The 72,089-nt window shown below is 35.7% G+C and overlaps 3 protein-coding genes across 8 annotated transcripts in view; all 3 read left to right on the top strand.

The window, feature by feature from the left end:
* LOC128526333 (membrane-spanning 4-domains subfamily A member 8-like) overlaps positions 1 to 3,618 on the top strand; it is a 6,664-nt gene extending 3,046 nt beyond the window's left edge. The window contains exons 5-8 of the mRNA XM_053498090.1: positions 655 to 807; positions 1,554 to 1,667; positions 2,958 to 3,038; positions 3,318 to 3,618. Coding sequence (XP_053354065.1) covers positions 655 to 807; positions 1,554 to 1,667; positions 2,958 to 3,038; positions 3,318 to 3,407 — 438 coding nt within the window. The 3' untranslated portion in view covers positions 3,408 to 3,618. The remainder of the gene's footprint in view (positions 1 to 654; positions 808 to 1,553; positions 1,668 to 2,957; positions 3,039 to 3,317) is intronic.
* Positions 3,619 to 17,234: 13,616 nt separating this feature from the next.
* On the top strand, positions 17,235 to 31,917 carry LOC128526821 (membrane-spanning 4-domains subfamily A member 15-like). 6 transcript variants are annotated; one of them, XM_053498985.1, is made up of 9 exons: positions 17,284 to 17,316; positions 20,878 to 20,951; positions 22,889 to 23,076; positions 23,474 to 23,575; positions 23,692 to 23,748; positions 24,047 to 24,136; positions 24,473 to 24,586; positions 29,981 to 30,061; positions 30,211 to 31,917. In XM_053498985.1, exons 3-9 carry the CDS (start codon positions 22,915 to 22,917, stop codon positions 30,286 to 30,288), a joined length of 684 nt encoding a protein of 227 aa, XP_053354960.1. In that variant the 5' UTR covers positions 17,284 to 17,316; positions 20,878 to 20,951; positions 22,889 to 22,914; the 3' UTR covers positions 30,289 to 31,917. The 6 variants fall into 6 exon arrangements, with proteins under 6 accessions (XP_053354959.1, XP_053354960.1, XP_053354961.1 ...); XM_053498986.1 differs by lacking the exon at positions 20,878 to 20,951 and adding an exon at positions 18,019 to 18,067 and having other exon boundaries at positions 17,301 to 17,316; XM_053498984.1 differs by lacking the exon at positions 20,878 to 20,951 and having other exon boundaries at positions 17,235 to 17,316.
* A 10,456-nt stretch (positions 31,918 to 42,373) lies between these two features.
* Positions 42,374 to 50,924, top strand: LOC128526452 (membrane-spanning 4-domains subfamily A member 5-like). The gene is made up of 9 exons (XM_053498309.1): positions 42,374 to 42,516; positions 43,105 to 43,275; positions 45,583 to 45,687; positions 45,848 to 45,904; positions 46,520 to 46,636; positions 46,744 to 46,857; positions 47,769 to 47,849; positions 48,218 to 48,298; positions 49,759 to 50,924. The coding sequence occupies exons 2-9, from the start codon at positions 43,129 to 43,131 to the stop codon at positions 49,837 to 49,839; spliced, it is 783 nt and encodes a 260-aa protein (XP_053354284.1). The 5' UTR covers positions 42,374 to 42,516; positions 43,105 to 43,128; the 3' UTR covers positions 49,840 to 50,924.
* Positions 50,925 to 72,089: the final 21,165 nt, after the last annotated feature.

Genomic DNA, 72,089 nt, shown 5'->3' with positions numbered 1-72,089 from the left:
TTCTGCTCCCTATATACCACTAGTTATATATATTGTTGTGTTATATATAGTGTTGGCTCGCCAGGCTGAGTCTGCAAACGGGCTGTTTGAGAAGAAAATGTAAAAAAGTAAAAAACTCCACCTAGAGTTTAATACAGAGGGCTGAGCCTCTCTCTGCCTTGACCTTGACCCTGACGGTGGTCTTCCCAAAAAACATAACGTGCCCGTCCCTGCAGACACCATTCAGTCCTGGGGGAGAGTACACGTGGCACAAACACGTAGCAACTAACAAACATGTCACAAGGGTGCACAACAGTGAACAGACAGGACTGGAATAAATAAGGAAAGGAAAATAAAATAAGGAAAATCATTACACACGTAGACACACTAGGGGAGACAAAGCGACGGCTAAGTAATCCGGTGAGCCAGATCTTATTCCCCAGGGCTGAGATGGCTCAGGTGTGACAGAAACATGAATCATGAAATTAATCCAAATGTTTCATAATAATCAGTTAAAATATATATCTACCTATATACATATATATTTGTGAGAGTCAGAGATATTTGCGTTCACCACATGCTTTCAGGAAAGTGCCATGTGAGCTTACAATATCAATAAAAAACAAAGCATCTTTGCTAATATTTTCATGTAGCTTTTGGCTGTTGTTCTCTCAGGTGAAGGCTGCAATGGTGCTGAATATTATTAGCTTAATAGCTGCAGGAATCGCCATCATTTTCTTTTCTTTGGATTTGGTGATTGGGCCGTTGAGCAGACCCTGCTTCTCCCATGATGACTGGTATACCTGTGGCCCTAACGGAATTGCAGTGGTATGATTTATTTATTGATTGATTTATGTTTTAGCATGAGGCATGACAAAATAAAGGGGCCAGGGGTAGCTCAGTGGTTAAGGCATTGGACTACGGTTCGGAAGATCCCAGGTTCAAAGCCCACAACCACCAATTTGCCACTGTTGGGCCCTTGAGCGAGGCCCTTAACCCCTTAACTGCTCAGATGTGTAATGAGATAAAAATGTTGCTCTGATAAAAAATGAGATAAAAAAGTTGCTCTGGATAAGAGCGTCTGCCAAATGCCTAAATGTAAATAAAGACACCATTACATTGGTACCTCAGCATATGAATGTCAGCCTCTAAAATTTTCACAAGACATGAAATTTTGCACAGAATTTGAATACAAAAGCATACAAAGCGTTTTTAACTAAGTCGCGGGTATGTCTGGGAACCGGTTAGAACTTGTTTGCATTAGCGGAAAGTCAAGCAAAGCAGGCATAAGTAGTTACATTTTGGATGTTTTTATATGCAAAAAATGTTTATAGTGTTTGAAATTTGTATATATTGGTAATATTTTTGGATGGCTGGCCAAAATATTTTGGTCCATTTCCTATAGGAAAATGCGTTTCACAATTTCGCCTTAACAACTCGCCTCTAAAGCGGATCACGTATGCCAAGGTACCAGTGTGTTTATTTGAAAATAAGCAAAATGACTAATAAAAGTGAGTGACTTTAAATGTCAGGATTTTTTTTTACATGAATTGGTCATGATGGATTTTTTTCAGAGCCGTACCAATGGAATCACTGGTGTTCTGCTGGTTTTCTCTCTGCTCCATTTTGTCATCTCTATCATAATTTCAGCCTTTACCTGCAAAGCTACATGCTCCTATCAACCTACTGTAAGCAACATTTTATTTTATTTATTTTAGATTCAGATTTTCTATTGCGTAAGATTACGAGACATTCTGTTTGAGTTCTTGAAAGCAACCAGTGTTGATGGGACATTAACTACTGCCACCTTAATATCTACAGCGGGGAAAAGATTTATCCCCATTTAAAATAATTACATTTTATTGCTTTGCAGCCTGAAAAGAAGACAGACACAGTTTTTTTATTACTGTTTAATCGAGTTGTATTTACACAGTGTAACTTTTAACATCCAAGTAAAATATATAACACCACCATGTCAGAAAGAATTTTAAAAAATCAATCACTTATTTAAAAAGGTCACCCCTATCTAAAAATTATCATAACTTTCTCAATGGCACACAAGGGCATTTTACTTTCTCTTGTAATCAGCTCTGGTCATTTTGATTAGCTGCGTTGGTTGACACAACACAAACCCTCCCTGGATCAGGAGGTCGCGCCAAACTCGATGGAAAGAGCCAAGAGGAAACTAGTCACAAAAGCTACCAAGAGGCCTACAGCCACTCTGAAGTAGTTGCAGGAATTTACGACAAAAAGTGGTCATTGTGTGCATGTGACAACAGGATCACAAATTCTTAACAAATGTGGCATGGGAGCGTTACAAGACAAAGTCATTAAGCTTTTTAAAACGCACCTTGTACATTCTGAGGCCACATGGAAAAAGATGTTATGGTCAGATAAGAGTAAAATTGTATTATTTCACAACACCAAACAATATGTCTGGTGGAAGTCCAATACCACTTACCATTCCTACAGTAAAGCATGGGAGTAATAATATCCTGTTATAGGGGTGTTTCTCTGCAGGAGGGACTGAAGCACTTGTCAGGATAAAAGAAAAATGGAGCAAAATTAAATCAAATTCTTAGTGAAAATCTGCTGCACTCTGCCAGAAAGTTGTTAAATGGAAGAAGAATTGCCTTTAAACATGACAATGACCCAAAGCACACAAGAAAACTGACCACAGAGTGGTTGAAGGAGAAAAAGGCCCAGACTAAAACCCCACTGAAAATCTATGCAATGACTTAAAGACTGCAGTCCACAAACTACCAAATGTACTAAAACAAATTAAATATAACTAATTTAGAGGGCGAATATTACAATGTCTGGATGTGCAAAGATTTGTGTGGCATTGAAAAGGTGAAGAATCAAGAACAATCTACTGGATTCCACTGTAACTTTAGGAAACAATTTAGAGTGTTGTTACTGTTGTGAACTTGTGTAAATATTGTCCAACTATGAAGCTCCGTTCATGTGTTGTATAGCTGAACATCATCAATGTGGTTCCGAACCCTGAGAGTGGTGTTCCTGTGGTCAGTTCCATCCCAGCTTATCAAGCACAACTGGTGAGATCACAGCATTGAAAGTTTAAAACCGCATTCATACAAAAATCTAATTTTTGTATTTTCATGTGTTTTTATTGATCAAAATATGAGTATGCTTGTTTGGATGAAAAGCACATTTTCTAAGAGTAAAATAATTGCTATTATATTGGCACTCATTAATAAAGCTTTATTAGTGTAAAATCAATTAATTTGATTAGTTTGTCATGCAAATGCAAATGCTTTCATTACAATGTGAAGATGAGATTAAAAACAGTGTAATCTCTCTCCTTTCCTAAACAGGGGCTCAGTGCAGTGAACGCTGTGTCCATGAGCGTTCCACCCATGGAAAGCCCTCCGGCATACTGCGAGAAAAGCCAACCAATCATATGAGAAAAATTCTAAATAAGACATTGTTCTTGTTACAGTAGCTGTTACTTAATCACACTTTATTAGGCCTATTACACATCACACTGCTTCTTTAAACAGCCTAACACTTAAAATAAAATATAATTAAACATTATCAGTGTGAATATTATATTATTTTGCAAGCAGATCTGTTGCGTAAGAACAGCCAAGCCACAGAGCATTAAAGAAGACCTATAATAAGTGCATTGCCATTGCTCTTTAAATGAAGTGACTATTGTATACATATTTATAACTAGTCTATTATGTATATTAAGTACATGTCGTTGATAGAAAAAGGGTTTGTAGAAATAGCTAAAGGGTGGAAGCTAAAAATAATCTGATCAGCTTTAATGTAATCAGTGATATTATGATTATTTCAGGTTAAAGCCCACGTACAGTACATATCTGTTTGCCTAAACTCTGTATTAAAATTTATTTATACCACTTTAGCGCTGTTACTTTAGAGGTGAAAATATGAACTAGGTGGAAAATGGCCTTTTCATAAGGCTAACAGAGCTAAGGGGGAATTCCACTAGACTAACAGAACGTTCAGGGCTAACATCAGAGCAAATAACACTAAACATGCTAACAGGGCTAAGCTCCAAACAAATCACACTTATCTAATGCTGAGACTGGTTTTTGGAGGTTAATCCATTTGCCTCCTTTTTAAGCTGGACAAGCTACTCCTCGAGCACTGCATTTTGCTCCAAGCTTGTGCAGCATGGCATAGGTTCACCTGGAAATTGAGCTCATTGTTGGTTAGCACACAGCTGTCAGTCTGGGGTTCTGCCTCACCCTGGACAACACCGCGCCTGGACCTCTTGATCCCTTCCCTCATGGTTGTTGACATGTCACCCTGAGCTCTGTCACACTATGTCTTGATTTGTGCACGTCTTATCATGAGCTGCCTTCGAAGCTCGGCTACGCTGATCGCTCACCTCTACAAGCCTATCTCCAGGGTGCTTTAGGAATCTCGTTTCTTTTTTGCTGGCGTGCTCTGCGATCACATGTCAATGTCACAGCCCACCCAAAAAATATTTAGAGGAGAACCTTCAGCTATGCCTTGACCTTGGTCTAACATTCTGTCACAATAAAAAAATTTTGCAGGCTGGGCATAGTTGCAGAAGTTAAGGTTTTTAGTTATAAAATGCAAACAAAACAGGAAGGTTTCATTAAAATAATCCAAGACAACTACGCACAATGGTGGCAACAAAAAAATGCTAATAAATTAGATGGGAGACAAACACAAAAGCCAGGTCTATTTACACAACTCCCCTAAGCAAGCTACATAGGTGCATTCTGGGAAATGAAGTCAGGTTGTTCCCCTCGTCAACAGCTAGGACTACAGTGGAACAAAATGTCTCCCAGATGCAAAACCCACTGCAGAAGTTCCTAAAAGTAGAAGTAGTACTTGGAGTACATTTTTGATGAAATGAGTAATTTAACGCGTTAAGTCCACCATTTAAGTACTCAGTTATTTAGTTATTTTTTTTAAAAATGTTATCCATTATTCAGAAAAGTTATGTAATCCGTAATAAACAACATGCATGAGGAATCACAAAGGAGTTTTTTATTTTCATTGTAATGTAACTGATTACTTTTTGAAGACAGTAATGTTGTAATCTACTGTAATTAGTTACTTTAAAAAAGTAATGTCCACCAACACTGGTTACAACGACAAAGTCATATGATAAAATGGAACTAATTAGAGTAAAGCAAGAAAGGGAGATATACATTGTACTGCTAAAAGTGCAGGAAGTAAAGTAAGCTCTTTTTTGTCTTTTAACAGGATGACAGCTCACTTTTTTATATTTTTGAATCAGTAAATATATTTGTTTGTTGTCTTTTTTAATGGCTTTCAGTTTTACGTTTCTAGTTTCGCATTCTAAATATTGTGCCTTTATAAGTCTTTATAATTTGTGTTTCAAAACATTATGTAGCACCAATATTACTAGGGGTGGACAACGTACTGAGAAATGGGAAAGTGCAGTATAGGTAATACAGTATGTTGAAATTCTATTTAGAATCTAAAGAATTAAACAAAACACGTGCTCAGATCAAAGTAAAAAAAACACTTGCTACATCTAATTATCCTGTTTTTACTTTCGTAAACCGCTTTACTCGTAATCCGAGGTTCCACTGTATATAGCTGCACACCAACTTAAGCCCTCAGAAACCGGCACACGATGTGTGAACATTAGATTACACTCAGATTACAAAGATCGGCAAGTCCCGCAAAGCAGACCAAATGCATAATCAACAACAGTACCCCAGAAAATCAACACAGATAGATATTTTTACTTCATTCAAGCCCTTGTTGTCCCTCCCCCCAAACACCACAGCAGTGAGCATTTACTTACATCTTGAATTTATCTGCTACTACGTGCAGTTCTCAACAAGCTGCGGCTCAATAATCCTAGAGAGAATAAACCCAGTCTATAGTCCATAGTTATTGCAGCAACTCAGCAGTAAAGCTTAGAAACACACACCCCCAATGCTGTTACCGTGAGAGACATGGCGGTAAAACTGAGTGCCAGAATATAATGTGATGGTTGATGGGTGTTAATTAAAAATACATACCATTTATAAAAGAACCATTATGAAATGATATGATTGTGTGTACATAATGCTTAATAGCTGCAACTTAGCTCATCAAGCAGGACCCTTGCTGATCACCAGCTGTTTGGGGGCTACCATGACATCTTGTTGATATACAGTAGATGTGCTCAACCTTGAAAAAAAAAAACACTATTTAAAGAAACATTTAAAGAATTTATAATTAAAATAAAATATTCTATTAAATACAATACAATGTAACCTGCAACAAGACAATTTATGCAATAAATAAATAAATAAATAAATAAATAAAACAACATTGTTTTATTAATTAACATAAATGCAACCTTGTGTAGTGGTCAATATTAAAATAATAAAGGTTTTTTTTCCCCTCATCCATACAGGCTACCCAAATAATGATCAATGTTTAGGTGGCTTTAATTAGCTTGCTGATATTGCACACACATTCACACACACACACACATTAATTTTGGCCACTTGGATTTATGTTCTGAGGCTTGTTGCTTGTAAGTATGTCACGGTTAACCCCTAGAGGGCGCTATGCACCCTAAGACTTTTTTGCTTACGGACTTCGTTTCCCAGTGTGCACCCGGTCAAGTGATGGGATCTGTCACCAGAGCTGAAGTTGCTAATTAGTGTGGCTTTGGAGCAATTGAAAAAGGTCATGTGGTCTGATGAGTCCAGACTGATCCTATTCCATGGTGATGGGCGTGTCAGGGTAAGGAGGGGAAGCGCATGGAGCGATGCTCCCATCATGCATAGTGTCCACCGTACAAACCTCTGGAGACGTAATGGGGCAATAAAATTACGTCTGCTGACCACCTGAATGTACTGAATCACCAGGTTATCACATCTATTGGGGACTGTCATTAACCTTCCTTAAGGTGTTCATTAATGATGCTATAGATCCAAATCTATCTATAGATCTAAAGTGTCTATTGTCCAGTGTATGAAGTCAACCATGGAACAGTTCCACTGCTGTGAGTGTCAGAGTAGGCGAAGGATTGGTTCAAATGCATCAGGCAGTTTGATATCATCGCTGGGCAGCAGCTTGCTGGTTCGGTAATTAGTCAGTTACTAATAGTTTGCCTTTCCACAGTATACAGAACAGTTTCAAACTGGCCTTTTTAGAGCAAATGTTCCATATAAACTACCACTCATAGAGGTAACCTGCTTGCAGTTATTAGTAATATATTACATACTATATACTCTCAAAGATATTCTTCTTTTATATATTATTTGCATATTCCACACTTCATTTTGTTTTGGTGTTTAACAAATTCAAAATTAAGATTGTTTAATTACTGTAAGGAATTTTGTTAGTTGAGAGATTTACATTCCTTTTTTTTTTAGGATTTTCAGTTATTTTATTCATTTTAAATTTCTTAAGTGATATTGTTTAAACCTCTTTATTTTTAAGGCATGTGTTACGATTCTAACACGTTTTTCATTTTTCTCTTTACAGAAATTGCCAAGTGATCAGATTCTGATCTGATCAGTTTTGTTTTATAGTGTAAAATCATCGATTTTGCTAGTGCATTAGACCAGTCCAGAGATGCAGTTCTCAGCTAAATCATAATAATAAGAATAATAATAATAATAAGACAAAGAAGCTATTATTGTCATTGTACAGAATACTGTACAGTAATTAGCACTAGACAAAAGCACCACAGAAACATTTGCGGTTACAAGTAATGAGAGTTTGGTATCAGTTCTTAGAACTTAAGATAAAATTTCTAAATCCCATTTCCAGAATCCCAGAACTGGTCCAAATTAAGGTGTCCAATAGCCATTGGGAAGTGTGGTTTGCAGTGACCATATTTTATGTCATATCATGTATATTTGTCGTAGAGGAGTTTTATCAATGTGGTACCAGATCCTGAGAGATATGTTCATGTGGACAATTCCTTCCTAACTCATCATGCACACTTGATAGGAGAAACCTGCAGGATTCTTTTTTGAAGCTCCACATCATCAGAGAATCGCATTTACCCCTAAACCAGATTTATGATTTTAGTTTTAACTAAATAAACTATAAGTTTTTGTTTGTTTTTTTACAGCGGTCACTAAAAGTATTACAAAAAGTAAAAGTGTTTTAGTGAGTGAAGTGGTCACAAAGACAAGATAATGAGAATAATCTATTTAATGCAATAAAATGGCTATAAAAGAATCATTATTTGGTAAGTCCTTTATTCTTCAAAACCTGCTTGATCCACTGGGCATAGAGTCCAAAATACATCTGCTGTACTCTGGTGTCACTCGTTTAGTCTATGCCTGCTTGATTGCCCCCTAGTAGAGGAATTTACCATAGAAGTTCACAATTCCCTTGAGAATTCATTGGGTTTTAATTATTTAAAATACAAAGCTGATTCTAATCAGCACAACTCTTCAACCAGACAGACAAGAACTAATTAGGGACATCACCCCCCCTGTGCACAGGAATAAGAATAATAAATGGCATATGCTGTTTTAATACTTACAGGCACCACTGTACTGTATAATGTTTCATTCATTCTCATACACATTTTTGTATTTACCGTACAAACATTGTAAAAAGAATTGTACTACCCATAATTGCTTCCTGTGTACAGTTAACATATGTGTACAATATATATCATTATACAATCATTTATTCAAATTCAAAATTCAAATTCAAATTTTATTTGTCACATACACAGTCATACACAGTACGAAATGTAGTGAAATGCTTACACGACCGCCAGTGACCTTAAAAAGAGAATTAAAACTTATAAGTAATAAATATAAAAAGAAGAAATATGATAGAAAATTTAAATAAAAATTTAACTAGAAAAAATAAAACCTGAAAATAGAAATATACTGTACACATAGAACTATAATGGTGTGCAAGTATGCATAGAAAAAGTGTCTTTGTGCAATGGTCCAGAATGTAAACGTAAACATGTAGTGTAGATGTGATGTGTGTGGAGTTATCATAGTATACACAATCTTCCTCATTGCATACATCCAAATCATTGCACTCATTCTACTTACTTAACTCTTTGTATACATGCAAATTCTTTATCACGGTATACATAGCTTCCTTATTGCACCACCCATAATCATTTGCTCATTTGCATTCATTGTATTTATCTCCCCCTAGTGAACAAAATACACTTTAGTGTATAATACAGTGTACTGTATTATAAATTCATTAAAACTTTGATAGTACACTGCAAATATACTAAGAAAAAGTTGTACCATCAGTTAATATATAAGAAGTATACTAACATCATGCTTCTACCAAATTTTTTAATTTTTGGAAAAACTTTAAACATACTTAAAATAATTGTATTATGGTACAATTTCCAAAAATATATATTATAGAAAAAATATACTGTATGTTAAGTGAAAGAAGTAATTTCCAAACACTTATTTAAACTTTTTTTATTTTCCCACACTTATTTAAACTTCTTCAATTTATTTTTGGCATATTTTTGAAAAAATAGCGCACTACTCGCTCTCGCGTGCTTTCAGACTCATTTTTGTATGCTGAAACACGTGTCCATTTTTGTGAGCGTTCAAGATAATTTTTTGCTTGATGTTGTTGATTTGTCTGATTCTTTTTTTACAAACACCTATTACAGGAAAATTTTATGTCAAACCAACTGTGTCTGATGAAACTATTGCACCCTTACAAATGGGCCGTTCGCAATTGGCGGCGGCGCAGAGGGTTGATGTAACATTAGCGAAATATTTTTAAGGTGTTACTGATGAGCTTATGATACCTAATAAAAATGTAATGTTTTATCTAGATGGCGAAGTATTAATGAGACGATGGGAAAATGTTGATATTGTTCAACAAATTGTGGTGCCTGTAAATTATCAACAACAGATATTAAATCTGGCTCATGACCATGTTTTCTCTGGCCATTTGGGGATTACAAAGACATATGACCGAATTTTACGATCGTTTTTTTGGCTGGGCTTGAAGGCCGACGTTGTTGCTCATTGCAAATCGTGCCATGTTTGTCAGGTAATCAGATTGTTCCTCCGGCTCCTTTACACCCAATTCCTGTAATGGGAGAACCGTTCAAGCATGTGGTTATCGATTGTGTGGGTCCGTTGCCAAAATCGAAAGCAGGTCACCAGTTTATACTCACTTTTATGTGTACTGCCATTCGTTTTCTGGAGGCCGTTCCAATGCGCAGTATAAAAACTAAGCTGGTGACGAAAGAAATAATAAAAAAAAAAAAATCTTTGTTTGGGTTGCCTAAAGTAATACAAATTGATCAGGGGTCTAATTTTACCTCAAAGCTGTTTTCTCAGGTTCCTCGTGAACTAGCTGTCAAGCATCAGTTGTCGACTGCCTTCCATCCGGAGTCGCAAGGCATGTTGGAGAGGTTCCATCAAACTCTCAAGTCCATGCTCCGGGCTTTCTGTCTCGAAACGGGAAAGGACTGGGATGAAGGGCTCCCGATGCTGATGTTTGCAGTACGAGACGGTGCAGGAATCGCTAGGCTTCAGTCCGGCTGAGCTGGTCATGGACACACTGTGCGGGGCCATCTGAAACTTTTAAAAGAGCAGTTTTTATCATCAGAGGAAAAAACAGTGACAGTACAGTATGTGAGTATGTGACTCAAATGCGACAACGTTTAAATCGAGTGTTGGAAGTGGCAAAGTCAAACTTGGGTTTTAAGCAATAACAAATTTTGATGTTAAGAGTGTGGCACATAATTTTAAACCAGGAGATTTGGTCTTGGTGTTACTTCCTCTCCCAGGGTCGTCGTTGCAGGCCAGGTTTTCTGAACCCTATGTGGTGGAGAAGAAAATTAATGAAATTAATTATCAAATTTGTACTCCTGAGAGGCGAAAGAAAAGTCGTGTGTGTCAAATAAACATGTTAAAACCTTATGTGAATAGGGAAACGTCTGTGAAGCCCGCAGTGGAGGTGTCCTCAGTGGTGACTGTTTCCACTCTGTCAATTGAAGTTGGGTTGAATCATTATGACAAAATTGCTAACAATAAATTATCCAATTCTGATATTTTGAACAATCTAAAGGAACATTTATCTTACCTCTCATATTCGCAGAGAAGAGATGTGATTTTATTAACTCATGAATTCTCTTCTCTCTTTTCAGACATCCCCAGACAAACTCATGTTTTGTTCCATGATGTCGAGCTTTTACAGCCGTCCCCGATAAAACAACACCCTTATCGGGTTAATCCAAAGAAGAGAGAAGAGATGAGAAAAGAGGTAGAATACTGGCTTACCCATGGTTTGGCGGTGCCTAGTTCGAGCCCGTGGAGCTCACCGTGTTTGCCGGTGCCAAAATCCGAGTCTGTTAGATTCTGCACAGATTATAGAAAAGTCAATAGCGTAACGAAACCAGATTGTTTTCCGTTACCTCGAATGGAGGATTGTGTGGACCGTGTTGGTGCCTCATCATTTGTAACGAAACTCGACTTATTGAAAGGTTACTGGCAAGTGCCGCTTACACAACATGCGTCAGACATCTCCACATTTGTAACGCCAGAGAATTTCTTACAATACACCGTCATGGCCTTTGGAATGCGAAATGCTCCAGCTACCTTCCAAAGGCTAATGCAAAAGGTTTTATCAGGTGTAAAGAACTGCAAAGCGTATCTGGACGAGGTTGCCGTTTATTCTTATTCGTGGAATGCCCACTTAAACTCGTTGCGTGAGGTTTTTTCTCGCTTAGACAAAGCGCCCTTTACAGTATATTTAAAAAAATGAGTTTGGAAAAGCTGTAATCGCTTACTTGAGTAAGCAAGTTGGCCATGGACAGGTACGCCCTGTTAATGCCAAGGTAGAGGCAATTAGTGAATTTCCCATTCCCAAATCGAAGAGGGAGCTACGCCGTTTTTTAGGCATGATTAGGTATTACCGTGCCTTCTGCAAAAACTTTTCCTCCGTGGTATGTCCTTTAACGGACTTGTTGAGTACGTCCAAAATTTTTGCTTGGAGCAGTAAATGCAATAATGCTTTTAACGCGGCAAAAGATCTTTTATGTAGTGCGCCGGTTCTCTCCACCCCTGATTTCTCGAAACCTTTTAAACTAGAGGAGGATGCAAGCGCATTGGACGCAGGTGCAGTTTTATTGCAGCAAAGCGAGTCGGAAATTGACCAAATTGACCAAGAAATTTTCAAAAACGCAGCAAAATTATAGCACAATTGAAAAAGAAGCTCTAGCCCTGCTCCTGGCTCTTCAACACTTTGAAGTGTATATTGGTGGTAGCTCTAGGCCTATAGTAGTATACACGGGTCATAACCCCTTGGTCTTACTATCTCGGATGGCCAATTCGAACCAGCGGTTAATGCGGTGGTCATTAATCATTCAGGGTTTTAATCTGGAAATACGCCACAAGAAAGGAGCAAAAATTTTTTTTGGCGGACGCACTGTCGAGAGCGTAAAGATTTTTTTTTCTCAAAATAAGATTTTGACTTTTATGGGTGGGGGTGTTACGTGCAGCTGTAGTGCACATATGCGTGCATGCGTGTCCGCTGTTGCGGCTCTCTCTCTCTACCTTCTTTTTTTCTCTTTCCCTCGCTCTCCTTCTCACAGGAAGCCCCGCCCTATTTGAGCGTGCCGTGACGTGCGTCGGGATTGGCAGGCACTGGAGCAGCACGTCCTCTTAAGGTGGCGGGTGAAAGCCGGTGTTCCGGGAAATTCAGTTTCCCTATGTGCGCCTGCAGATTCAAAACATGACGTCACTCGCTACCAAACGCTGAGAAGGCGAACGAGGATTTGAACAGTTTTTCCCTTGTTTTAAAGTATTTTTACGAACTTTGTGAATTAAACAGATAACCTATGCAAAATAATTCTTTTCGCTTTTTTTTTTTGGTATATTTGAAGATAATTCAGACGTTTTAAGCCACTGCAAAAGACTGGTTTGCTGGACCAGTACTGACATCACGACTACTTTTATTACACGTACAGTAGCTGTGTGATGATAGACGTGATCCTGATTTATTCTAAATATATTTAAGGTTATACTTTGTAATTTATTATAGCATGTAACTCAAGGGTAGAGTGTCTACTCGCAGGGCTGGACTGGGACAAAAAATCGGCCCAGGCATTTTGACTAGAGACCGGCCCACTAGGTATTATTGGCAAAACCATAAAGCCTTTGAATGAAAACAAACGCTGTTCTGACAGCGATGTACACTGTCCTGTTGGTATATATGTATCAATCTAATAAACTTAAACCTATACCATCCTCCTTATTCTGGTATTCTAAACAGTACTTAGCGGAAAACAAAAGACTGCTTGGTCGAGTTAACTTCATGAACTATCTACAACACATGGTGGAAACCTGAAATTAAGACAGAGAAGACTAGAGGTGAGACATGATTATTAATGAGTATTAAAATTAATAAATTACAGATTTAGTGATATTTTCATAAACTATTTATTTACCACATCAACAAACAGCATGGAAGCACAAAATATTTTTTTAAACATGGCAACCTTTAAAAAGTGAAAGGAGACAGAGAAAGAAAGTTGAGAAAGAATAATACTTAACTGAATTTTTGATGCCATTTTACACACAGTACATGGCACAAGAACTGACAACACAACAAAACACAGAGATCACGATCGCTGGAGTGTCATCCAGAGACCTGGGCTGCCACAACCAGCTAAATCGTAACACAAATGCACAGAAATTAATTATTTTTCTACAATAATTAAATAGATTTAACATCTTTCTTCGACATAATTTCAGACTGCACAGATGGTAAGCTTACTGGGCTTACAGAGACTTAATATTTTTAGACTTAATATTTACTATAAATGATAATGGATTTCTATACATTTAACATCAAATGACCACTTTGGTTGTAAGATTCAGATAATTATTTAAAAGCTAGACATTTAAAATGAGAATAAGAAAGAAAAGAATTTCTTTGTGCCCCCCTTTCCTTGTTAATGCCCTACCTGGCCCCCTGGCAAAACTTTGCTAGACCCGCCCCTGCACAGTTACCAGCTGTCAGCTATGTAGAAAAGGATCCTGGTGTTATTTGTCTCTCAGAAACAGTTCATAACTTCCCTTTAACTCATTCATGTCACCTAAAAGATAAACCTGTTTCTCCATCACCTGTTCATCTCTGATGATTCATTAAGGACATCTGCTGGTTTCACCTTTATGTTTCTCTCCCACATATCCAAACCGATCATGACTAGCAGCTTTTATGGCTGTGGCTCCAGCAAACAGCTGATAAACCGATCAGCTGATAATCAGGAGAAGGAGGGGGAGAGAATGAGAGAAGCCGAGGCAGCTGCGCAGCGTAAAGACACAGGATAACTCCAGCTTTGTGTTTTTTTTTTTTTTTTTTTCATTCTAGCTGAAATACAGGACAAATCGCGTTCCTTTTCACCTCAATACGTAACGCGTAATATTTTCTCTGAATACGGGACGATTACGTTTTTTACGTTTGGCAACCCATACTAACTAACCTTATCAATAATTCACTCTCAGTAACATCATAGCACCAGCATAGAAACTCTGTCATCATGCTAACTAGTACACAGTAGGAGTTATTGTAACTGACTGTAAAAAGTTAGCAAGCACAACGAAAATAAGCTACACCTACTTTTTTTATGGTTTTACTTGGTTTTACTTGGGCTACCTCAAGTTCAGTTCTGCCACTTGGACCGTCGGCCGCCTCGGGTCTCTCCTCCTCCTGCCGCCTCGGGTCTCTCCTCCTCCTGCCTCCCCTTTCTCCCTTCAACCTGCGGCTGCTGGCCTCCATCACTTGCTAATTTTACTGAAGTGGAAGCTCCACTAAACAACTGTGATATTTTAGCACATTGGGCAGCATCTGTCTGAAGGGCTAGTTTCTTTTTGGCCCTAATTTTTTCAGCTCCTCCTGCTCCTTTGCGTTTTTTGTTCTCCATTTTTGTTCAGCAATGATATGTGATTGCTGAGCCGTTGCAAGGGGGCCCAGAGTCGATCATGACCAATTGGCCAATCCGCCACCTTTGATAGTTTATAACGTTACAAAAAAAACAACAACAAAAAAAAAAACATCGGCAGCCGGCCCACAAAAGACGAAAATCACCATCGGCCCACCGGGCAAATGCCCGGTATGCCCTATGGCCAGTCCAGCCATGAGTCCAGCCATGTCTACTCGTGATAACCACCATACTCTTTTTTTACCCACTTAAACATCCAGTTGTGTACATATCAAACACAAAGGTACAGCGATTATAGGACACCACACTCATAGTTATTCATCTTATTCACCTCTATCCATCCATCCATCCATCCATCTATCTATCTATCTATCTATCTATCTATTTATCTATCTCAGCACCCACATATGATGGGGAAACATGATATCCTGAAATCCATGATATACTGTATGGATATCCATGATAAAACAGACATACATCATTGGCACAGCACTTATTATAATAGCATTTTTTCATTAAATAATGTATCTGAATTGGTTATTTTTCTTTAATTTTACAAAATATGAAAACTTGAAGTTTATTAAAAATGTTAACTGGGTGAACTGATACTTAAATACTTTAATTTAAAAGACAGTGTTTTTTAAAACATTCTGTGCACTATCTTACCTTTGTCCCATTGCCTCAGAGACATGTGTCCATAGGGCAAAGGTAACACAGTGCACAGAATGTTTTAAAAAACACTGTCTTTTAAATTAAAATATGGGAAACGTATTTTCCTGGGCATTAGAAAAATCGGTTTCCCTCCTCCTACTGGCTGTGGAAGTATCAGGGATGTCTGAAATTGCCTTAGAGACGTGTGTGCTTAGGTAATAGTGATATGATGTTTTTTTTTTTTTTAAACACTATTTTTAACAAGAGACTCCTGGAAATCAGTTCACCCAGTTAAAATTTTTTTTTCAAGTTTTCATATTTTGTGAAATTAAAGAAAAATAACCAATTCAGATTCATTATTTAATGTAAAAATGCTATTATAATAAGTGCTGTGCCAATTATGTATGTCTGTTTCATCAGGGATATCCATACAGTATATCATGGATTTCAGGATATCATGTTTCCCCATCATATGTGGGTGCTTAGATAGATAGATAGATAGATAGATAGATAGATAGATAGATAGATAGATAGATAGATAGATAGATAGATAGATGAATAACCATGAGTGTGGTGTCCTATAATCGCTGTACCTGTGTTTGATCTGTACACCATAGACCTGGATGTTTGAGTGGGTAAAAAAAAAAAAAAAAGAGTATGGTGGTTATCACAAGTAGACACTCTACCCTTGAGTTACATGCTATAATAAATTACAAAGTATAACCTTAAATATATTTAGAATAAATCAGTATCACATCTATCATCACACAGCTACTGTACGTGTAATAAAAGTAGTCGTGATGTCAGTACTGGACCAGCAAACCAGTCTTTTACAGCAGCTTAAAACGTCTGAATTATCTTCAAATATCCAAAAAAAAAAAAAAAAGCGAAAAGACACTCGATTATTTTGCATAGGTTATCTGTTTAATTCACAAAGTTCGTAAAAAAACACTTTAAAACGAGAGAAAAACTGTTAAAATCATCGTTCGCCTTCTCAGCAGTGTTGCCAACTCGTTAATAAGGAAAGTAGCTATTGGCTGTCGTAGAAGTCGCTAGGTGACGTCATCACGTAATTTGCATTAAGCACGCTGCACAGTGTGAAAAAGCAGCTTTACATGCTTCTCCAATGTGATCACATGCCAGCATAGAACAGTGTTCAGCGATAACTAATGCCATGGTGGCTTCAGCTTTTTTTGAAGAGTCTTTTTTTTTTTTTTACCATAAATGGCAGTTTGTTTTGTGTCGAACTATTGTAAGGCTTTGCCTTTTGTGTATGTTTCTGAGTTGACGTGTTTTTTTATATCGCAAATTTGGCATAAAAATCAGTCTTGCAATACAGGCAGTATGCCCGTGTATTATCTCCAAGAGAGGACAGGCCTGTCTGTGAGTGCTTTGGGACGGGGGAGGGGCCGGCGGCGGCGGCAGCTGCTGTGGCAAGTTGAGAAGAGTCAGTACAGACACATCAGAGTCTCCAAAAGTCTCCAGTAACACAAGAAAAAGTCGCCAGATTTGTCGCTAGTCGCTTTTTAAAAAAATTGTCGCTAGAGGGATTTGAAAAGTCGCTAAATTGGCAACACTGCTTCTCAGCGTTTGGTAGCGAGTGACGTCATGATTTGAATCTGCGCGCGCACTGCACGCGCCCGGGGAAACATAGGGAAAGTGAATTTCCCGGAATACCGGAAGGGGCGCGATTATGTTGGTTTCTGAGATGTTGGCTTGTGTTGTGTTTTTTTTTTTTTTTGTACGAACTGTTGGGTCGCGCCGGTGTTGTGAGTGTTGGTTTCTATTTCTGTTTTTATTTTTATTGTTTTGTTTTTGTAAATAGCCCATTTTGTTCGTATATACGTTTAGTTTTATGGAAGCAGTGGGGGTTGGGTGCCTTTTCTGTTAAACCGTTTTCTCCTTTTTTGGTATGTTTAGTTAGTTTAGCCCTGTGTTTTTGGTTTATAGTTTTCTTAGTAGTTTAGTTAGCTTTACGGGAGGAGATAGGGACAGGGTTTTGTTTATTGTTTGCGTAGCAAGCTTTTCAAAAGTGTGGGGGATGAATGTGTTTTATTTGTTAACAATAAAAATGATGAATACAATGACAGAAGGGTACAAAAGGTATTAACATACAAGATATAAAAAGCTTTCAGTTTAAATGAGTGATGGTGATACTAGAGTGATACTAAAAACACACTCAGAACACACTTGACACTAGACTTGCTAAAGATTTAGAATCAGAAATGCTTTAATAATCTAAGGGAGTTATTTTTTTGATATTTTGTTAGACATTTCATACAAACAACATACTGTATATTCAGAACAAAAATATAAACAACTATGTACATATATAAATGCAATCAACAACAACTGACCAAATAATATATGACCAACTATATCTCTCATTTAAAAGAACCAGAAGTGCTCTTTCTGCTCTCCTTACAAGAGACAAACTGCTCAGCAACCTTTTTTCTGTTTCCCCTGTCCAGCTTGTCTTTATGTACACGGCACACAGCAACACTGCTGAGGCGAGTTTGGGTCAGTGAATATTGAAAAGTAATACAATGAAATAAATGCAAACAGCATCTAATGGTAATAGGCTACTGTTGTTTAATTTTTCAACTTTCATCTCTCAACTTCACTTACAGGATTTCTCTTGAAAAAAGGTGTAAATCTTCTCCTACCTCTTTCTTTCCTGCATCTTAATGATACTGCGTGACAAAAGGACAGTGGGAAGCTTGATAGTGGCATGGGTCTGACAGGACTGGGACTGCTACATGGGTCTGACAGGACTGGGACTGATACATCTTGCTTACTTGCAGATAAGCAAATAAGCAATGAAGATATAAAACAAAAAGCTTTTTCTTAATAATAATAATAATAATAATAATATAAACAAAAGTGTAATAATATAAATAATAGTATAAATAATTTAACAATTTACTGTTTTTAAACATTAAAATAATATTCTTCCATAGTCAACAGGTATGCAAACTGACATTATTTCTCACTTTTTTTTCTCCTCAACAGATCCAATCAAACACAACAGGCAATTGAACAAACAATGCTCAAAATATCAAAATCAATTGCACTGGCAATAAACCCATAAATACATTGCTTAACATTGTCAATTTGTCCCTCCTCATCAATTTCCTGCCTCCTTCATCACAGTTACTTTATGCATTGCATGCCACACACATAACCGAATTTAGCGGTTAGCTACTGAACACTATCCCAATTAGCAATTGCCATTAGTTTAAAAAACGAAATATGATAAAGAAAACATTCGACATGTCAACAAAACATAAACAGAACATCCTGCCAAACTTATATCAAGCTTATTTAAAAAAACCTCAAAAGCATAAACATTCAAAGTATCTGGAAAAGTACCAGAAGCGAGCCTAGACACAGAGCGGCCAGAGAAACGGAGGAGCGAATGCGAAGGCGTTTGTTCAAAACTGCGGGAAAACTAGAAAAAGTCTGGGTGTTGAACCCTCTCACCAAGAAAAGTGTGGGTGTTAAAACACCCACACCCCCCACGAGTGGGACGCCCCTGTGTTTTGGCCTTGACCCAACCCTGGGGTCTGTTCTTTGTACGTCGCTAACTCAGTTAGCTGGATTTGATTGTTGTGGATTTGTCCTGATCTTGAATTGTTTCGTTCTTCGATGCGCTTCTAGCATTTGTTGTCATAGCAACATATCTGTAAGCTTGAACCTGCTCGGAAGCAGGTTTATTTCATGTAAACAGGATTTAGGCTGCACTCCTGGCGGGTTATGATTGGTTAAAATGGCGAGGTCACATCTGATTGGTTAAATAGCACGACTGACGCAGACTGACTCACGTGGAAAAAGAAAAGTATATGCCCCCCGCCATGGACCCCCACACACACACATAATCGCTATCAAATATTATATATGAACATAAATTCATAGGTTTATTATTATCAAATATGATATTACTATTATAATAAACCCTAGGCATGAGACAGCCGTCAAGACCATTAATACAAATTCTTGTATAATGTTTATTTTGTAACACATTTATTTTTCAGGGGTTTGTCATAAAAATATGCAAATAAATATTTATATATATTAAAAATAAATATTTTATAATGATAAATTGGACGAAACTAATTTTATTATAAAATAAACAATCTAAAAGTATACATGTTGTATTTGAAAAAATATTAATATTTCTATTTTTTATGTACAACATATTTCTTTTCATATTGCTTATTTTATTTTATTGTCTCATGTAATTTGTAAACCATTAACCTATGAATTTATGTTCTAATATAATATTTGATAGCGATTATGTAGGGGGGCAATCCAGCGCATAACAAGTGTTACAAAAAAAAGTTGAGTCGCTCTTTTTCCATTTCTCAACCAATCGGAGGGGTTGTGATCAGTGTTTCTACTGTCGATGCATATCGCCTTTTAAACCAACGCACGAACGCACAATAATCCTAGACAACTCAAATCAGCTATACTAATCATCAACAACAGGTGTGCTCGAAGAACCAACTTAGCCAGATCGTAATTAGCACGATGATCTCATCTTAGATGTGTCAATTCATCTCGGATGTGTCAAGCGACGTACGAAGAACGAACCCCTAAAGCCAAGAGCTTCCTTTGTGTGTGTGTGTGTGTCTGTGTGTGTGCGTAAAAAAAGAAAAAAACAAAAATAAAAGACCACGCACACTCAAACCTGGTTGTAAAGGTTCTTTTTTTTAATTTATTCTTTTGTTGCGTCCCTGAACCCTAGACCGGGGGTCGTAACACTATACATGATACTCGGTGCTCGTAAACTAAGACTTTTCCACTATACCAAGTTTAAAGTCTATAGACATGATGCCATGACTTCTTGTTTGCAATTTGACATTAAGACATTAATTAAATGAACAGTGAGCAGCATTGTTAGAATATTCCATTACTTTAGTAGCTTAGCTAGATAGTTGCTACCATTGTTAGCACACAGAATACAATTAAACATTTTTATAAATATAATGTGTTATTAAAAGAACAATGTCGTTTTTGCCATTAAAAACAAACCAAACAGTTTAGAACTCTTTTGCTCAGTATGTTAGTTTCTTAACTTTTAAACTTCTGCAGAATCTGCAGCCCAGAGACCAAGTGGGTGGGATCGATACGCTGGTACTTTGGTCTGCTAACCAATCAGTGCTTTCATAATGACTTGCCAGCCATTTGTACAAACCAGGACTGGTCCAATTGTTTCGTTTATGTCCTTCCAATGTGAGGTGTGATTTAGGTCATAAAATCGTGTCCCCTATCCCCTAGAGGGCGCCAAACACCCAGACTCTTTGTGTTTTTTTTTTTTTGTGTTGTAGTTGCTTTTTGAGTGGAAACTTCATGTCCCCGACTGCACCTCGGTCAGGTGATGGGAGCACTTACCTGAACTGAGGTGACTCATAAGTTTTAATAGTATAAAAAGCCTGTCTTAAGTTCTGTTTGTCATCTAGCACTTGTTATTGTTGTTACTAGTATGGTTATTGTGTCTAAAAGTAAAGTCATCAGTTGCGCTCGAGTTTATTGTGTTTTGTTCCAGTTTTGGTTATAGTTTTCATTTAAAGTACATCTAAAATGTCACTTTTACCTCTGCATTTATGCCACGCGGACACAAGCACCCCAAACGTGACAGCAGTCTTTATTTAAAATGTAGTGAGTAAAAGTACAGGTTTCTCATCAAAGAATTATGCAAGTAGAAGTAAAAAGTATCACACATGGAAAACGGTCAAGTACAGATACTCAAGTACTTAAGTACAGTAATGATGTACTTTCTTACTAACCACTCCCGCTAATCTTTAAGTAATTAAACAGAAGAGCTGAAAATCATAAATATATTATTAAATATGCTTTTTACAAGTATCTTAAAAACTATTTCTATAGTTCTATAATACTACTTTACTATAAAAACTTAACAAAAATAAAAGTAAAATTTATAAATAAAATACATTACTCTTTCCATTGCATATTAAAACATATTTATACGCGGCCTACATGTTGCACACCTATGGAACTTTGCACTTTGTTCTGCTCGTGAATGAGCATTGATAATTTTTCAAAAACTTATCCCTGATACATTTAACATCTGGTACGCTTCCATTTTCAATTCCATTTTAATTCTATTTTATTACAGCTAAGGTTTTCTATATTTTGCATATATATATATATATATATATAAAATCTCTATTTTCTTCTTTTTTATTTTTAGTTCACGGGTGGTCATCCAAGCATTTCATTGCATATCATACTGTTTATAGGTGTATGTGACAATGTCAATCGAAATTTTATTCGATTTAATTTAACGTTTTAATTTAAAATTAGCTTTAAATTTAGCTTCTAGTTACTTCTAGTCTAGCTTCTGATCCCCAGAGTCAGCCAGAGACAAAACTGCCCACATAATTACCTTGAGATAACAGCACCTCTGTTAGTAGTGCAGCTGCAAATCACAGATTTATATTAAAGTGTTTGTTTTAATATGCTCTTATTTTCTATAACAACTCATTCACAGGCCTCGTAAAGTAGATACTCCACAAAAATGGATTAAAAAATTGTGTGGAGTTTTTTTTTTTTATGATGACATTTTGTTGTGTCAAGAGTTCATGCTTTGTGTGATATTTCAGTAACATCAAAAGCGGTGCCTTTCTTTAGAGGGCAGGCGCGGGCTTGACTACTGTGAAATTCAGAACAGGAAATACCTTTCATAGGAATGTTAATTCCTGACGCAATTTGACGTGCAAACAAGATGGAAAATCTATGTCAGGAGACATTTTAACACTTGCTCTGCAATACCGGATGTGTGGCAGATAAGAACAGAACGATAGCGTAAAATTAAACCCTTTATAGGACGATGATAGAGACTGCACTGCTGAAAAGGATAGAAGGTTAAATATTTTGTAACAGGTAACATTGTAAGCATTGATTGTTTTTTTGAAAAGAGTTTTTTTTTTTTTATGGCTTCCTGTTTTACCCTTTTGGTTGTACTTTCTCTTTCTTCTGTAACGCACCAGTAATTGCTGTAGCAGTAATTTTTGTCTACAATTGGATAACATTTCACTAGCTTTTTAAATCAGTACTAGTCTGCATTTCATTATTTAAAAAAAAAAAAAAAAAGGTAAGAAATTTTAAAAAGTCGTTTAGGCTCATTAAAACAATTGATCCAAAACAAGCCGGGGCAGGGCGGGGTTCAGCAATGTTGTGATGCCGTGGTGGATTCTGGGAAACAGCAATGAGTCCATGGCTGAAGTCAGTGTTTAAGTGACACATTATAGTCGTCGTTTGTACTCCTGTTTCTTCGTCACCATCGTGCTGGTAGTGAAAGTTGTATTTTGTTCACAGATTAAAAACCCAGAGGAGCTTTTAAGATGGCCAGCGCTCAAAGACCTGTGACTAACATAGGAGCTGGCTACACCATCGTAACTCAGGTTATTCCCTCATCAACTGCTCAGAGGACAACAGAACAAAACTGCCCTCAGTCACTTAGCCCACTGCAGACATTCCTGAAAGGAGAACCCAAAGCACTGGGAGTAAGTAAGACAGTTGCTAAACAGCACTGAACACATGATGAATTGTTATTGTTGTTGGTGGTAGTGGTGGTGGTTTTTCATGATTTGTCTTTAACTGCTTAGCATTAACTAATTCATTGATTAATTGATTTTACTGAAATGTTGTATTTTATAATAAAAAAAAAATAAATTCCTACTTCCTCCTTCACTATGATCTCCATAATCTCTACACATGTTGCAGAAAATAACATTTAAAATAAGTAAAGTAAAAAAAAAATACTTGTCATCTTTGTTTTAATAATTCCAATAAATGCAAACTCTAAGTTATACTAAAATGTGTGATATATAACAATGACAATTAAAAGAAATTATTATTTTAATGAACATTATTTATTTTTTCTTTTGCCATGCCCCACAGGCCGTCCAAATAATCAATGGTTTATGGATGCTCTTGATTAGTCTTGTGGAAATGCACCACTACGGTGGGTGGTTTGGACATGTTATCTGGAGCTCAGTCATTGTAAGTCTTCTTCAGTTTAGATAAATATTAACAAAATGATAATCATATATTATATCACTATACACTGTATGAATACATTAGACAGTTTCAGGAAATGTGTTTTTTCATGTTTTCAGCACATCATTTCTGGTTCTCTAACTGTATTAGCGAGCAAATCGCTTGGTCCGTGTGCGGTATGTAAACACCAACAGCACTTCTTTTTAAACCCTCCTACTTGTCCTCCCAATTCCTTTAGCAAGTAAAAATGCCGTATGCTTTTTTATGTTCAATTACTGGGTAAATATTACATTTTACATAAATGTTAAATATAACTGTTTTTTCTCTTACTGTTTTTTTATTTTTATTTATTTGTACAAGCCAACTGCTAAGCAACATGAATAACAGTCATGGTTAATGCCAAGCTCAGAGTTTTTTTTTTTTGTTTTTTTTTGAAATCATGTGTTCAACTTTATATGCTCTTATTTCTCCCAGGTGAGGGGTGCTATGGCACTGAATATTCTAAGTGCAATAAGTACAGCAAACTGTATCGCGTCAATTTCTCTGAAAATAATGTACAGTTGGGTATGTTCCAGTGATAATCATTTTTCTTTGCACAGATCTTTAATGCACAGATTTACTTTTAAAATATAGATTTTTACAACGTTTTAAATGAATTCAAATTTATATTACAATTTTTAATAAATATACATTTTAAATCCAGTACTTGTGTTTTATTATTATTATTATTATTATTAAACTAAAGCCATAACACAAGCATCAATGGTATTTAAATAAAATCCTAAATTAAAAGTGCCTATGGATTAAAAAGTTTTACCATATACACAAAACAAAATAACGAAAAGGCTTTTCATTTTGTTGATGTTTCCTTTGATTTTGTGTGTTGGATCTTATTTTCAGAGCTACCTTACAGAAATTCCTGGCATTCTGCTGGTTTTCTCTCTGCTCCAGTTTGCTATTGCTATCAGCGTCACAGTCTTTGCCTGTAAAGCCAGGCGCTCAAATCAGCCTATTGTAAGTATTACAATAACAATATCCAACAGATACACAATAGATACTCCAATGCATACTTTAAAGAGGAGTTAGTCTGATCATCTGTCCTAATTTTTTGAGAATCCTAAATCTAAGATCAGGATACATTTGTCTTTAAATGCACGGACCTTACACTGGCAAAATACAGCTGGCAAACTAATGCGGTTACCTTTACATCCGGCTTTTTGGATTTAGATTAAACCGACTTCATCAACATAAAGTTACACCCAAAAATCTGCCACATATCTTAAAAATAAATATGATAATTTTACAATAATCATGGGGTTGTGGTCAGGTCTTTCTGGGAATTATAACATGGAGGAGCTGTTAGCTATTAATATTAATAAGCTATCAAAACCTTCAGTATGTGTGTGTAGTTTGTATGTTCTTCCAATGCTTGGTGGATTCTTCCCACAGTCCAAAGACTTGGAGATTTAGCTAATTGGCTTTTCTAAATTGGCCGTAGTGTGTGATTTAGTGTGTGTAAGTGTGTATGTTCCTCGGTGATGAGTTGACACCCTGTCCAGGGTGTACTCGGGCTTCTGTGACAATGCATTAGGACAAGGAATATAAAGAATGAATGAATGAAATAAACTGGAAAAAATAAAAATAACGTTCACAGTAGATTTAATCTGTACCATAGGAGAACTTTAACTTCCCTTATTCATTAGAAATTGGGAAGTTAATGTCAGGGATATGATAAGGCTAAAATGTAAGTGCAGAGGTCTTTGTTAAAAACATTAACTTTGAGCCAACATGAAACCAACACCAAGCGGGATGGCTTAAAAACTTTTAATATAAAAGGAATAAAAATGCTAAGCAAATAACAGAAGTTTAGAACTTTATCAAGCAAGATAAAAAAACATGGACAGCAAATACATAGTATTGCCTCCCTGCAGCATTTTTTATAAAAAGCCTAGTGAGGACATGGTTGAAGCAAGACGAAGGAAGGATTGACCAGTTAATAGGAAGGATTGACCAGGCATAACTAACACACTCTTATACCTAATTTCCACTACACTGGTGTATAATTACTTAGTCTAAAACAATATTGTTCCCAATGCTGAAGCAAACATGAATTTTATTTTGTTTTACAACAGATCCTTCATTAATGTGTGTATATGTGCTTCATATTATTTTCATAATGATGAAATGAGATGCCCAAATTCATGCTTTGAAATTCCTAATACGTTTCATATATAGTTTTTGTAATGTTTTAACAGGGACAAAACAGTGAAAGACATGGCAATGCCTCAGTTTAAATGGCCTTGAAATTAATTTAATTTCCTGATAGTAGGCTATCTGATAGTGTTAACTGCGAATGTCCTGATTCGTAAATATGCCAACATGTCTTATTTAAAACGTACAAATGTGTCGACATCATCAAAAGACATGAAAAAAAAAAAAAAATATATATATATATATATATATATATATATATATATATATATATTATTATTAAGTAAATATTATTTTATGAACACGAAGTTCTTCCGGCTTTTTATAATAATCATTATATTTGCTGTTTGTGTCCAGCATTTAATAGTTATTTTATCCATTATTTAACCACGGCTGGAAATAATAGCTGGAATGTGATGTGATTGTGAATTCGTGACTGAAATAAAGCTGTTTGTCTTTTGTAAAGTACTTTCACTTTACAAAAGGCAGTGTTTTTATCAAAGGTTGATAAATGTGTGTTACTCACTTCTCACCTTTCATGTAGGTTTGCTCGGACTTATTAATATTATTAAACCCCTCAAAAATGCGTGTGTATACAGCTCAAAACCTCCATCAGTTATTAGGCCTTGTTCACACGGGCGTTAAAATCGAGCGTTTTTTTTGCGTTCGTAGCGTCCGGTGAGCGCGGATCAAGCGGCAAGTGTTTTCTATACATAGGAGTCAATGAGAGTGTTCACACTGGCTTTGGTGACGTGCATCTGTTCGACTGCGCGTTTATACGGCATTAAAAAAACGTTGCATGCAGCTTTTTCTTGGCGTTCAAAACCCAACGAACGCAAGAAAACCGCTTCTAGTTCGTTTTCTGCGCGTTCATTTTACGCTTCGAAGGACCGGATATATCCCATGATCCTCCATGCTATACATAGGGAAATGCGGAAAAAGGCAAAATAAAAAAAATCATTGTTGAAAAACTTACGCGGAGATTTTCATTTCTTCATAAACCACAAAAAAGACTTCCTTTAATCCGACGTTGTGCAGTCAGAGAGTGAACCCGGTAGCGGCGGGCTTTCATATCCAGTTCCCGACACACTGCCCCCACAGGTTAACACACAAACTACAATTTGGGCTGCAGGCTGACGTTAGACAGAGACAAACGAACGCCGGTGTAGAAGTCAATCAAGCGTCACTACAAAACGCAACATAAACGTCTAGGACGTTCAGAGCGCGTTCGTTTATCCAAAAACTTAACGCCTGTGTGAACAAGGCCTTAAAGATAGCATCTATTTAGAAAAAAATGGCCCAGTGATTTCTGAGCTCCAGGAAATCTCCCGGCGCTCTGCGCATAACACCGGGCCAACTCATGTCGGAAAGAATTTATAAACGGTTTCTAAACGTGGGCTATTGTTTTTTTTACTTATAATATTTGTTAATTTAATTTAAATGAGGTTTGGGCTCAGGACTTCGATTCGGCATTGTGATTCTCCTCTTCAATTTACTACATAGTTTTAATCAGCACTCAGCCGCATGCATGAAGTTTTCCAGAGCGCACCGGCAGAAGTAGACTAATGATTATGAATGCGTCGGGAAAACAGCAAGCAGACTGACTCTGACCATTTAAAAAAACGTTTGCAATCATTTTCTGACGCGCTCAAGTTCACCAAAAACAATACAGAACAGCGCACCTTATTTGCTTTCAAACATTTACAAAATCGCAATGTTTTTTCGTTATTGTGAGTGCGCTTAAATAAAAGTTGAGTCTTATAAAGGCATGTAGTCTTATATAGTTTTATTATATAGTTTTTGCACATTAATCTAAAATATGTCATAATATTAACGGAATGTTTGATGTCACGTGGGCATTATAAGATTGGTACTGAAAACTTCTAACTAAAAGGTGGCAGCTGGCACGCCTAAAAATAGACTAGACAGGAGCTCAGCGGGAGCTGCATGATAATATGTCACAGGCCACGCCCACTAAACAGAAACAACCATGACCGAAGTCGGTTTACTGGTTATTCTCCAAACTAGTATGAAAATGTATTTCAGTACACAGATTGTGAAAGACCATATTAAGGACATATTCTATTTCTCTGGTCTCATCCATCTTTATGGCTTGCAAGAAGCAGGTTATCAATGCATCAATAATATGTTCAGAGAATTTAGTATAAATAGTTGATCCAATTCCTCACACTGTCATTTCATGATGAGAACAATGCGTGTATCGTGGTATTTACGTATATATGAACCAAGCCAGACACAATGACAATGTAGTAAACACATGATGTGCCTGATAAGAGCATTGTGCAATCTGATTGGACATAGCGATAACTCGGTTTAATCACATACACAAGGGTGGTTTTAAGGATGCAGTGGACACTTAATGGTCTTCATCAGAGTGGGATTGGGGAATAACAATAAGAAACCCAGAGATAAAAGGAAGAAACAATGAGTTTTCATTAACCATACAAAGCATATGTGAAACAGAAACTGCAAACAAGAAAGAAAGAGAGAGAAATGTTCTCACAAGAGAGTGACCACCTCCATACGAGGCTAGAATAAAAGTAATTTGAAGTTGTGTGTCATGAAATGGATACTGTTTTTAGTTTCAATTCAACTCTCTTTAATTCAATTTTATTTCTATAGCGCTTTTAACACTTGTCATTGTCCCAAAGCAGCTTAACACAATCCAAAGAATTATTTAAGTTTGTATGGAATATGAGTGTGCATGAATCAAAATGGTCCCTGTGAGCAAGCCGAGGGCAACAGTAGCAAGAAAAAACTCCCTGAGATGGTAAAATAAAGAAACCTTGAGAGGAACCAGACTCAACAGGGAACCCATCCTCATCTGGGTGAAACAGAAAGCGGGAATTAATCTGCACTCATACTGTGTGTTGGGTGGCAGCCAGTTCAGGTATAACAGTTGATGTTAATTGATGTTAATATGTAGTCCAGGTAGTTATTGGAGGCTTAGGTAAACCAGTAGGAAATTCCAGTCCTGAATTATCGAGCAACTGCAGCCAAGTCAAATCCTCAGAGAAACATGTGTCAACACCAGTCGAGGCCAGAACTGTCTTCTTGGTAGAGTGAAGCCGTCCCCAGACACCAGACGCATCCCAAAGAGACACACGGGGCATCCATGTGACGAGATCTCTTCAACCAGAATGATGGGACATCGGGATGAGTCAGACAGGTCTGGAGGGCAGAGGGATTCTGGATCAGTCACATAATGTATAATGTAAATGTATATTTAGTGTAGAGTGCAAGCAGAGACTCCGTTGGACTAACTATGACATCATAACTAAAAGGGAGAGCCAGAAGGAAACACAGACATGAGGGGGAACTGACATGTAAAGCAACCAATCACCTCACCGTCAGCAAACCTGAGTGATCCATGAGAGTGAGGAAGACAGCATCTAAACATACCAGTTCACCATAATACTCAACGTGTATGAGTCCCCGAGATCTGCCCTTTTACCCAAGGCAAATCTATTTATAAAAATTCTTGATTAAATAAATAGGTTTTTTAGCCCAGACTTAAACACTGAGACTGTGTCTGAGTCCCGAACACTATTTGGAAGACTATTCCATAACATTGGGGCTTTGTAAGAAAAAGCTCTGCCCCCTGCTGTAGTTTTCATAATACGTGGTACTGACAAGCAGCCTGCATTCTTTGTTCGAAGTAGGCGTGGCGGATCGTAAGACACAGTTCACTCAGATACTGTGGCGCGAGACCATTTAATGCTTTATATGTCAAGAGTACAGTAGTATTTTAAAGTCTATAATAATAAGTATTTATAATAATTTTTGCAGTTTCACTAGAGGAAGTTGTAAACAAATTCAAATCAGCGTTCAAAATCAAGATCCACGGACAGGCGAACAGCAAGCATCTGCAATAGAGAGAATGCAAATTTAATAAACCAGTCAATGTGCAAAGTCAGGTGATTATTAACATTTGTGTGTTGACTGTGGTCCTACTTGAATTGGGAAATTTAAGAATTGTTCGGTGATGCAAAAAGTAATGAATTAATATAAACCACTGTTCTACTACGTATACTGTATATGAGCTACTATACAAATACAATATGTATTGTATGGGACATTTCACAGGCTGCTTATTGCTGTTAGCAAAATAGTCCTCTACCATTTGCAATTGCATGTTAATATCCAACCATGAAGCTCTGTGTGTCTGTCTTACAGCTAAATGTTCTCCCAATGGTTCCAAATCCTGAGGGATATGTTTCCGTGAACAATTCCTTACCAGCTCATCACGCTTATCCGGTAAGAGAAACCTGAGTGCTAAGGTTGCGATGAAGCTCCAATTAACCAAGATTCAGAAATCATGTTTACACAGATTAATGTAAAATCCAAATTGAGGTGCCAGTTATTAGGCATTACACATTTGTTTATAGATTTTTTTTGTTTTACAGGGGATCAACGCAAGCAATGCTGTTAGCATGAGCAGCACGCCTGTAGAAAGTCCTCCACCATACAGTTCATTGAGATGAAAAAAGATTCAGAGGAGAGTCATTTGTTCATGTAATTTTGGAAATTTAGCACTCCGTTCTACTGGCACATTATTACATCATAATAAAAACAGACCACAGCACTGATGCAATCTGGATTCTGATTGGTCAGCAAGTTTTGAGTAATTTTATATCCATCCATCTGTTGAATCCAGCATTAATTGATGGATAGCTGAAACAACCTGGGACTTCATGAAAGTAGTCTTTGCTGTAGGAGAGTTATTTTACTGGGGGCCCCAAACCTCTGGCAACAAACAGGAAAAGAACACACACACACTGTATTGTACAGTCATTGTACTTTATATATATTGAATATATGAATGTGTGTATATGAATGTATAAATGTATATATATATATATATATAAAGTAACATTTTCAATATTATATATTACACACAGTATGTACTGTATATACAGACGGGTACATTTTGGATTGCGAGCATAATGTGTCTCGGAAGTTTGCTGGTATATTGAAGTACAAAAATCAAACAAATTAACCTTCATTTTACCTTTGACAAAATCATGGCTGGTGTAAGATTAGAGAAGATGGAGGAGGGTGTTACTGGACTTTAACAAGGAATCTCTCTAATGACATTCTTCTTCTTCCTGTTGAGGACTTTGCGGAAATGCGACGTTGCACCGTCATTAAGCATTCATCTCCCGCAATACTACAGCCTTTTTAACTTTTTTCTTCACGGAGGCTGTTGTTGCAGTACAGTTACTATACAACAGTCACTACACTTAGATGCTAAAAAATGCTTTATGCACATACACACGTGGTCACACTGTTCTAGTAAACAGTATACGTGCACGGATGTTGACTATATTTGTGACGCATACGCACTGAGACCGAACATGGAAGGCGATTACCAACAATCCCACATCACGAGAGAGAGAAGAACCATTAGCTCTTTTGTGATTATGTTACGCTCAGCGTATACATACTACGCTACTCATGTATCAAGACCAGGCTTGGTTATCAAGTAAAAAATGATTAAACATTTTTGCTCACCTGCAGACCAAATTAATCGCAATCCAAGGTTTTACTGTATTTTATATTAAAGTATAAACTATATTTTCCATGGTATAACTAAGGCTAATAACCTCATGCAAAATTCACCATGTGCTAGAATTAATGGCTAATAAACAACTAGAGAGCTACATTTTCTGAAGACAATGTGAGCGGTGCTTGCTGTGGCAAAACTCGGGCCTAGGGCGTTGTCTGACAGCTTCACAATGATTCTAAGAAACTGATTGGTTTTCTGAGTAAAATGAGCACACTCCCATGTTAGCATGTTGCTAGCAGGATGCTAATTATATTAACATGTAGTTAGCAACATAAAAAAGCATGTTTCTAGCATGACACTAACATGATTATGTAGTTTATTCAAATTATATTTTAGATATACAGTACATTATATAGCATGTTCAAATGTACATGCATCAAGTACATACGCAGCACATACACAGTAAAACTCTGGCCCTCATGTGTTTATAGGCTGGTATGAAAAGGCAATGTGTTTAGTGGGGCTAATGTGTTGGCTAGACTAACATGGTTCGACTTGTGTAAAATGACCTAAAAGGTTTAAACTTCTAATTACGTTCATATTTTTTTTTCACTCATATTGATATTATATTTTATTTCATTAAAAAAGAAAAAAATGAGTATCACTTTAATTCATGAATGTAATACAACACAGTGGTTCTTAAACTTTTAAGCCAGCAACCCCTCATTGAAGATCGACAAGATCTCGCGACTCTCACTATCAAAACCAAGCAATAAACATAAGCTGTTCACAGTATTTTGACTACATTTATTATACATCAAAATAATTTTGCCTTAACTTTTAAAGGGAAGGGTGTAAAAAAAGGTAAGGCAAAATTATTTTGATGTCCACAATTTCCTTAAGATTTTTAGATTTGCGAATAACAAATTTATCCATCTCGGCAGTTGCAGTTTTCACGTGCAAATGTGCACTGTAGTAATAACTAGTGAGCCAGTCGCTGCACAGTGACGTCATATCTTTGAGTCGCAAATTTATTTTTTTTAACACTTAGTTTAAACACTCACACTCAATCAGTAGTATCTTTACAAATTAGAAAATATTTATTTATAGCATTTACTTGTAATACTAAAAAGTATGTATTATAATCACAAAAAAGACAATTTTTTAAATCTCCAAGGCATCGCGACACCCAGTTTGAGAACCACTGATCTAACAAAGGAAAAGAGCAAATATTAACCGTGCATGCGTTTACTGTTTACTATAAAAATGTGACCACATGTATTTTTTACACATAGTGTTATGCTACTACCACTACTACTACTATTACATTCTACAAAGTTCTATGACTGCTACTACTACTACTACTAATACTAATAATAATAATAAGACCATAACACAGGCATCAATTTTACATTTTTTTAGAACATTTAATGAATTCAAATTCAAATTTTATTTGTCACATACACAGTCATACACAGTACGATATGCAGTGAAATGCTTATATGACCGCCAGTGACCTAAAAAAGAGAATTAAAACTTATAATAAAAAATAAATATGAATAAAAGAAATGAAATAAATAAAAGAAATACAATAGAAAATTAAATTTAACTAGGATAAAAATAGAGATTAAAATAGAAATATACTGTACATAAAAATAGAAATATAGCTTACTATACATGAACATTTTTAAAAAAATTGGTGAAAGAAAGATGGTGTGTTAATGTGCATAAAAAGTGACTTATTAAGGTGCCTTATTAAAGTGTCTTTGTGCAACGGTCCAGAATGTAAACATAAACATGTAAGTGTAGATGTGTGTGAATGTGTCCATAGTGTCCATGGATGTGAAAGGATTGTACTAGATCTTATCGCCTGCGGGAAGAAGCTCCTCCTCAGTCTCTCTGTGTTGGTCTTCAGGGAGCGGAATCGCTTTTCTGACCTCAACAGAGAAAACAGTCCATTGTTTGGATGGCTGTTCCCAAACCAGGTTGTGATGTTTCCCGTCAGGATGCTCTCTATGGTGCACCTTGGAGGGCAGTCTAAAGTCTCTCAAGCGTCTGAGGTGGTACAGACGCTGCCGGGCGGTGTTGATGTGACAGGACCATGACAGGTCCTGCGTGATGTGAACACCGAGGTATCGAAAGCTGTCCACTCTTTCCACTGGGCTTCTGTTGATAACTGGGGTCTGGTAGTTTTTCTCCTGCTTCGTACTGAAGTCCACTATCAGCTCCTTTGTCTTACAAAGAGGAGTACAAAGAGTACAGCAGAGGCCTCAGAACACAACCCTGGGGGGCCCCAGTGCTGAGAGTAAGTGGGGCTGAGACATGTCCGCCAATCCTTACTGCCTGTGGTCTGCCAGTTAGGAAGTTGGAAATCCACTGACACACAGATGAGCTGAGTCCCAGGTTCTCCAGCTTGGTGGTGAGTGTGGAGGGAATTGTGGTATTAAATGCAAAGCTGTAGTTGATGAAGAGCATTTTAACATAATTCCCTTTCCTAGTGTCCAGGTGAGTGAGTGATGTGTGTAGGAGATGGGAGATTGCATCGTCTGTGGAGCGGTTTGGGCGGTAATATGAATAAAGTTAATTTATTTTTACCAAATACGGCAATGGATTAAACATTTCAATACATAATTACCATTAATAAGTCTTAATTATAAAAGTAGAATTAAAAACAATAAGGAAAGAAGTATTCAGTCTGTTGATTTATTGATTCTCTAAATTTCAGCAATATTCTGAAGAAATGAATGGCATTCTGTTGGTTTTCTCTCTGTTTTAGCTTGGCGTCTCCATTAGTATTGGAGCTTTTGCCTGTTAAGCTATGCGTCTGGACAATATACCCATTTCACTGTCTGTATGTGTGACAAATATTTGAATCCTAAACTAAGACCTAGGATCATGAAGGGGCCTGAAGTCTATCCCAGGAGACTTGGGGCACGGTACACCTTGGACAATGTCAATCAGTTGCAGGGCACACACAAATATGGGACACACTATATGGGAATTTCAAGTACTCAAATCTGCATGGAGTCCCTGAAGAAAAACATGAAGTCAACACTATCAGATAGCCTACTATCAATTAATTTCAATATCATTTAAACCGAGACATTGCCATGTCTTTCATTGTTTTGTCCATTTTAAATTAAGCATCTTGCGGGAAAACACGCACAGTCTTAATAGCGACATTAATAGTAGTTAACTTTATTAATGCAAATTTAAAATGTTACAGCAGCCAGTTTACAGATCTTTAAAAAAAATTTAATTAAAAATAAGTCAGTAGAATCAATTAGAACTGATGGGGTCAATCTGGACCTTTTTCCTGTACGGGTTGCAGGAGGCCTGGAGCCTCTCCCAGGAGTATTAGGGCATGAGGCGGGGTTACACTTTAGACAGGGTGACAATCAATCACAGGGCACACACTATGGGTAATTTGGGAACACCTAAGCCACTGTGCCGCTGTTACTAATTTTCATCTATTTAATACGTTGATTGCAATACAGTCATTAACCAAAGAGCTGTGTAGGAGTCTTAAAACTGGGTGGGAAACAGGCAAACTCTGCTACTAAGGTAAAGTTATGTAAGATAATTTCAAGTCATATACCTTATATACTATGGCAACACTGAGCACAGCAACAAGATAAAAGGTAGTTGTACTGAAACAGCAAGGTCTTTTCTAGGCAACAATTTCAAAACAGACTGGGATGTGTTGTTTCAGACTGGGATTGTAGTGGTCAGCGAAGGAAACTTACTGCAGCAGGTAAAAGACACATCATGTTTTACTTTCCTTTGACATCAGAAGAACTAGTGAAAACCAGTGGGACACAGGTACTCCTATCTATTTTCTGTAAAAAGTGGTCTCCATGGAAAAATTGTGGCCCAAAAGCCACCTCTGACATGGAAACAAGGCTAAGTGCCTCAACCATGTAGTACTCTATGTACTCAATTATGTAGACGTTATGGTTTGCTTCCAGTGAGCCCTAATCTCAACATCATCTGTCTGGAGGTACATGAAGTAACAGACGGATTTAAGGCAGCTTACCTCTACAGAAGATTTGTGGTCATTTACATACATTTTGTATCTGGAGTTCTTTACCAAAGCTTTGGTTTTAAAGATTCAGATTTTTCAGTCTTGTCTTTTCGACTTTATTTGCTTTTTTTCCCCCTTCCAGTTTAATGGGTGCTAAGGCAATGAATATTTTCAGTGCATTAGCTGCAGGAATCAGCATCGCATATTCCTGAATATAAAGTCCAAGTGGGTATGCTGCTTCAATCATGGATGCAATAAGAGTTGAATGATCATGGTATTCTTTTCATGCTTTTATTTTCAGTACAAAAAAGAAACCAAATACAAAACATTAATTTGTGAACTATTAATAATAGTTCACAAATTTACTCTTAAAATTTGTATTTTATTTTTAAGTGTAATTTTATAAACATTTTATGTATACTTTTATGCTAATACTGTACTACTACTACTAATAAAACCGTAACACAGGCATGAATTTTACATTCATAACACTAATATAAATAGATATAATAAATTTTACAAAATAAGGCAATGGATTAAAAAATGCAAAAGCAATACATCATTAACAAATCTTATTTTTTAAAGGAGCGGTAAAAAATATATTTTAGGCAAAGGAGTATTCAGTCTGGTAATTTATCGATGTTGTATCTTAAGTTCAGCGCTACTCCGTAGCAATGATTGATATTCTGCTAGCTTTCTCTCTGCTCCAGCTTGGCGTCTCTATTAGTTCAATTAAATTTAAATTTTAACAATTGTCATTGTCGCACAGCAGATTAACACAATTAAAATAATTATTTAAGTTTGTATCAAATGTGAATGTGTATGAATCAAAATGGTCAGTGTGTCCCTGGTGAGCAAGCCGAGGCTGACAGTGGAAAGGAAAAACTTCCCGAGACAGTAATACGAAGAAACCTTGAGAGAAACCAGACTCAACAGGGAACCCATCCTCACCTGGGTGAAAGAGGAAGCAGGAATTGATCTGCATTTATACAGTGTGTTAGGTGGCAGCCAGTTCAGCTATAACAGTTGATGTTAATTGATGGTAATATGGAGTCCAGGTGGTTATTGGAGACTCAGGTAGACTTATAGGAAATTCTTGAACTATCGAGCAACTGTAGCCAAGTCAAGTCCTCAGAGAAACAGCTGTCAACACCAGTCGAGGCCAGAACTGTCTTCATGGTAGAGTGAAACCATCCCCAGACACCAGACACATCTTAAAGAGACACATGGGGCATCCATGCGACGAGATCTCCAACCAGAAGCGGGGCACCAGGATGGGTCAGACAGGTCCGGAGGGCAGCGGCAGTCTGGATCACTGGCAGCTCAGGAGAGAACAGGAGAGGGGAGAGCAAAAGAGGAGAGATAACAGTTAGGTATGGTCGGAGTCACATAATGTATAATCCAAAATAATTAGTGTAGAGTGCAAGGAATGACTCCGGCAGGACTAGCTATAACAGCATAACTAAAAGGGAGAGACAGAAGGAAACACAGACATGAGGGCTCCCTGGGATGTAAAGCAAACAATCACCTCACCATCAGCAAACCTGAGTGATCCATGAGAGTGGGGAAGACAGCATCTAAACATACCAGTTCACCTAATACTCTACGTCAATGAGTCCCCTAAATCTGCTCCTTTACCCAAGACAAATCTATTTATAAAAATTCTTGATTAAATAAATAGGTTTTTAGCCTGGACTTAAACACTGAGACCAGCTGTAGTTTTCATAATATGCGGTACTGATAAGCAGCCTGCATCCTTTGATCGAAGTAGGCGTGGCGGATCAGAAGACACTAGTAGTTTGCTCAAATACTGCGGCGAGAGACCATTTAATGTCAAGAGTAGTGTTTTAAAATCAATGCAAAATTTCACAGGGAGCCACCAAGTTGCCACTGTTGAGCCCTTGAGCAAGGCCCTTAACCCTCAACTGCTCAGATGTATAATGAGATAAAAAAAAAAAAAGTGTAAGTCGCTCTGGATAAGAGCGTCTGCTAAATGTAAATGTAAATGTAAGTGAAGATAAGGTAGTTGTGATGTGCTCGTATCTTCTGGTTCTAGTGAGGACTCTCGCTGCTGCATTCTTGACTAGCTGAAGCGTGTTTATGCATCCAGTTGAACAACCAGACAGTAAGGCATTACAATAGTCCAACCTAAAAGCAATAAAAGCATGAACTAGTTTTAAAATTAGCATCCAATCTCTTATGTCCTGCAAACCTTGTGGAACACCAAACTCCACTAGAGAACATGCAGAATAATCACCATTTAAGTCCACATACTGATAACGATCAGTCAAATAGGATCTGAGCCAGGAGAGGGCTGTACCCTTAATTCCTACTACATTTTCTAATCTGTGAAGAAGAATCCTAAGATCAATGGTGTCAAAATCTGCACTGAGGTCGAGTAATACAAGCATAGTTACACATCCCTGATCAGAGGCCAATAGGAAGTCATTTACTACATTTTCTACATTTACTGTTCTGTACTGTGATAAGGCCTAAATCCTGACTGATACAGTTCATGTATGCCAATTCTATGTAGATATGAGCATAGCTGCTCCGCTACTATCTTTTCCAGAATCTTAGAGATAAAGGGGAGGTTTGATATTGGCCTGTAATTGGACAGCTGACAGGGGTCGAGGTCAGGTTTCTTAATAATCGGTTTAATAACTGCTAATTTAAAATATTTTGGAACATACTCAATGCTGAGTGAGAAATTAATTATTCTTAACAGGGGTTCTGTTATTACTGGTACTATCTGTTTAAGAAAATGTACAGGTTGATTAATTTGCAGGAGAGATGAGTGAAATTAGTTCATTCTCTTTAAGGGGAGTAAAGTATTCTAGGTTCCGATCTGAGATGGCCTGATTAACATCTGCATCAATTACACTGTCTGGTTTCAAAGCCTCAATTTTATGCCTAATATTTACAATTTTATTATTAAAAAAGTTCATGAAGTCCTCACTATTGCTTGTTGTTGTGGAGATTTCTGCAGTGGTCTTATTACTAGTTAATTTGGCTACGGTATTAATCGAATTTCTAGGATTATTTTTTGTTATTTTCTGTAAGAGTGGAGAGATACTGTATGTTGATCTAGCTACACTAAGAGCTTTTCTATAGTTCAGGACGCTCTCCTTCCATGCTATTTGAAATACTAAAAATTTAGTTTGACGGCATTTACGTTCTAATTTCTGGGCGGTCTGTTTTAAAGTGCGTGTGTGATCGTTATACCAGGGAGCGAGTTTCTTATCTCTGATAATTTTTCTTTTAACTGGAGCTACATTATCTAAGGTATAATGGAACGTTGACTCTAAGTATTTAGTCTCCTGATCGAGTTCTGTGGGGTCAGACGGTGATCTAATCAATGTTGATATCTCTGGGAGATTACTGGTTAAACTCTGTGTGGTATTTGATGTAAATGTACGTTTAATACGGTAGCGCGGTGCTGTGCGAACATCATCACTATGACACACTTTAATTGAGACAAGATAGTGATCTGAGATAACTTCAGACAGTGGAATTGTGAATAAATTTCTTATGCTTAATTCGAAAAATATTATTAAATCTAAAGTGTGACCTGCTTTATGAGTGGGTCCTACTACACACTGATTTACGCCCACCGAGTCCAGTATGGACATAAATGCTCTACACACAGGGTCTTCTGGATTCATAAAATGAACATTAAAATTAACACTTTGTCTACAGAAACGACTAAGTTTGAGAGGAAATCAGCAAATTCACTAAGAAATTTAGAGTACGGCCCTGGAGGTCTGTAAATTATAGTTAGCGGGATCGACTGAGCTGACTTAATATTTGTAGCTACACTTGGTATGTTAATATAGAGAATTTCAAACGCATTAAATTTGTGTCCCTTTTTTTGTACGATAGACAAATTATCACTGTAAATAACTGCGACGCCTCCTCCTTTACCTGTTAGCCGAGGCTGGTGTATGTAGCTGTATCCAGGAACCCTACTGTAGCTTCATTTAAAGCTACATACTCGTCCTGTTTAATCCAGGTTTCAGTTAAACAGAGGATATCAAATTCCTGATTCTTGATGATTTAATTAACAATAACTGCTTTAGATGCGAGAGATATTTAATAGTCTAATATTTAACAGTCCTAGCTTCCAGAGGTGCCAGCTGCACCAATGTGATCCGAGTTTGTGGTATCTATGTTATTTAAATTACTAAAACAGACTTCTTTGAAGTCTTTCTACATTTTTGCTTAGCTCGGGAAACAGACACAGTCTCAATATGATGAATTGACTCTATGCAGCTAGCAGACCGTTGGTTAAGCCTGTCTGTCTGCTCCCTGGCTTGGGCTCTGGATTGTCTAATAGGCCAGCTTTTTCCTCAAAGGTCTTCCAATTGTCTATGAAGCCCACATTATTTTCGGAGCACCACCTGGACATCCAGCGGTTTAGCGACCATAACCTGCTGTAAGCTATGTCGCCACGTCTCATTGGGATGGGACCAGAGCAAATTACTTGATCAGACATCGCCTTCGCTAGTTTAAACACCTCTGAAAAGTTATTCTTGCTAACCTCTGACTGACGAAGGCGTATAGCATTAGCTCCAGCATGTACCACTATCTTAGAAAACCTATGCTGTTCTAGAGCCCTAAGATTACCTGCTATGTCCGGTGCTCTGGCCTCTGGTATACACCTAACCACTGCCGCTGGCACCCCTAAAAGCCTGGCTAATTTCACGTGCCACAGTATAGAGTTTCCTATAACCAGAACTCTTTCAGGTTTCCCAGCGGGTGCATCACTGAGGAGAGCAAACCTGTTGGACACGTGAAGCACAGAAGAGGTGTGCTTCAGTGGGCTAGTCTTAGCATTAGCTTTGGCTGAACGAGTATGCCGCCAAGTCGTCACCCACCCAAAAAACAGAAAAAAGGCGAAGTCCAATAGTACAGTATATGTAACAAAAACTAGTTGCTATTAATCACAGCTTTTGCTTGTAAAGTGACGCGCCTAAATCTAACGATGTTAAGAATTTAAAAAACATCGTCCAAAACACGCAATATTAATTTTGCTATATTTATTCCAATGCATACCTTTATACAGTAATATCATCAGTCTGATCATCTGTCTTTAATTTTTTTTAAAGACTCCTGGGGCAGTGGTGGCTCAAACAGATTAGGTTCTGTCTTATGGATAGGAAGGTCATCTCAATCTCGTCTTATTTGAATTGGGAAGTCTAGAACTGGAGTTCACTTATGCATAGTATTAATATTATTATTATTATTATTATTATTATTATTATTAATAATAATGACTATGTTCTTTTCTACTGTTTGCAACTGCATGTTAATATGTAACTATGCATCTCTGCGTATCTGTCTTAGCCAAACACCATCAGTGTTGTTCCAAATCCTGAGGCTTATGTTTTCCTTGATAATTCCTTTCCAGCTCATCACACTCACCTGGTAGGAGAAACCTAAGTGCCAAGGTTGTGATGACGCTTCACATCATAAAGACTCAGAAGTCACATTTGCAAGGAGGCTTGATTTTTGTTTTTAGTTTAGTTCATCTGCGTCCAGGCTGTGTTATGGATTATTGTAAAAATCAAACTGAGCTGCTGTTTAATAGCAACTACACATTTATTAGGGATCTTCTTTGTTTTACAGGGGATCAGCACAAGCATAAACAGCTTCATAAAAAAAGTCCCCCTTCATACAGCTAGATAAAAAGTAATTCAGATGACTACAGATTATTATTAAAAAGAAAAAAAAAGGATTTTTTGTTTTAAATATGTACCAGTCGTTCTTTTTTTTTAATATATTTTTTTTTATTTATTTTTGAATTCTAAATTGCAGTCCATTATACTGGCACACTACTACATAACAATAAAATATACAACAATAATGTAAATATTAAAAAAAAAATGTGATAAATGTACAAATCTACACACACCCACACACATATGCTATATATACACACACAGCTATATATATATATATATATATATATATATATATATATATATATATATATATATACACACAGCTGTGGCCAAATGTTTTGAGAATGACACAAATATTCATTTTCACAAAGTCTGCTGCTTCAGTGTTTTTAGATCTTTTATTTTAAATGTTACTATGCTATACTCAAGTATAATTACAAGCATATTATAAGTGTCAAAGGCTTTTTATGGACAATTACATTAAGTTTATGCAAAGAGGCAATATTTGCAGTGTGGACCCTTTTTTTAAGGCCTCTGGAATTCACCCAATCAACTTCAATCAAAATCTCGATGTTGTTGTCTGTGATTAGGCCCACGACAAGGATGTCGTAAGCAAACTTTATGATGGTTGTGGAGTTACTACTGGCCATGCAGTCATTCAGGTACAGTAAATACAGCAGGGGGCTGTAGACACAACCCTGAGGGGCTCCATTGTGCAATTTGAACAGTAAGCAACCTGTAACGGATCCTGTGTGTAAGGTAGAGAAGAGATGATGAAGTCTGTGACCGGCCTTTCAAACCACTACATCACTACTGAGGTCAAGGCTACAGGCCAGTTGTTGAGGAAAGGAAGATGTTTTTTTGTGGGGACAGGTTTAATAATGGACTCTTTGAAGCATGTCTTAAAAAATATCTTCATTATCAGTGCTTTGTGACAGTGAGACGTAAAGCTGTAATTAAGTTAAGATCTTTTTTTTTTATTTCAATGTAATGGAGTTAATGCTTTATGTGATTTCTCAGTAAAAAAATGCATGTTTATTTTTATTTTTTTTGTAATCTAAATATCTTTATTAATTATATTTTTAAACTTTATTTCCAGTTTGCTTTTCTTTTATTGCATGTTCAATCTTAGTTTAATTCTATTTTCGATGTAAATATTAATGAGTAGTTTAGTTATATTTTTATAATTTTTAGGTTACAGACAGTTATATAAGTGTTCCACTGCATCACGTACAGTAGTGTGTGGGTGTGTACCATTGCGACACAGAATAAAAAATTAAAAAAAACAGGGGAGGGGGCTGGTGAGGTAATGACTATTGCGCAAGCCAGAGCAGGAAATACTATTTTAAATGGCGCAGATTATATTCAACCAGTTATACTACAGCATCAGGGGAGTTTTCCACATAGGGATAGTGTGAAATGAAAGTAAAAGGAGAGAGAGAGAGAGAGAGAGAGAGAAAGAAAGAAAGAAAGACAGACTGCGCTGCTAAAGGAGGTAAAAAAAGTTATATAGGTATAAATATATATATATAGGTATAAAAGTTTTTTATGGCCTTATGTTAAGATTTTGCTTTCTAAATAATGTTCCTTTGTATGACTTTATATATATATATATATATATATATATATATTTTTTTTTTTTTTTTTAAACCATTATGTAGCATTTAAAGATTGTAAATAGACAGAAATATTATTACGGGTGGAAAAAGTACTAAGGAGTTTGTTGTTTGTTTTTAGACAGCTCACCCATGTTATATGTCAATATTTTTTGCTTTTTAAATCAATAGAAGTCTGTTTATTATACTTTATAAAAACCTCAGGCTGAATCCTGATAGAGCATGCCTGTCTCTGCATTAAAGATGTTTATGTGTGTGAGCTGACTGAGCTCAGGTGTGTGCACTCAGTAATCAGGGAATCCACATCCACCATGTTATGATGCCGTGGTGGAATCCCCAAAAGGATTCTGGGAAACAGAGTCCATGGTCGGAATCAGAGCTGATGAGACACGTTTTGGTGATCATTGTACTTCTGTTTCTTCTCACCTCATGCTACAGTAATAGTGAAACCAATTCTTTGTTCACAGACTAAAACCCAGAGGAGCTTAAAGATGGCCAGCACTACTATACCACTTACTAATGTACAAAGTGGCTACACCATCGTCACTCAGGTCATTCCCACATCAACAGAACAAAACACACCTGAGACACCAAGCCCACTGCGCAAATTCCTGAAAGGAGAACCCAAAGCACTGGGAGTAAGTTATTTATTTGTTTATTATTAATCAACTTTCATTTTCCCAAGACATTGCCAATCTTACTCGCTCTTGGTGATTTCTCTTTTACTATTTAAAGACTGGACTATTGCAACTCACTCTGCTTCTAAATGTCTGCTTCTGTCCATCAATCCAAAATGCAGCTGCACATATTGATTTTACCCTTTCTAAGTTCTCCCACACCACACCATTTCTCCACTTATAAAGCTAAAAAGAGCCCAGCAAGAGAGAGCACATCCCTCTCAGCTCTAATCACACGCTACGTTCCCTCCAGCATTGCTTGATTGATCCCACCATCTCTCGAGATCGAGGAGAACATGTCTCTAGACAGTTTTCTGTTCTGGCACCTAGGTGGTGGAATGAATTTCCTCCAGATGTTTATACAGCTAACACTCTGGACTAAAGACCTGTCTGTTTCTTCAGTATTTGGATTAATCTGAAATTTAAAATGTTGAGTAGGAGGGAAGTTATGAGCAGTTATGTAGTGAATATGCGCCAAACTATGGGAACGTCCTAAATCAATCGCTTGACAGAATTTTATAAAACTTTGGCATTACTTCGAAATCTGCCTGAAGTTTAACCTGCACCATAAGTGAAATCTAAATAATGAGTTAAAATGTCATAAACAGTTACGTGCCGGACTTAATAATTAAACTTTAAAACAAATTGAAATGTTGTGTTGCTAGACTTTATTTGTGTCAAGTGTTGCTCAACTTAGCTGGTGGTTTCCAATTCGAAATTATTCAAGAACTGTTAAAATGTACACATACTGTTAAAAATGACCATCTTTCTACATTCACTTCCTGATATAGTCCTCATCCCTCCTATGCACATGTCCAAAGCATCTTAATCCGGCCTCTCTAACTTTGTCCCCAAACTGCCCTACCCGCACTGTCTCTCTTATATACACATTGCAAATCCTGGTTATTTTTGTCACTCCCAAAGCAAATCTTCAGTCCCACCCTATTCAGCTCTGTTTCCTTTATTTTCATTAAGCAGTCTCCAAACATTGCTGGTCCCACATCCATCCTATAAACTTTTCCTTATACCTTTCTGCCATAGATCATTTCTGCTACTCTTCTCTGCTCAGACTCTCTTCTTTACACATAACTGGTCTAAATGTTTGCTTGAATTCAGGCACTCGAGATTTTTTTTGTAACACTGCCACCTACTGGACAAGAGTGTCAATGAGTGCAGCACTTCATATATAAGTAGCCAAGTAACTGGCAAAGTAACAAACCACACACACACACTTTCTATACATTTACAGTAGAGTCACTGGTGATGACTGGCATTTTAAAACTTGCAAACACTTAACTAGTATTCAATGTATTTACATTTACAGATCATAACTTTAACATGTTTAAGTTTTACAAGCATGAACAAAATAATGAAAGCACACTTAATGTCAGTAATACAACACTACAATTAATTAACACTACAATAGAGCCAAATTTTACTCCCTGATTGAATTGCATCACCAGCATCATATAAGACCAAAGCTAACTACAAGCAAGCAATCGGTTATTAGTATGGTGGTCTTCAACATCGAGTGTTCTTTATATTCCTATTTTCATAATAAGGTAATTTAGATGACAAAAAAGACGAAGGAGCAACCACTGGTCATGTAAAATACAACAATACAATCAGTTCATATCAGTGTTCAAGTTAATGCAACCACAATCACTGGAAATCACAGGGTTGGAGGTTCTTGCTCCCTGACTTACAAAAAACCCCTTTTTGTAAGTCGCTCTGGATAAGAGCGTCTGCCAAATGCCTAAATGTAAATGTAAATGTAAATCATGTTCCACTTCACTCTCGACACACTATTGGGATCTTAGCCTTAGTTGCAAAACAAACTGTTGGGTGAAACATGAATATTTCTGGTCCAGTCTGGCATATTGTAGGCTCATGTGTGTTGTACAGACATAAAGACTGTTGTGCACCAGATATATTTACAATTATGTACAATATTTTCAGTTTGTAAGTGAATGTATAAATTGTAAGAAATATCTATACAGATAAAGTCATATATGTGTATATTGTACTGTATGTGTGTGTGTGTGTGTGTGTTTGGGGGTTGGGTGAAATGAGTTGGCCCTAGCGGTTTCAATAAATCAGTCTGGGAGCACGATGATAGGAAATGGCTGTCCTGTAAAACTGTCCTGATGGAGAGTAATCCTGTTTTCGGCTAATTCTCCTGGAACAGGTAGTCGTTCGTAAGTAGGGGACAACCTGTATTTTTTTTTAATGGGTTTTTTAAATGCTTTATTTTTTTTTCCCAAAAAGGCTGTCCAAATAACAAATGGTTTCTGGATGTTTTTCCTCGGCCTGGTGAGCAACACTTTACCCATCTTCAGCCTTTACAACTTCATATTCTGGGTCTCATTGCTCGTAAGTGTTCCTCAGAATTCTTGATTTAAACAGACAAAATAATAATTAAATAATGAATGTAACTACAATAGAATTTATATTAAATAATAATATGATTAATTAATTATATAATAATAATAATAATAATAATAGGAACTACAATTCCCCCCTTCACATTTAGCACATCAGCGCTGGTGCTCTGACTGTCTCAGGGAGCAAGAACCTCCAACCCTGTGTGGTATGTAAACACGAATTGCATGGTTTTGTTTGTTTTACATTGTCACATTTTCCCAACTTCTCAAAAAAAAATAAAAAATAAAAATTTGATCCATAAATTCTATGTTTTTTATTCAAATTTTCTGCATTTCAATATAAAATACATTCATTATATTATGTTCATTATATTATGTATTGTAATTATGATAAGTATGATATATAAATCTGATTAAATAATATCTTATGGTAAAAACAAAACCGGTGCTGACTAGTGCAACAATAATTGTTAAATTTTTAGATTTAGATTTAAACCAAACATGGCTGTGGTCTGTACTGGGTATTGTTGTTAATGTAGTTGTTGTTAACTTTTTATATTTGTCTTAATTTCTAATGTAACTGTATACAGTGTTCAAACAGGACGTATTGGATAAAACTATTTACTTTTTAAAACAGGGATATAAATTGTGGTTCATATATATTTTTTTACTGATAATTTAGTGAAATAGCAAAAAGGTTGTGCAAGAAAAACTGCTGAGTAAAAAAAAATGAATGCTCATGTTTAAGATAAATGTCAGTGTTGACTCTTAAAGCTTTATTTTAATTTATCAAGTTAACATTTTTCTTTATTTCTTCCTAGGTGAAGGGTGCTATGGTACTGAATATTCTTAGTGCAATATGTACAGTTATCAGCATCGTTATGCTTTCCCTTGATTTGGTTATGCAGCTGAACTGCTACAGATGCAGCAATTACTCGGTAAACATATTGCATTTTTTAATAGATTCATCTTCAACATGAGGAAAATAAACAAACTCCAAGTATACATATGAGTTTTAATTGTATGACTTGGATCTTAATTTCAGGGCTCCCCCATTGGTGTTATTGGCATTTTGCTGTTTTTTTCCCTGCTCCAGCTCGCCATCTCCATCAGCACCTCAGCTTTTGCCCGTAAAGCCACATGTTCAAATAAACCTAATGTAAGTATTTACAAGAAGAAAAAAACAGCAAAATGCAATATCAACTGTTTTTGTGGTACATATTTCCTTCTTTTCTTTTCCTTTCTAAAAAAAAAAATTCTTTAATTTTTTGTGAAGCTGCTTTGAGACAATGACCATTGTTAAAAGCGCTATATAAATAAAATTGAATTGAATTGAACTGTTTTCTGTTAAAGAGGAATTAGTTTGTTTATTTGTTTTAAGACTGACATGAGAATCCAAGGGTGATTTCAAACTAGTTACTTGTTCCCCGTTTTTTCAACAATAGTCATTGTTTCTTCCAGAAACAGTTTTTTTAGATCACTAGGGCAGTGACAGATGCTTTACAAAGCAATAATAATAATAAAAAGAAATCTACAAAGATAGACACAGATTTACATCTCGGCATTACAGATTGATGTTATATTTTATGGACTCCATACGTTTGGGATGTTCCAACTTACCTGCCAAACTAACAAAATTAGGGTTGAATGTCTGATGAATCCAGATTCTAGAGCAATGGGAAGAAGAAGGGAAGTGCATGAAGCGATGCACCCATCATGCATAGTGTCCACTGTACAATCCTCTGGACACAGTGTTATGACCTGGGGTTGCTTCGGTTGTTGAGGTTTAGGCTCAGCAACGTTATGTGGCAATAAAATAAAGTCAGTTGACGACCTGAACATGAAAAAGTGGTTCTGGGATCAAGATTAATCTTTTCCACACATCTATTGTATTAGCAGTATATTAGTTTGCTACAGCCTCCATTATTCAAAACTAAAAATAACATCCACAGTAGGGAATAACTGTACCTTCATTTACCTTTTTAAAAGAAAATACATTAATATCATCTGAACATGCTTGTATGTTCTGCTATTATGTAACCATGAGGTTTTGTTAAATCTGTCATACAGCTGAGCGTCATCAACATGGTTGCAAATCCTGAGAGATGTGTTGCTCTGGACAATTCCTTCCCAGCTCATCAGGCTCACCCCGTAAGAGAAACCTGCATAATGTTATCATGAAGCATAATAATACATTTAGGCAGAATAGAATTTTTTATTTTCATATTTGCATTTTTAGTTTAAGACTGTTCCATAACTGATAGCTCCTTTAATTTTTTTAAATAATAATAATAATAATAATAATAAAATAACTATGTGTAAGTCATCCATTAGTCAAAAGTAATAATAATATCCACAGTAGGTCGTACTCTACCAAGAAAAAAAATACACTGATCTTTATTATTTTATTAGAAAATAGTATTATGTAGCCTATATGAACATGCTCCATGTATTTTGCTCTTGTAAAGCTTTGTGTGTGTGTGTGTGTGTGCGCGTGTGCGTGCATGTGTGTTATACAGCTGAACATCATTAACATGGTTCCAAATCTTGAGGGATATGTTCCTGTGGACAATACCTTCCCAACTCATCATGTGCACCCAGTAAGAGTCAGAAATTACATTTATTTAGAAGCTAGGGTTAAATATTTAGTTCTTAATTTAATAATTGATATTCAATAGTTCTTAATTGTTAACTGGTTGTGGCATTGTCTTTCTTGTTTGCTGGTTTAGAGCTCCACCGACACTTAAGATAAAGACCTTCATATTAGTGTAACTCGGTTTAAAATCGATCAAATCAATCAAATAATAAATCAATCAAATCTGACCATTACAAGATTATAAAAGAATATGAGAAAAATGAGAATAAAGCCTTGGATTATGAACATAATTAGTTCAGGAAGCGTGCTCGTATTTCACAACACTCATAAACCAAAGCCAATTGTCCAATAAGAAATAATGGAAACTCAAAGTATTCATTTCACAGCCAAAAAAAACCCATAAAAATAAAGTAAATTATTAATAAAGTAAATAAAAATCTAACAACTTAAAATACCTTCCCAACTCATCATGTGCACCCAGTAAGAGTCAGAAATTACATTTATTTAGAAGCTAGGGTTAAATATTTAGTTCTTAATTTAATAATTGATATTCAATAGTTCTTAATTGAAGTCTGAGAGTTCAGGCTACATGAAGATTACTGTGAAATTAAACTTAAACTGGCAGTCACAAACAGCACAACAGGTCTGATTCTAGCTAAAAAAATATAGGGACAAAAAAATAAATATATCTATAGGGGGGGGCGGGGGATATAATTTTCAGAGGCCACCCCAAAACACGATGATTTAAAATGTACCTTATAGAACCCAATGAAAAATCAAAACTGTAAAATATTGTTGATTGGATTAAACTACTAACAATAAAAAGGATGACAAAGAAGAAGAAGAAGAAGAAGCTCACCAGAGCTGTATACTTATTTTTTCCCTTTTTTTTCTTCTGAATTAAAAGGGCAATGACCCAAACATACATAATCCTTGACTTTTACAAATGCAATATTATGTCCTTTTATTTTCAGATTTCCTTTTAAATTCTTGATATTTGGTCAATCTTAACCATAACAGTCTTTAAAGTTTAATAAGATTAAATAAATAAATAAATAAATAAATAAAAATAAAAAAACCTTCACACATATGATACACCAAAATCTGACTGGCTATTTAATTAATTAGTTTTTTATTAAAACATTTATTCAGTTACATCACAGGTTTAAGTTTAGCTGCAAGACATCTCAAGGAAAACCTCTAGTATTCACTTATAAAAAAAAAAATCAAAGAACAAAAAAAAAAAAAAAAAGACTGGTTAAATTTCACTTTGTTAACCTGGGTCCTAATGACAAAGTGTTTGCATCAGAAAACCGTTTAGAGTGTTAGGAATGTTTGTATATCGCACAATAGTTGTAAAGGTCATATATATTTATTTTTAGAGAAATATACAGTATCACTTTTAAAGTCCTTGATTTATGTTCGCCACTGGATTTATGTTCATGGATCTGTTTTGTTTTACAGGGGATCAGCACAAGCACCACTGTTCCCATGAACAGTTTGCCTGTTGAAAGTCCTCCAGCATACAGTGAAACATACAACTGAAGATAATAATAAAAAAAAAGGATTATGTTATGTCCCACACCCTTTTTTATTTTTAAATTGCATTTTATTCTACTGGCACACTACATCCATAATAAACAACACTTACTGTTGGGGGCGGGGGGCTTAATTGAAGAGCCCAGAAGAAATGAGCCCAGACAAAAATGTAGGTGAAAATGTCCAATGGTTTTATGTGACAGACCAACACAAAGAGGCCCATAATGGTGATGTGGAAGGAAAACATTTCTTCTTCTTTCTTTTTTTTACCAATAAACATCTGAAAAAATGTGACATGCATTTGTATTCAGCCCCCTTTACTGAAAACCTTAACTAAAATCCAGTGGACCTGATTGCCTTTAAAAGTCACCTAATTAGTAAATAGAGTCCATCTGTGTATAATTTAATCTCAGTATGAATACAGCTGTTTTGTGAAGTCCTCAGAGATTTGTTAGAGATTGTTAGTGAATAAACAGCATCATGAAACCCAAAGAGCACACCAGACAGATCAGGGATTAGGTTGTGGGGAAGTTTAAAGCACAGTTAGATTGTACCGCAGCCACATAAAGGGCACCTTTTATATACTGTAGGCTAAGGTATGCAAGCCTGATGACAAAAAAAGCTGCAGTGCTCTATAAACCATGTCTGGGGTAGGTTTTAATTGCCTGTGAACATTTAGTGTATTGGTTCCTGCTCGGGCTTTCACGAGGGTGGACTGCCAGCCAGCACATGAAAATGGTGATGCACACGGTCACCTGACCCGGATATAAAGCGCACCCGGAAGAAGCTCGAGGGGGAAGAAAGTTAGAAGATGCAGCGTGCTGACTTTGTGATCACAATCCTACAGAGTAGCAAAGAGTATTTCGGAGATTGAACTGTTGAGGATTTTCCCAATTTTTGGAATATTGCCAACCGGACTGCTTCAGGAGTACTCAAACGCCGATATCAAGCTTCCGGTTTATTTATATAATTCCGGTGAGCCCCACACTTTTGCAATAACCTGGACTTTGGACACTCGACCCAAACTCACACTCTGCTTTAATTTGTATATATTTCGTAAATATTGTTTTCTTTGTTTGTTTTGTTGCACTTTTCATTTAGTAGTTTTTGTATAATACACTTGTGGTTTTGTTAACTGGTTGTGGCATTGTCTTTCTTGTTTGCTGGTTTAGAGCTCCACCGACACTTAAGATAAAGACCTTCATATTAGTGTAACTCGGTTTAAAATCGATCAAATCAATCAAATAATAAATCAATCAAATCTGACCATTACAAGATTATAAAAGAATATGAGAAAAATGAGAATAAAGCCTTGGATTATGAACATAATTAGTTCAGGAAGCGTGCTCGTATTTCACAACACTCATAAACCAAAGCCAATTGTCCAATAAGAAATAATGGAAACTCAAAGTATTCATTTCACAGCCAAAAAAACCCCATAAAAATAAAGTAAATTATTAATAAAGTAAATAAAAATCTAACAACTTAACCTACACTTTATCTAAAGTAAGAGGTCAAACCCTCCCCTCTCCCTCTTCTCTCTTATTTAAGTTTTTTACACACATTAACAGAAAGACTGTTTCATTGGAAAAATTAACAAGGAACATTGCTAATGATACTCAAGTTAGTGCATACTAACAGAATCATAGCGGGAAAGTAAAAATAAAACAAATTAACCTGAGCTTTACCTTTGCAAAGAATCACGACAGAGCAGTATTTTTATTAGAGAGAGAGATGGAGAGAGTGTGTGTGTGTGAAGGCGAGAGGAAAAGGGGAGGAGGAGATGTGTGGGTGTCCAATAACTCGTGCGCATAAGAGCAGGCTGATACAGAAAAGGAAAGAGAAAATGGATTTTTAACCCCTCTGAGACATTTTTTTGCTTTACACATGCACACACACGTGTGTTATAATAAACAGTACATGCGGGCTGTACACACACTCATACAAACACAAAATAAAGATGTTTTATAAGCACACATGTGGTCACAGTGTTATAGTAAACAGTACACGTGTGCACGTATGTTGATTATACCAGTAAGAGACTAAGCACTAAGACCCAGCAGGGGGACGATTACCCACAATTCCGCAGCGCAAGAGAGAGAAAAACCATCTGATCACGATACACTCGACGTCAAAACAAGAAGCGAATGCATGATACATGATACTCTGTACTTGTAAACCAATACTTGTTCGTTGTCCAAGTCAAAATGTATTTAAAATCTTTGCTCATCTTGTGGAACAATCGCAAACAGCGTTACTCGCAGTCCGAGATTCCATTAGTAAAACTAATTAAAACACTCATTCACTAACTCGTTCTCTATATAAATGATTCTATATATAATTGGTATAGAGAATGAGTTGCAGGAGGCCTGGCGTATATTCTAGGTCACTAGGCGCTAGGTCACTAATGGGGTGCCAATCCATCGCAGTGCAGGTCTTTGTACTATGGGAAGAAACCAGAGGAAACCCACTAAGCATGGGGCAAACTCCACACACACACCCAACCACACACACTTTAACAGTTTCTAAAGCCATCCAATCTAAAAAAAAAAATGGCACATGGCCCCTCAAGTTGAACAGCATGCTTTTTAACTTTAAATAAATAAATATAAATCTGTGTGATCACCACATTTAAAGTTAGCCACAGAGAACATGTGATTATGTTACTGTCAACATAGTAACCAGGTATAACCCGTCTATGGTACACTGTAAAAAAAAAAAAAAAAATCCTAATATTACAGAAAATAACTTAAAAATATTATAGTAGTTTTTCTTTTTTTTTAAATAAAAAATATAATAATCTAATATCAATATCTAATACAATAAGATATTGTCTGTAAATTATTAAGTTGACTGTTTTTTAAGCATTATTTCTATACAGAAAAATTATTTTATTCACATTTTTTAAACAGTGAAAATACCATATTATTTTTACCGTTTTTTTTTTTTTTGTTTTTGTAACTTTATGTAAAATTACAATAATAAATTGTGTGTGTTGCACCGCATAGCGTCCATGGGAGTCACGTGACAAAAGAACAAACGACTTGGACAAGAAGAGTCATTGAGAAAGATTTGCTTAATTTAATCTGGAAGCAGGATGGAATATCAAAACACTCGTATATCAAAGCGAATTTCACCACAAGAAATATGAGGAATATTATCATAGGAGATTCTGATGATTTGTTCCACAACAATTCATATGAATATAATAAATACAAAACATAAGGTGAAAATAAAACAAATTAACCTGCATTTTACCTTGTTAAAGAATTGTGGCTGTAAATATTGAATCCAAAGAGAGGAAGAGGAGGAGGAGTACTGTGTACTATGTAGGTCACACACAACCCATAGTTGCATTGTAATATTTTCATAACTGGAACTATAGGCAGTTAGGCCAATAGACGTATTGGGGGTCTTTTTGTTGAAAACGCAACATTTTAATTTATTTCTGATCAAAAGAACGAAATGAACGAAATGACTCAAAAAAAGATTCGTTCATTTTGATGAACGAGATTCAAAGAACCGAGTCACTAAAATGATTCGAACTTCTCATCTCTAACACATACACACACACACACACATGCTTTTACTTCCTGTTTGGTGTGTGCGCCTCATTTCCCTAAAGGGCTATTGCTTCTCAACAGGATGAGAATGTTTGCCCCTTTCGCATAGATTATTTACTGATTATACAAAAAAATTGTAAAATTGTTGCGCACCATTTCAAATTGCACATGAGCCTCTTTTCTCACATTTAAACCACAGAACATTTCCTTCCCATATGCAAACATGTACATATGTATAGAGCTGACATGAAAGTTACTTTAAAAGTTACATTTTATTGTAATTTATAATAGTTAATAGTTACCAACAAATACCAATAAATAACATATTTAAAAAAAAAAACATTAATATTCTTTGCATGCACCAGTTGTTTGTCCTTTTAAAAATAATTGAAAGTTGAAACTAATTACTTTAATAAATTTCTTTATCACATGAACTTAATTTTCTTTCTATTATTTAATTCAGTGCCTTTTTGTTTTATTTTTATACCCTTTGGTTGTAGGTTTGCAATGTTGTTGCAGGCTATACACCAACAAACAAACAAACAAACAACATCACCATGGTTAATAAGGTAAAAGCTGACCATTGAAGGCTCGATAAAATAAAGAAAGGTTAAAAATACCTAACATAAAGCTATAAAATCCAAACACTGCCTATAAACTAATGAGGGCTTTGCTTTGTCTTGTGGGAGATTTTTTCATTCAATTAAACACTATTTTTCCCACCAATTTCTACCTATTTTTGGACTCAGTATCAGTTCTGCATCACAAAGAAAACATGCCAGCTGTAACATTTTTTTATATGTTATTTTTATTTTGGCTGCACTAAACCTCTCTATACTACATTCCACTAACCACAAGTCGCATGCACTCTGACTGAAAGAGGATGTGAAAGTTTGAATAGAGCAATTAACTTTTACACATACACGCACACACACACACCATGACAAACACTTTGACAGTGACACACTAGAATATAAACACAGACTATAAACACAGTCTATAGTGGCCCCAAAGGTATTTAGACACAAACTTTTCAATTCAATTTTATTCGTATAGCGCTTCTAACAATTGCCATTGTCACAAAGCAGCTTTACACACTCAAAAGAATTATTTAAGTTTGTAAACAATGTGAAATGTGTATAAATCAAAATGATAAGACTGTCCCTGATGAGCAAGCCGAGGGCGATGGCGATAGTGGAAAGGAAAAACTCCCTGAGATAATACGGTCTCGCGCCATACAGTATATTTCATATTTGAGTGAACTGCTAGTGTCTTACGATTCGCCACGCCTACTTCGATCAAAGGATGCAGGCTGCTTGTCATGGACGTAGAGTATTATGGTAAACTGGTACATGTTTAGATGCTGACTTCCCCACTCTCATTGATCACTGTTTGTTGTCGGTGAAGTGATTGGTCGCTTTACATCTCAGGTTTCCTTCTGGCTTTCCCTTTTAGTTATGCTGTCATACTCAGTCCTGCCGGAGTCCCTGCTTGCACTCTGCACTAAATATTCATTCACTTTATACATTGTTTGACTGTGACCAGACCTAACTGCCATTTCTCCTTCTATTCTGCTCTCTCCTCTTTTCTCTCTTCTACTCTCTCTCTTTAACTCTCCCTGTCTCTCGGTCAAGCTACTAGGTTTGTGTGTGTGTGTGTGCGTGTGTGTGTGTGTGAGCGCGCCTTGCCAGAGTACCTTGGTGCTTCAATGCGTCCACAAAACGCGTTCAATTTTAGTAGTCTCCAAAGGCTTTGCGTTGTGTGACTTTGCGTTGTGTGAGTCAGATCTATCCGTAGATTTATGTTTTTTCTATTAAATAGTATCGACTTATGTGTGTGTGTTTACACTGAACATGTTGACATGTTGGGGCCAGGGGTAGCTCAGTGGTTAAGGCATTGGACTACGATTCGGAAGATCCCAGGTTCAAACCCCACAACCACTAAGTTGCCACTGTTGGGCCTTTGAGCAAGGCCCTTAACCCTCAACTGCTCAGATGTGTAATGAGATAAAAAAAAAAATTAAATAATGTAAGTCGCTCTGGATAAGGGCGTCTGCCAAATGCCTAAATGTTGAAGTTTAGTTTGGCCTATTACATTCCAACTTCAACTTCAAGAGGCATTTCGGTGCTTTAATTTCCTCAAGCATTTAATTACTATTAGGTCGATTCCTTGTTAGATTAGGTTGATTGTTACATCTCCCTTGTACTTTTTGTTTCTGTAGCTTAAGGGTGTTTAGTTAGGGCACCGTATGTGCTGAAGATATTGGTTTTTATTTTCATATTTCTTTTGTTAGGTAGGCAGGGATTAGTTATAAGGATTGTTTGTTTTGTTTATTTCTTTGTTTTGGGTGACACTCATTTTTCTCCTGTAATTATACATTTCTCACAACGTGAGTAAAAGACTTTTTTGAAACGGACTCCTTGTAAGGAATCCCCACTAGAGGGTACTGTTTAGTCTTTTGTAGTTTTTTGTTTGCAGACTCAGTTTCCCAGAAGGCACCTCGGTCAGGTGATGCGGGTGCTCCCCTGAACCGAGGTAGCTCTTTAAATTCTCTATAAATACTAGTTTAGTCTGGGAAACTGGGTCGAGCAATAAAAGTTTGTTTGTATTTACTGTCATGTATGTGGGCACTTTGTTTAGTATTTTGGTTTTGTTTATGCTTTGGTTTGTTTTATATTGTATTTCTTTATTTAGGTTGGAACATAACCAATAAGCAAGTCCCAAGACACTACTTGTGTGAATATATAGGTCTTTTGTTTTCAAGTGTGTGTGGAGCTGATTCGGTCTTATGTAGTCTTGTATGTTTCTCCAAGTGTTGTAAGTACTCTACGTGTCTCTGTGTCTCTCGGTCTTTAGTATCTGTGTCTCCAGTATCAGTGTCTCTATCCTATGTGTCTCTTGTCTAAATGTCTCTCGTTTCTGTGTCTCTTGTCTAAGTGTCTCTCCTTTCTGTGTCTCTTGTCTAAGTGTCTCTCGTTTCTGTGTCTCTTGTCTAAATGTCTCTCGTTTCTGTGTCTCTTGTCTAAGTGTCTCTCCTTTCTGTGTCTCTTGTCTAAGTGTCTCTCGTTTCTGTGTCTCTTGTCTAAATGTCTCTCGTTTCTGTGTCTCTTGTCTAAATGTCCCTCGGTGTCACTAGTCTTTCTGTGTCCCTTGGATCTCTTCGTCTCCGATCTTGTTCTTGTTCCATTTCAGCTCCAGACTTACCTTGTATGCAATGTCCTGTGTTTCATCATAGAGTCTATGTATTGTATGTAATGTCATAGAGCCTGTGTTTCATCATACACTGTAAAAAATCTGACCTAGGGTTTACTTAAAAATATGGCAACAAAGTGACACCTAACAACATATTTAAGTAAATTTTACTACTATAATAATGAGTAGGAAACATAGGATAAATTATTCAAATGTAAGACAAAATATATATTTAATTATAAATGAAATCAAGATTTAATATTAACTGTTAAATATAATGTATTCAGCATACATATTTGAAGCTAAATTAAATCATTTTAAGGAAAACAGTTTTACCTTTACTAGAAAAAAAAAATGTTACATCCAATGAATACCTGAGATAAATCTGGAAGAGATTTATTTATTTTTATTAAATATCTGAGACAAATTGATTAACATTAATTAATTAAATATTTAAGTGAACCTTATTTACTTTTACAAATAAATCTTCATCTGCACCTAAATACAGTTAAATTCAAAATCAAATCTACTCAATAATATTAGATGTCACTTTATTGAAACAATTGTAATATTTCTAAGTTACTTAAATGCTTGTGCTGGGTTACCATAAAAACACCACAAATAGCATTTAACATTAGTAACATTGACATTTATTTGCAGACACAATAAACATTTTCCAACATTTTTGCAGCATCAGAAGCTGGTGAAATGGACAGTAACTGTATACTCCAAATGCAAATACTTCAAAAAAAAGAGTATACTACCATATATATATATATATATATATATATATATATATATATATATATATATACACACACATCATTTGATACATCAATAGTTTTTATTTTAACATTAAAACTAGCAAACAGCATTATGGGACTATTTCAAAGGTGGGCCATATTCATCATAAAAAAACATTCAATATTACAATACATGTGTCCCCTTTAATTTAATATTTTATATTGAGCTCAATTCAAAACACAAAAGGTAAATCTTTAAGTGAATTACTCACCTCTAGAGCAACGGTTAACTGTTGTAGTTAGACACAATGTCAGCTAATCACTCGCTAAAGTGGGGGAGGGGACGCTCATGCTGAAACTCTGAAACATTGACTAGCCCATCTGCCTCTTTAAAGAATATTATATACTATATAACACGCATTGTAATAAAATTCACACACTGAACTAATTACCATGCTAAGCTTGACTTTTAGCCAAATAAAAACAGAGCAGACTGAGAGGACATCTTCGCTTTAGAGCAGACTGAGAGGAAATAGCTTAACTGAATTTAACCACACAAAGTTTTTATATTTCACAATTGTCCGTAAAAAAAAAAAATCTTATTACTAACTAAACAAATCTCACCTTAAGAAAAATGCATATCCTGCAGCATGTGGCACCTTGTCTGGATGTAAAAACTTGGGCGGAAATTGTATAGCAGTAGAACCTAGTCTCTCTAAATGAGTAAAATTTACAAAATTTCTTTAGTTGTGACATGGCCAGAAAAATGAAATTAAAATTTCCCCATTTTTCCTTGTTGATTTAAACTGACAAAACATTTACTTGAAATGAAATTAATAAATAATCAGCATTTGTTTGAATCAGCTTAATTAGACTCTAGAATGCAGTTAGTAAATTTTATGTACTTGTCACTAATAATAATTTAACAATTGTTAATTAAGCCCAGTCCCACTTTTTACAGTGTAGAGCCTACTGTATGTACTAAGAGAAATGTCATTAAGCCTGTGTTTTGCCATACTGTAGTGCTTATATTCTGTGTAACAGGTATTAGAGCCTGTGTTTCGCCATCGAGCTAATGTCCTATGTGTCTCGCCATAGTGCCTTGGTGTTGTCTAATGCCAGTTATGATAATGTTAATGCGTTCATTTTGTTTCTTTATGTTTCGTGTTATGGTATCTTATTAAAGGATTCTGTTGGTTAAAATGTCCCTCTGCGCCTATGCCTGCCTTTTATGCCCACAGCAACACCAGCAGCCATTACCACCCATTTGTGACACTCCTGTGTAATTCGTCATCCTTGGTCTGTTTCACAACCCGTTACAATTGTCTCACTGAAATGTTATGATTTTCATCCGATTTAATATTAAGCTCGTAACATTTATTGGTTTACCAGTATGAAAAATGTGGCTTTTGTAAAAACTGTTGATAGTGTTGATGTTGAGAGTCTTGACACGCCTGACGCAAGCTATCAACCTTTTCTAAAGGAGGGGTTAGTGTTTGTTGAGGACAAGCTTACTAATCAGATAAAAGTACATATGCTCCGTGATACTGCCGTCAACTTATTGTTCAGAACGACGGATGCATTACTGTACCTTGTAAATATAATAATATTTTAGCAAGAAAAAGAAAAATTCTATTTTGGTAAATATATGAGAGAAACCCAGAGAATTGTGGTTATTTTTTTATTGTTATTTTAGACAATTATGTGACTCTCTACTGAAGTTATCTTCCAGGTTTTGTGGTGCTGAGCTCACCAATGTGTTATTTTTTAAAATAAAGTACAAAGTTGTTGACTTGGCCTGTTGACTTGTTGACCAGGTCAGCCAGTCGATGCGAGGGTTGTGATTTTGTAGCCAGGTGAACTCCAGCACCACTCTCGGGTTACCAGATGTAATGTTCACTTAGAGTGACGTCCGAGCCGTAGTGTGACTGTTATGAAACCTGACTTAAAGTAAGGACCAGATAACAACTGGCTATCAAACTGGTTATTAGTAAGCTGCCCGATTACTTTTGAACCCATGACAATGAAGTAAATATGTAAAAGAAAATGGAGTGAACCTGCTAAAAAAATGTTTCTTAACATTTAATGTAGTATTTTTGTTAATGAAATCTACACTTAAGTCAAATCTTTACTGTGTCATTTTAAATGCATTGTGGTGCTGTAGGAACAGATACAAAAATTCTGATCAAACACTTTCAGACTTGAGTGTATACAACACATGCTGCATGTACTGTAGATGATTTCGGATTAATTTATTGATTATTAAATTATGGCTCCTGTAGCTTGCAGTAATTAATTCTTTATATCAGGAAATAATGTCATGTGCATAACGGTCAATGTGCGTAACAAGAGTTGCAACTTTGCATGAAAAAGAAAAAAAAACTGGAGTTTAACCAGTCAGCCAAGACAGGAAACAACCATCAGGGACTTTCTGTGAGTGAAGAGCAGTGAAAGTGCAGCAGTGCAAAGGCCTGGGAAAAAAGTTGGTAACTATCAGGTAAATACTTTTTATATGGTTTTCTTAATTTGTTCTCTACTGTACCACATACAATTTTAAGAATCACAGGTGTGACAGTTATTTTTTTGTAAACAGTTATTTTTTTTGTAAATAAACAATTTTTTAAATGTAAGAAAAATATATATTAAATATTCCAAAATATAGATTTAACCATATTTGTTATTTTGATCAAGCCCCTTGCACATAACAAATGTAAAGTTAAAATGGCTAGAAGTTTATTCTATATTTCCACTGAATACACTACACAGTAACTAGAAAGTGTGAAAAATAAACAAATCAATTTGTTGTGGCATTATCAATAATGGAGTGATGTGATCAAGAATCCAACATTCTACATGCATTATTATTATTATTATTATTATTATTATTATTAAATAAGGAACTTAAGATTATTGCGTACTGCAAATTGAAATGTTTTTAGAAATGTGTTTATACATTACAGTATATAGTGAAGAAATGTTCTGAGGTTTTTAAGTTTGAGAAAAGAGGCAGTTGTTACAGCACATCTGGAGTGCAGTGCCCATACACTGTACATTCAACCACTTTACATTAAACTTCACAATGCTGACATGAAAAAGCTTAAGCAGACATTTGCAGGTCGTGAAGTTAAAATTGCTGGGCACCGCCTTAGGATGTGCTGTAAAACAGGCCTCTTTTCTCACATTTTCAAGCCGCAAACATTTCCTCCCTATATGCATATGTGTAAATACTATACACCCTAAAAAATGCTGGGTCAAAAACAACCCAATCTGGGTTGTTTTTAACCCAGCTGCTGGGTAACTATTGGACTAACTAAATGCTGGGTTAATTTAACCCAGCAAAATGGGTTATTTTTTTAACCCAGCAAAATGGGTTAAATATTTAACCCAAATGCTGGGTCATATTTAACTATAATGCTGGGTTAATTCTACAACATAAATTGGTCAAATGTTCTACCCAGATGTTGGTTCATTTTAACTGGAATGTTGAGTTAATTCTACCTCACAAATAGGTTATTATTATTTTCATGTTTTACAGTGAATCTGTAAATAAAAAATACCCACGTCTATTAAACAGGTGAATTACTTTGATATACTGGTTTATTACAAAAAAAAAAAAAAACTTAAAAATTTTGCAAACCATACATATATGCAATAAACAACATCCTATTAAATGTTCATAGAAAAAACTTTTATTTTTCAAAAGCACAAGAACAGATAATCAACAGCGACATCATTACTATACTATTACTCACAAGTGCAGAATGGAGTAATAACACAAATAGGCTGAGGCAGCTTCTACAGAGCAGGATCTCTCTGTGACATTAGATATCTTTTCTGCAGAACAAAACTATCCAGCCCTGGTTCCGTTTTAACATACAAACACTGTCTATGACTTTTCAAGTAGGCCTTGCTATTTCATAGCAACATTACAAAAAGTCCTATACAGGTGCACACTACTTTAAATAGTTAATGTCAAAAATATAAAATGCCTTGAAGCACACATCAACCGCCCCAAGTAGTGTGCATTGCTCCAGAGCCTGTCCCACCAATATGACGAATGCCTGAGAGCAGCGCTGGTCATCATCTCCCAATGTCAGGATGTACAGTAGGGGTACGGCCTTGACCCTTCAGCCTGCTGGAGGTATTCCACCATGTTGGTACCAACCTTAAAAAGAAATGAAAGAAATTTAAAAATTGGTTAAATAACAAAGATTAAACTGAATAAGACTATCAATTTAATGTGTAATAGGATTTATACTAAATAAAAAAATTACAAAGCTAGGGTATAGGTAACCTGAAACAAAAACATGGAGACAGCTACTACCAAAAATAAAATAAGCAAAATAAGCATGGCTTTTGGGATAAAGCTCATATATATATATATATATTTTTTTTTTTTTTGTCAGACTAGTTGATCTTGTGGTCTGTGTTGATTTTAAGCTAATTACCGAGGAGATGCATTGTCATATCTGGGGTCATACTGGCACATTACAATCACCCAAATATTAATACTTCCATCTAGTAGTTATCTGTACAGCTGACTGTTAATTTAGTCTGAGTCACAAGCAAATTTGGTTAAAGAGGGCTACCTGGTTAGCTTACATGCAGCAGTCATATTTGCATACTACTTGCCAAAAGGGTAAAGGTGTAAACTATTGTTATAACTCGGGAGAAACGCGGCGACTTTTGACCGCGGAGTAAATTACTAGCTAGTGAAAAACGGGAGGTTAGCAGGTGTGTATATTTGTGAGAGGGTCAGTGTTTTGTAACACCTCAGCATTTTATTGTCTCAAGCAGTGAGATTAATAAAGTTCTGATGTTAATGTGGTTGCTAACGCTAGCAACCTAACTAAATGCTAATACTACAGTTACAGTTTCGTCACCCTGCAAACATTCTACAGAGAAAGATAAAAAGCTCAGACATCTTATCCGTTTCCTTCACACACAGGTGGGGTTCTTTGGCTAACTATAGCAGCTATTGTCAGCTAATTTATCTTACCTCAGACCAGCCTGAAAGTTTAAGTGTAACCTTAACACGGTAACAGTAATAAATGTTATATGTAGTAATAATATTTTATTTATATGTGAACAGGTGTATACAGATCTTGTATTTAACGTCATTTTTCCTTAAATGAACCGTCATCAGCGGTGTGGGAGCTCAAGAGAGACACGAAGCTCTGACTGACAGCCGCTGAATCCACCGGTGAACTTTGGGGGAGGGGCCACCAAACTTCAACCCAGCAGCTGGGTTACACAAAAACTACCCAACTCTCTGTAAATAACCCAGAAAAATGACCCAACATAGGCAACCCAGCGCTTGGGTAAAAAAAAAAAAAAACAGCGTTTTTTAGAGTGTAGGTATAGTGATGATGTGGAAAACGAGTTACTTTAAAACTTTTTTAATAAATGTTTAATTCTTCACTTAATAGTTAATGACAAATCGCAACTATTTACATGATGTTTTAAAAACAATAATATACTTTTTTAAAGTGCCAGTTGTTTGTATTTTTAATAATGGTTATAAAATTTTAATTATTTAATATATTTAGTAAACTTAAATAAATGATTTTATGATGGTCACATGAACTAATTTATCCTTACTACCATTTAATTCAACCTCTAAAATCTAATTTGATGTTGCTTGCAGGATTTTAAATATACATTAATAAACAAACAAACATACAACAACAGCATTGTGGTCGGGAAGATGAACACTGAATTCTTGATAAAACAAAGAAACCTTTTTAAATTAAAGCTATAAAAAGCAAACGATGGCTATAAACTAATAAGGGCATCCTTTAATCACTCAATTAAACATTATTGTTCCCACCAATTTTTATTTTTCAGTGTTTATTTTTAGATTCAAAGCATCCGTTATGCATCAAAGAGAAAACATGCCAGATGTAATGTTTTTTTATTCTTATTTTGACTATGCTAAAAACTACCACTAGCTACTATAATGGGGAACAGGATTAATCAATCAGGACAATGCTTTTTTTTTATATTTACAGTGTGCAAAACTTACAAAACATGTTTTTACATTCAAAAATACTATAAAAATTAATAACAGTAATTAATGAAACAAAGTCAATAACTTGTGTGATGCCCCTTTGCTTAAAATATAGTCTCAGGTACAATTTGTGGAGTTTTATTGGGAAATGATCTGTTTAGCTTCGTTGATTCTTCTGCAGAACCAAACACAACCCTTCTGAGGAATTTGTCGCAGCTTTCTTTTCCTAATGTTCGGAAATCATTTTTTCCTGTCTTTTGCTTATTATTATTATTATTATTATTATTATTAGTAGTAGTAGTAGATGTATTAGTATTATTTTGTACAGACTAAATAATAAAGTCATAAAATAAACATATACTTTATACCAAAAAAAAGACTTTTGTACAGTACTGTATGTATACACAGTTAAAAGTTTTTAAAGACACACTTTCTAATTTCACAGTCTTTTTTGATTTGTATTTTTTTTCTACACTATAAAACAAAACTGAAGGCGTCTGAAATACGCCATAATCTTCTCTGAACAGTTGATATTGAGATGTATATCTGCTACTTCTGCTCTGTAAAGCTTCATAACGGCTCTAATCTGAGGTGCTGGTTGTTAATTGGTGATTTCTGAGGCTGGTGACTCTAAATGAACTTCTCCTCTGCAGCAGGGCTCAGTTTTGGTCTTGCTTTTCTGATAAGGTCTTCATGAGAGACAGTTTTATCATGGGGCTTGATGGGTTTTTACAAACGCACTCGACACAATACTGTTCTTGTGAGAACTTTTCCAGAACAGCTGACCTTAATGTTCTAAAATAACTACTGTTTTATATTATAATAATAATTAAGGTTGTTGTGATAGTTGTTGTTGTTTTTGGTACTTAATTACCAAATGTGTGTGTGTGTTCTTGCGCTTCATATAAATTCATTTTTTTTCATTACAGAAGCATAATCTCACACTTAAAATTGCAGAAAAATAAAACTTTTAACTGAAGTGAATAAAAAAAAAAAAAACAATAAAATCCATGACTAAATAATAATAGTTTTTTATTTATTTATAAAATTACCTGCTCCACAGTTATTGGCACCCCTAACAATTCTCATAAAATAAATGTAATTAGAGCATTTTTGTATTTTTACCATAATTTATAAAGTTGAAAACTTTATAAACTTTTAATTAATAATTCATGTTTCTCTGTGGTATAAATATGATGTGACACAGAGGCCTATTTCTCTTATCCACTCTTTAACATGGAAAGGACAAAAGAACACCCAAGTAAGATGAATATTCAGAAAAGCACCTCATGCCCACTGTGAAGTATGGTGGAGGATCTTTGATGCTCTGGGCCTGTTTCTCTTCCAAAGGTACTGGGAACCTTGTTAGGGTGCATGGCATCATGAACTCTCTGAAATACAGGACATTTTAAATCAAAACCTGATGGCCTTTGTCAGAAAGCTGAAGATGGGTCATCACAGGGTCTTTCAGCAAGATAATGACACAAAACGTGTGGTGAAATACACAAAAATGGTTCAGTAGACACAAAATCAAGCTCCTCTCATGGCCAGCTCAGTCCCCAGACCTCAACCCAATTGAAAACCTGTGGGGTGAGCTGAAGAGGAGAGTGCATAAGAGAGGCCCCAGGACTCTGGATGATCTAGAAAGATTGTGCAAATAGGAATGGTCAAAGATCTGTTTTCTCCAATTTTGTGAAATGTTATAGGAGGGGATTAAGTGCTGTCTTGAGGTTGTACGAAGTATTAACCTCAGGGGTGCCAAAAACTGTGGCACACATGATTTCATGTAAAAAAAAAAAAAAAAAATTCTTAATGATTTTTTCCCACTGAATAATTATACATTAATTAAAGGTTGGAGTTTTCTCGTTTTTTGCATTGTGGTTCTGTATTGTTTAAACACAAAATAAATTAGATTAGAATAAATTAGAAGCCTAAAAACACATCTTAACCATATCTTTATTTGCATTAATATTTAAGCTATAACAATAAAATATTCAGTGGCTAAATTTAATGCTGCTGTTTCAGTATTTACTGCATTTCTGATCGATACGAGTATGATCTTTCTCAGTTTTACAGGATCACAGTGCCTTTTGGTAAAAATGCCACTACCTGCTATGAAAGTTGACCAGAAATCACTTGGGGTAACTTCTTTTTTTACTTCCAATTGATTAATTTACATTTCTTAGCTTCCAGATATGAGATATGAGTGCTGTGATGGAGTCATGATTATAAATATAATACTATCTGTATTAAAATAACAATATTTTGAATATTTTATTTCTTTTTACAGCCTGTCCAAGTAATGATTGGAGTTGTAATATTCATGTTCGGGATCGTAACCAAAGATTTTGATGGTGCATCTGTCCTCAGCGCAGTCATGTTCTGGGGTTCTGTTAGCGTATGTTCTCTAACCTGCTAAATTATCACATTATTTTACACAACTGTGATAAAGAAACCTTTGATGATCTCAAGGTTTAATTGTTTTTATTCAACTTTGATCAGTTTTTCTGCTCTGGTGCTACATCAGCTGCTACCGTGGACCATCGTCATTCCTTTTTGGTGGGTAAACATGGAGTAGGGAAAAGTGGGTAAAGTATGGAGGAATTTGGTAGAGGAAAAAAAAACTTGAAGGATAAACAATTCTGTTGAAGAAAAACAATATCTGGAGAAAAAAATGGTACATAGCAGGAAACAAAAAATTAAAATAAAAAAAACAACAACATGTGACCCTTCCAAAATGTGGACAGGGCAAGTACTGTATGCCAGTGCATTTTGTCCGTTGTTGTGTAGAAGTTCCACGTTAAGTGTCATGTAGACAAACATTATGTTGCTTAAACACTTTTCTTGAACTGATTTTATTCCCACCCATGAGGGGTTTTTTTTGCTTTTTTTTTTTTTTTTCCCTACCAATGTCCCATTAGGTGGTCTGTATTCAAGTGATTTTCTGTCATGTTTCTGACCACATTTCTTCTGTTAAGTTGACATTTCAGCACTACTATATATCAATAATGTGTTGGACAGTCCTTAACCCAATTTCAGTTTATAAATATCAAAATATATTTCAGCTTTATATTCAGCATAGTAGTTGTCTTTGCTTGCTGTAAGACAGTGAAATACTCTAACAGCTTTTCCATGACAACAGGATATACAGTATCCTCTAACATGGTTGTTTAAGGAATGAGAAGCTCACTCATGCACTTAGGTTTAAACTTATTGTTGCAGCTTAAAAATATTAATTACTGCAGTAATTATCCAAACATAGATTTGACAAATATTGATTATTTAAATCTGAATGGTGCCTTTTTTTGACCAGGCATAGCTAAACTTAAGGAATTGAGAAGCATTAAGAGAGATTTTCTAAAGGTACAGTACATCACAGATGTTTCCTTTCTCATTAGGTAAAATCCTCACTGGTTTTGAACCTGATCAGCGCCATTGCTGCACTTGTAGCTGTCATTGTACTCTCTATTGACCTGATGGACATGTCTGCAGAAGAACCATGTTCTGATCTAATGCCATGTCAAATTTCTGATGTACTTATGGTTAGTATCTATCTGTTCTCATGCATTTCATTGTTTGTTTGTTTGTTTGATTGTTTGCTTGCTAGTTTAGAAATATCCTTCATCACACATTTTATTAGTATGAAATATAGCACTCATAAACACTTTCATATTAAAATAAAAAAAGTCAGATGCTTTAATTTCTCATATTAAACTCAACTAAGACCACAATACCAATAATAGTCCCTTAAAAACAGCAGAAAGAGGCTCAATCTGAAACCTCACATGTGGATAATACAAGTTTGGAGTCACTTGCAAATTTCTTTGTTTTTGTTTAGTGATTTATTTTCTACATTCTACAACAATACTGGGGATTTCAAAACTATAAAATAACACATATGGAATTAGGTAATTACATAACAACAACAAAAACAACAGTTAGTTGTTATTTTAAGACACAGAGGTCAGCCTTTCTGTAATAGTTCTTGCAAGAACAGTATTGTCGAGTGCATTTGCAAAATCCGTCCAGCACCATAATGAAACTGGCTCTCATGAAGGCCGTCCCAGGAGGGCGAGACCAAAACCTACATCTGCCGCAGGCGAGAAGTTCATTTAGAGTTATTAGCCTGAAAAATGACCAATTAACAGCACCTCAGATTAGAGGCGTTATGAAGTCTTTACAGAGCAGAAGTAGCAGAAACATCTCACCATTAACTGTTCAAAGGAGATTAATGCATTTTTTGGACGCCTTCAGCATTCCTTTACAATGTAGAAAGAAATAAAAATTAGGAACCATCATGGAGTTAGAAAGTGACCCCAAACTTTTAAACAGTAGTGTATATATTTATTGATTGTTATTTATTCTAGCATGGAGTTCTTCTTTAATAAAGCACTCAGAACAGTAGACTAAAGCATTTTTGTTTGTTTGTTTTTAACAGCCTTAGGTCTACTCATTGTAAAATATATTTATATATTTTTTTCTTCAGCTTTTCCGTGGCACCTATACAGTGCTCCTGTTTCTTTCTATAACTGAGGTTTGCATGTCCATCTGGACATTTGTACTTATCTTGAAATCCAGAGACTCCACTGAAGCTACGGTCAGTTTTTTCCTCTTTTAACTCAATGCTACTTTAACACTATCAGTTTTTATTTTGGTTGATTATGGACTGTACTGTAAATTATTCACATACTAAAGTGTAAGCATGAACAGATATCTGTTTTTTTTTCTACTGCAGTCTTAGGCAGAGGATCATCTGATCGAAAATTAACATGAGGAAAACATCAACCTGCCTTCAGTTTTTTATTATGCTAAAAAATTACATAAATAAAAACATTTCCTAAAACCAACAAAGCTCTGATTAGACTCTCCCTCTCTCTCTCTCCCCCTCGACCCCCCCCCCCCCCCGATGTTTTTCTTAGGAATATGTTATAATGTGCCTTTTTAAATGTGAGACTTTATAACAAATAATTCATTTGTATAACTTGCAATATCACATTTGATTGAATTTGTTGAAATAAAATATAATATTCCTCTAATCTGTTGTATGATTAGTCTCTAGAAGTGTTAAACAATTTTCACTAACAGAAGCTAAAACAACAGTATGGCTGCATATCACACATTTACTGTACAGTAATTTAAAAAAATGTTTCTATAGTAACAGCTCAATCACAGGGTCTTGTATGGTGTATGTTTTACTGTACATATATATATATATACAGTATAATAATTTTAAAAACTGTTTGTATGGTGAAGTCAGAGATTTTTTTGAAGAGTTTGCAGTTTGTGGTGATCTTGCTCATTTGACAAATTACATTTTTGTATATTTATTTATAAAAAAAAATAATATGCAAATAAGTTAAGGTGTAACTGTGATGTAAAAGAGTAATAATAATAATAATAATAATAATAATAATAATAATAATAATTATTATTATTATTATTATTATTATTATTAATATTAGACAAACACTGTTGGGAAGTGTTTTTTTTTTGTTTGTTTGTTTGTTTGTTTGTTTTTTAGGGAGGTGGGGTGGGGGTGATTAGTCCACATATTAAAGAAACAGATATGTCTTGAGTCAACGTTTAAAGATTGTCAAAAAAACTCCTTTGTACAGACATCTAAAGGACGTTCATTCCACCACCTAGGTGCCAGAACAGAAAAGAGTCTGAATGAATGTCCCCCTTGATTACTGAGAGATGGTGGGATGAGGCGAGCAGTGCTGGATGATCGGAGGGAATGTTGTGTGGTGCATGGTGTGATTAGAGCTGAGAGATAAAAGGGTGCTGGGACATTTTTAGCTTTGTAAGCGAGCATCAGAGTTTTAAATTTGATGTGGGCAGCTACAGGAAGCCAGTGCAGGGAGCAGAGATGTTGGGTGCAGTAGGAGACCTTGGAAAGTTTGAAAATAAGATGGGCAGCTTCATTCTGGATCAGTTGCAGAGGACGAATGGCAGACAGAAGCAGATCTGCCAGGAGTGAGGTTCAGTAGTTTAATCTTAAAATAACAAGGGACTGAACAAGCGCCTGAGTAACCTGTGAAGAAAGGAATGGGCGGATTCTTCTAATGTTGTAAAGAAGAAATCGACAAGAGTGAGTAAGGTTAGCGATGTGTGAGAAAAATGACCGATGATAAAAGACTATTGTAAAATTCAACTGGCTTTAATCCTTAATACTGCATAGCAGATCATGTATACGAGGCTATGCTTGAGGCGATTTTGTTCTTTTAAACTTTTAAATATTATTATTTTAAAAAATAATTATTTTTAAATAATGCATGACTTATTTTTTCTTGAAAGCAATGATATATAATTTTTTAAATCCTGTCAGTGAATAATGTGTGTAAAGTGTTGAAACAAAAAGTCTAAAACCAAACAGAGACATACCACTTCCTGTACACTGCGCTAAGTATTTTACTTACTGTTTTTATATGTTAAGTGGAATAAAAAAATAAATAAAAAAATAACCTAATATCAATCTTGGCATCTTTTATCAGAAATGTCTAAAATTACATCCTTCCAGTAATTAACCTTTCATTTAGTCAATTACACACTGTAAAACCCGATGAGTTAGTTCAACTCAAACTGTTTAAGGAAACCGATTGCCTTAAACCATTAAAGTTTATTAACTCGTACTATTTAAGCATAAAGAATTATTAGATGCGAGTACAAATAACTAACACTACGGAATAGTTTGGACTCATAAGGAAACATTCATCCTAACTTATTACAAATTAGTAAATAAAACTTTTCTGAATTCAGTATGACAAACTTTTATGAATATTTTTACACAAATATTATCACTTAAGTTCCATTTACTCATTCTTCTTTCACTAAGGAAAATTATAACAATCTAGTTAGGACAGCTTTAATCTTTGTTGTGGCTACTCAAGTCATTTGAGGAAACTGATTGCCTTAAATTGTTTAAGTTGTAAAAAAAAAAAAAACAATATACACGTCTATATATGACACAACTTGAACCATTTATTTAGTTCAACAGTCATCACACATGACTACACATTTCAGTATTCAAACATCTTATTGTTCACAGCTCTCAAAAAAAAAAAAAATTACTCACAATTATCTTAGGGTTTTCTTTTACCAGTAAGTTATCACAAAATATTTCCATCATTCCAGTTCAACCTAACTTAACAATCTGTATGTATACTCAAAAATACAATTTAACTTAACAATCTGTATGTATAAACAAAAAATGTCTATTCAAATCACTGAAATACGTGTAGAGAACAAAATCATATTATGCTAGTAATTATATGATGTAAAGACATTTTATTCAGAAGCTTCCTCTATGAAGATTTTGGATGTCCACAGACCACAAATATTATTAACGGATTGTTTTCACATTTACAGGCATCTGCTCAATGTTCCAAGATCCAAGAAAAATCCATTAAATTCCCAATATGGCTAAACTAAACACCCACCCAAATTGTTCCCCTCTCCTGTTAGCAGAATTCTAAACAAGTTATTGTTCCCATACTCATCACTTCACTTTTTCTATTTAATTGATTTAGAACTTTTGGGTTGTTTAATACTATTGTGTGCACTAGAGTCATAATGTCCGTAACTTTATAAAATGAAGCTTTTGTATACAATGTCATACACGTGTTGTAAAACTATTAAATAGGAATGAAAAAAAATAAAAACAAACAAATAAATAAAATGAATATATATGAACAGTTTTCATGTGCTAATGCACTGCAATGCAAAACACAGAAGAAAAGTAGTAAGAACTATGAAGTGAAACTAAAACTGTCCCTGCTGAGTAAGTGTCGCACAAACTACGAACAGAAATGTTGCAAAAATACAAACAGAAATTGACAACCATTTATTTTCTTGTTTACTAATCTTTGGCTTTCAAGCTAAAACATTACTTTTAAACAGTGCCAACCTTCAGTGACAAAACAGGCTGAGAACGTCATTCCAGTTCATTTCTCAAGGCCTGTAACTTTGATTTGAGCTGCTTTTTACCATCATCAAGGTTTAACAGGACAACCTGTATGAACTCAAAAAAACCATTTAGCTTTTCAGGGTAGCTGAAATGGAGAGCATATATCAGTCCAAAGAAAAAAACCAGGGAATCTATCCAAGATTTGTGAGACATTACAACCTGATCCTCAAGGACAATTGACACGTGTTGCGTTTCAAATGGAACTCCTGCAGGTGGTTCCTCTTCATTGACCACTGCCACCAAAGCTACCGCCCCCTTTTGGGTTGCCTCAAACTCATCCTGAAAAGAGGAATACACCCTTAGTATGAGTGTTATTTATCAGTGTTATTTAATCAGTTTACATACAGGTTTCCTCTTATTTACTACGCAGTCTCCTATACATCTAAAGTGCATTAGCAAATACAGTTGAGTGCAAAAGTTTGCATCCCCTTAATTTGACAGATTAAAAAGTACAAATAATACTACTTTTTTCCATCAACATTATATTTAATATTATTATTAATTACCTTGCAAATTTTGAAGACTTCTGATGAATCCTCCTTTAAGTATAGCGGGAGGCCAGCCAGGGCTACTGTTCTAGCTGCACTGATGTTGTTCTTGGCCTTTTGCAAAACAAAAAAGGGTGTAAGGTACACAGATCACATTCGAAGTAAATATATATATATATACATATATATATATATATATATATATATAGTAATATATTAAAAACATTTTACCTGCTCTTCATATGCCATTAAAACATCTTCCATCTTCTTAACAAAAAGTCCAGTCTTTCTTTT

The sequence above is a fragment of the Clarias gariepinus genome, chromosome 6 (genome assembly GCF_024256425.1).
Source record: "Clarias gariepinus isolate MV-2021 ecotype Netherlands chromosome 6, CGAR_prim_01v2, whole genome shotgun sequence".
Taxonomy (NCBI): Eukaryota; Metazoa; Chordata; class Actinopteri; order Siluriformes; family Clariidae; genus Clarias; species Clarias gariepinus.
Note: the sequence above shows the minus strand (reverse complement) of the source record. Positions and strands in the feature narration are given on the sequence as shown.

Excerpts from the sequence above, each read along its gene's own strand:
- LOC128526821 (XM_053498984.1), top strand. The coding sequence starts at position 22,915 with ATGGCCAGCGCTCAAAGACCTGTGACTAACATAGGAGCTGGCTACACC. Across the intron at positions 23,576-23,691 it reads TTATCTGGAGCTCAGTCATT|CACATCATTTCTGGTTCTCT; the intron begins GTAAGTCTTCTT and ends TCATGTTTTCAG. Across the intron at positions 24,137-24,472 it reads TGAAAATAATGTACAGTTGG|AGCTACCTTACAGAAATTCC; the intron begins GTATGTTCCAGT and ends TCTTATTTTCAG.
- LOC128526452 (XM_053498309.1), top strand. The coding sequence starts at position 43,129 with ATGGCCAGCACTACTATACCACTTACTAATGTACAAAGTGGCTACACC. Across the intron at positions 47,850-48,217 it reads CAGCTCATCAGGCTCACCCC|CTGAACATCATTAACATGGT; the intron begins GTAAGAGAAACC and ends TGTGTTATACAG. Across the intron at positions 48,299-49,758 it reads CAACTCATCATGTGCACCCA|GGGATCAGCACAAGCACCAC; the intron begins GTAAGAGTCAGA and ends TTTGTTTTACAG.